Source organism: Lycium ferocissimum, unplaced genomic scaffold (assembly GCF_029784015.1).
Source record: "Lycium ferocissimum isolate CSIRO_LF1 unplaced genomic scaffold, AGI_CSIRO_Lferr_CH_V1 ctg1953, whole genome shotgun sequence".
Classification (NCBI taxonomy): Eukaryota; Viridiplantae; Streptophyta; class Magnoliopsida; order Solanales; family Solanaceae; genus Lycium; species Lycium ferocissimum.
This window is the reverse complement of record NW_026718472.1, coordinates 37,687-109,775: the sequence shown is the minus strand read 5'-3', so window position 1 is coordinate 109,775 and position 72,089 is coordinate 37,687. Positions and strand designations below refer to the sequence as shown.

Below are 72,089 nucleotides of genomic sequence, written 5' to 3'. Positions count from 1 at the left end.
CATTTTTCACTATTTTCTCATCCCTATTCTTCCAAAGAGTTCTTGAGAGTTCTTAAGGGTTCCATAACCTTCCACAATCTTCCACAACCTTCCATAATCTTCCATAACCTTCCCCAACCCTCTAGAACATTCTCCCAACTTTCACCCATAGAATTTTGGCCCAAATTAAGTGGAAACAACCAAATCTTCCATCAAGAAGGTTGGAAACTACAAGAGTAGCAAGCCTATAGTATTGTATTATGATTGAGGGTGAAGTTGAACTGATTCAGCTGTGGTTCTTGGTTGTATGCACTGCTTAAGGTATGTATAACACCCCTTTGGTCTTGTGTTAGCTTAATTTAATGTTGGTAAAGTTGTTTCAGGCCAAATACTGCAAGACTACATCGAAATAAGTTAAGTTAAGCCTTGTTTTGTAGGGCTGTTTTGAATGTTTAAATATGACTTCTAATGGTTGTAAATGGTGGATTATAACTTGAATATATTGTTACTACGGTTATTGGGATTATTCATGTGTTAGTTGGAAAAATGGAGAAGAAAATATATGAAAACTACGAATAGAAAGTAAAGGATGAGGCGTAGGAGTATGGATTGCTTTGGAATACATTTAAGGATATTTTGAACTTAAAAATATGATACGGTAAATATATGCATATTTTTATGAAGGGTGTGGACTGAATTATAAAAGGAGAGTTAGGTTTGATTGACGTTTGATTATTCGTTAAACGAGCTTGCCGCTCGATATGATTCTTAAAGTAATCAAAGAAGGTTATATTGGATTACATTGTAGCTGTTACTATTGTTGATTGTTGTTGTTGGGATATTTGATGACCCTTAGTGGTCTTTGGGATGTAATATAAACAGGGAAGATGCTGCCCGAATTTTGGCAGATTTTAAAAGGAATTAATTTTGTTACACCTCGGAATTTAAAGTTGTTGTGCGGCGAATAAGCTAATGCAAGTTAAGATTTGCTTGAATTCCATACAAGTAATAAGGGATACTAGATGATTCTAATTAAGATTCCAAAGACATTTGAGGCAAAAAGGGGACAAGTTTGTCGAAGAGAGTTAAGGTAGAAGCATGTTGGGAGGATTTCGCATCATCGAGTCAAGCATTGCTTAGCATCACCTTTGAGGAAGAGATATAGAGACCCTTGGATGGTTAAGAGACATAGATCCCCTTGTATGTTTAATGAAGTGTTATATAAGTACCAAGAAGGTTTCATAAGGATTGGAGGTCAAACGAAGCAGAGAGAGCATGATTACGCAAAACCGGGCAAAATAGGGCAGTGTGCCCCCGCACACTGTGTGCCAACTCTTCAAAATTGGAGATCTCATTGCCCAAAACCTCCCCTAAGTGGTGGGGAGAGTGTGCGACCGTACACTCAGTGTGCAAGGTCGCATACTCTCCGCCAACTTGGTCGGGGGGCGAAAATGCCACCTTTTTAAATCCCAAATGACCCTAAGGTTCCATAATGCCACCTTTTTAAATCTAAAGAGTTCTTGAAGGTTCCATACCACTCAACACCCTTTCATAACCATCTAAAGAGAGAATCAAGTGTAGAGAAGATCATTAGAGTTTGTGGAAGTCAAGATTTTCTTCGGAGTTGAAGTTGGGGTTTCCTCAAGTGGAGTATCTTCATTCAAAGACCATTCCTACATAATCAAAGGTGAGTTTTACACTTATTTCATGTTATTAAAGGTATTGAGTTGTTGAAAAACTTAGATTAGAGGAGAATGTAGAATATGGAGCCCAAATATGGAAACAATGGTATTTTGAATAGTAAATTAATTTGGGTCATGATTCTTAGTATGAGATGAGTATAATATCGTTATGGATGATGTTAGTGACATTGAGAAAGTATTATGTGAAGAATGAAAATGGTGTTGTAGTGTACTCATAGTTACGGATGGTTTGAAAGTGAATTTGAGAAGTGAACAATACCTAACTTGAGAAATCTATTGATTATGATATTGTGAGTGTTGCTATTGATGTTTGGGAGTTGTTATATTATATGGAGAAAGTTGTCGAAACAAAGGAAATGCTGCCCAATTTTCGTTAGCCTTAGTCACTTTAGTTTAGACTTAAGCGTGTTTTTAACGATCTAATGTAGTACGAATTCTCTTTAATGTAGAGTTGTGAGTTTGGAAGGAGAATGCCTAGACACTAAAGAAGACGTAAAGGTATGTAAGGCTAGTCCCTTTCTTTCGTTAAGGCATGACTCTTGTATTGCTACCTTCTATGTATTCCATGATCTTCTTACATTCTAAATTGAAAGTTCATAATTCTTAAGAGTTAGAGATAAGATATGATCTATGATAAGCATGATGATGATGATTCTATTTCCAAAGATTCCGAAGCTCATGAAATGATGTTGTCAAGAACTTGATAATCTTATTTTATGATTTCATTGACGTTATCCTTTGTTGTAGTCTCACCTCATGATATTAGTTCCTTCAAGGTGAGACATAGCGATGATGATTATTCCATAATGTAATCAGAGGTTCCTGACCTTACGTCACTTTGATAGAGTTGTAGCTTTCACTTGGGCTCTCATGCATGCTATAGTATATGATGTACATGGATATATGAGTATGTATACATGGGATATGGGAAGAAGGGCCAGGCGTTATAGACGCAATACCACCTGATCAGTTGGCATATTATGATTTCGTCCCGGATGCGGGATATATGGATAAATTGATCAGGCCGTTCGTTCCGCGACAATATATAGATGTATAATGAATATATGGATAAATTGATCGGGCTGCACGTTCCGCAGCAATATATGATACATGATACGATGGATCGGGTTGTATGTTCCGCCGAACTAATGATATATATTAAAGATAGTTAAAGATAGTAATGATATATATGTTAAAGATAGTAACATGCATGACATCCGCCTTCAGAGGCTAGCAGTACAGGTTATCCCCTTATATCATGTTTCCTTACTTCTTATGATGTTATTGCTCATGCCTTACATACTCAGTAAATTGTTCGTACTGACGTCCTTTTCTTTTATGGACGCTGTGTTCATGCCCACAGGTAGGCAGAGAGATGGAAAAGACACCTAGGAGCTCTATCAGCAGCTATACAAGAGCACTCCACTACTCTGGAGTTGCCGCTTATTGGTATATTCTTTTGTGTACATGTTGGGGCATGGCGGGGTCCTGTCCCGTCCTTATGATTTCAATACTCCAGTTAGAGGCTCGTAGGTACATATGTGTGGGTAGTAGATATCTCATGCTCTTCTTGGTGTATATCGTGTATATCATTTTGTGGCCTTATAGGCCTACGTATAAAGCAGGTTGTGGGCGATATTTGGGGATTGTTTCATGACAAGTCTTGCGTTGAGGATGATGTATGTTCAGGATGGGCGTGATAGCTAGCATGATAAGTGGTGCTCGGTAGTCAGCTCCGGGTACCCGTCACGGCCTCTTGTCGGGTCGTGACAAATTTGAAGACTTAAGATAAGCATATGACGATAAGCCTAACAGTGGTATGGATTCTCTTGAATGTAGATTTATGGGCTTGGGAGGGTAAGCGTTAAATAGTTAAGGTTAAGGCGACCAAAAAGGTATGTTAAGGCTAAACCTTTTCTTTCTAAAGGCATGATTCCTTTCTTATGAACCTATACATGTTTTCCATAATATCCTTGTTCCCAAAAGCTAGAGATTCATGATTCTTAAAGTCTTATGATGTTAAAGAAGATTATGTTTTCATGATGATGATGATCCTATTTCTAGAAGTTTCAAAGTTTATGACTTTAATGCTATTAAACTCCTAAGCTTATGGATTTGATGCTAAAATGAGAGTATTGAGCTCATTTCATGAATTCCTTGACGTTCTTCATTGTTGTTGATCTCACCTTATAATCATTGTTCCTTCAAGGTGAGACATAGCGATGATGATTGTTCCATAATATAATCGGAGGTTACCGACCTTACGTTACTCCGATAAAGTGGTAACTTTTATTCGGGTTCTCATGCATGCTACTTATATTATATATATATATATATATATATATATATATATATATATGGGATATGGGAAAAGGGTGAGACGTTATATACGCATAGCCACCTGATCAGTTGGTATATTATGATATCGTCCCAGATGCGGGATGCCCGAACGCGGGATATATGGGTATGGATCGGGCTACACGTTCCGCAACAATATAATATATTTATGGATCGGGCTGCACGTTCTGCAGCAATATATATATATATATATATATATATATATATATATATATATATATATATATATATATATATATATATATATATCGGGCTTCCGCGCACTATTATGACATATGTATATGAGGAATGTTTTTTTTTTTTAAAAGAAAGCTAAGCATGCATGGTATCCGCTTTATAAGGCAATCAAATGTACAGGTTATCTTTATCTCATGTTATGTTCTATATTTCTTATTATGTTGTTATTCATGCCTTACATACTCAGTACATTATTCGTACTGACGTCCTTTCTTGTGGACGCTGCGTTCATGCCCGCAGGTAGACAGGTAGACGGATCTGACCCGTAAGTGCTTTATCAGCGGATTTTCAGAAGCACTCCACTTGCTTCAGAGCTGCAGTCTATTTGATATTGGTCTTTATGGTCACGTGTATTCTATGTAGATTCTCGTAGACATGTGTGTACAGTTAGACGTTTCATAACCCTACCGATTCATATTGTGTATAATATTTTAATAGCCTTGTCGGCTGTGACGCTGGGTGTAATTGTTAAAGATTATATAGAGATGTGTCATTCTATTGTGATATATGTCTTTACAGATTATGATATCCATGAGCTATCTTTATGGTCCACCCATAAATGTTTATGAGATGTATGTTTAGAGGTGCTCGGCGTGTTAACTCTGGGTGCCCGTCTTGGCCCTCTGGTTGGGTCATGACAAAAGTGATATCAGAACAGTTCGTCCTAGGGAGTGTCTGTGAGCCATGTCCAGTAGAGTCTTGTTTATGGGTGTGAAGCGCGCCACACTTATAAACAAGAGGCTGCAGGGCATTTAGGAATCATTGACCTTTCCTTCTCATCTTAGATCGTGCCATAGAGCTAAATTATAGGATGTGATGTCCCTGATTTTAATCCTAAATGTTTTGATTGTGGTTGAGCAGTTGATTATGCCGCTATGAGGTAATTGATGAGAATTGAAGTTGTTACTCCGAAAGGTATGTTTCCTGTCTTATTGATATTGATAGACTTTGATATGAGAACCTTAGGTAAATGTTACGGGTATTGTGATTGCCCTGTGAGGCATTGGATTTATTTTCTGGGCTGTGTCGAGGAATGAGGCAATAAGAAGTATAGAGGAAACTCTGCCGAGTTTTTTTTACAAATTGAATTGTTTGAATGTCTAGGCTATAGAGAAAGGATGAAGGGAAAAGGTGACAATTGGATGTTTGGTAAGTCATGATTGAATAAACCACTATGAGACGCTTTCAAAGAGAAGTTTTAGAATGATTTTAATTTAAGGGAAGAACCCTGGAGGGGAAAAATGATTAGTAATTAAAGGAGTTGGAATCAGTGCATTCGAGATTTCGGAAAATTTAGATTTATTGAAGATATAGGGAAAGTTGACATTAAGAATTCAAATTCCGTATTATGATTTATAGATTGGTGAGTAAGAGATAACGAAAAGATATTGATATGGGAAAGCAAGTTAACGAGTAGGGGAAAGTTTTACTCTAAAAGTTTATACATACATAAGACCAGGACGGGTTGATGACGGGCGCACATACTCGTTTTATCGGACTTTCCTATATGATGTGAGTTTACATTGGGATTCAGAAGTCACCAGTCATTCGACTTCAAGGGGGTTTCTGAGTATTTGATAGTTGGTACTATTCTGAGAATCATCATGGCTAAGTTACTTCATGTATTAATGATGACATTAAACTCAAGAATGAGAAATGGATAGGTAAGTTGGAATATAATTATGATTGTCTTCTAGATTACTTATAAAACTTCTAAATGTGATGTTGCGTGGCCGACGAAGGAAGTAGAGATTGTATCAACCTTAGGAATATGCGGTGTATTTCTAGCTAATCCTTATAAGAAGGATTCACCTCAATTTTTTCAGACGAGTGTTGTGAAGGTTATTTGACGATAGAGAAATTAGGTGCGATGTCGGCTTATGTGTAAGGAAAGAACAGAGTAGGTGTACAAGTGAAGATAAAATATCTCAAGGATCGATTCGGCTGCTACAGGAAAGTAAAAGATGTGAGGTTGATTATTTTAGACAAAGAGGCAGGGTACAAGTATGAGTAAAGATTTTTAAGTAAAGTTATATTGCCATGAGTTACAATTAGGACGTAGGAAGGTATTCTAGGAAGGCTTACAAATTTAGACATACGGAAAAAAGAATATGAGAAACCAGAATAGCCCGAGGGAAATTAGGAGCATATGAGCTTTACAATTAGAATTCTTTGGCTAGCTGGACAAAAAGAGAGGGCAGATGTATTAAAGCCACAGATTCAGGATAAGATCAAATGGTAATGGGATATCTCGCAAGAAAAAGGTGTTGAAAAGCGATAAAAAAGATAAGTCACGAGTGGCTACATCGAGTATTATGTATACCTTTATGATTGGTGCTACGACATGTTAAAAATATTGATTGTGTTGTATGTCAAAATTGAGGTAGCAAGCGCTGCAGAGAGAATCAGGATTGGGTTTTCTCGAGAATTAAAGTCGGATAGCGGTAACGCGACCAACAATGTATGAAGGAGCATTAGGAAAAGAAGGTTATGATATCATGAAGGGAGAGAAACTTGGACAAGGAAAACGTATACCCATTGAGGGTCGGGTAATAGATATTTGAGGAAAAGGTTAGGATGAAAGCAGGAAAGCAGACGATAGGATCAAATTTAAATAAATCAACGGGAGATAGAGTAATGTTGTACGTAACAAAAGATGAACGTGAGGACCCCGAATATCGTTATGGAGCTAGCATCATCAACACGTCTTACCTTTACTGAAACAATGATTACAAATTCAACTTAAGAATCATGGAAGTAAAGCAATAACATCATCAGGAATCCAAAGAAACATAAGCTTTCTAGCATTCTAAGAATGGAATCATTATGGATAACGTTCGTTCGTTCGTTTCGTTCTTTTCATAAGATTCATGCCAAATAGAAAGAAGGGATAACATTAACATACCTTAACCTTGCTGCATCCTTAATATTTCTCGAGCAATCCATCAAACCATTCAATTCAATCTACACAACATAAAGAGGCTTCTAATCAAGGCTAAGTAAGTTTAACTCACATATTAAACTAGTAGCTTGTCTATGAGAATTTGGACAGCGTCTCCCCTGTAATATTCACTTCCACCCACTCAACTCAATCCAATTCAACAACACCACATCAATCATAATGCATATTCATGTTTCCGTTCTAAGTTAAATCAAAAGACATCTCATAGATTATTCCAAAATAGCCATATGCATAACATCTTGTTCCATATATTCTATTTCAAGTTTACTTCCAATTCTTTCGTCAAATCCTCACATGAACACATGGACATGCACTACAACATCAAGTACACCATATTCATACTATCTACCCTGATTTCCAGCCACAATAACATGTACATAATGCTTCAAAACAGTCCAACAACACAAGAATAACATACCTATGATTTTTGAAAAATCGGGCAAAGACCTCCCTTATATCTTTTACCTCTTTCAAATTCAAACCAACACCAAAAACTACAATAAAAACATCAACAACAAAACATACAAGTTATTCAATCAATTTCCAGCCATAAAATACCACAATAACAGCTTCAAAACAGTTCAGCAACCAACAACATCACAACTACGATTTAAACGAGCTTTATTTCACAAGTTTCCAACTGTACAAGTTAGTCACGACTTCTATAAGCTCAAATACATGGAGGAGAGACATATTATTACCTTTACTGATCTTGATTCACCTCTAAGAATCCTCTAAACCCAGCAGCAACAACAAGAACTCAAGCTTCAACTTGCATCCAACACCTTAAGAGTGCTTCTTCTTGCTTTCTTGTAACCCTTGTGATAGAAATTGGGTGAAACCCTATTGTTTTGGCTTAGGGTCTTTATGATATGACTTGGAAGGGTCTTGGGAGGTTGTGGACGAAATTACAAGTGAAAATGAGTTGAAATGACCCTTAAAACGTATATAAAGCCACACAAGGTCAGCCACCGCCTATTTGGGTCCCAAAGGAAGATGCTTGCGTAGTCTAGCGAAAAAGCGAATATCTCTCTTCTCTGACATTGTATTGACGAACGGTTAATGCGTTAGAAACTAGACTGGTAGACCTTTAATTTTATAGGTGGATCACCCCGTAACTCCAAGTAGATTGGGAGAAAAGCTCAGTAACATCTGACCCAAACTTAAGTAAACTTATGAACGTAACTTGTGACGACTTTTGTCGACTTTTATTTTACAACTCACTTGACTTCAAAACTTAACACACAACTATCATATGACTAAAATACCTCATGAAATGACCTTCTTAGCATGTTAAGCACCCCTAGTCTTACCCCAAAAGTACGGGTTATATCATTCTCAAACTTGTTGAGTTTCGACGAAACTTATTCTTTCCGATTCATTTAACGTCCAACTTTCCCAACACTTACCAAACATGATTATAAACTCTCATATACATAGGATGATCATGTATAATCTCTTATAACCTTGACGAAAATTTTACTTTCTCAATCTACGTCGATTAACTCAGGACGAAACTCAACATATAAAAGTACGGGGTGTAACAAGGTTGACGGTCCGTCTACTTGCCACCGTCAAGTTGCTTCAGCTGTCATACTCAGTTTTTCTGGTTTTATTCCGCCTCTAATCTTCCAATACTTGCTGCACACAACTTAAACTCCCGCGCACATGGAATAATCATGTAGAATCTCTTATAACATTGACAGCATCCTCACTTACTAACTTCACATCGGCTATCTTACGGCGAAACTCAGCATATAAAATACGGGGTATAACATTCTCCACCCCCCCCCCCCCTAAGATCATTCATCCCCAAATGTTAAACTCTCAGGGATTCTACAAAAATTTCGCTGGAGTTTCTCCTATAACTGTATCATTGCCATCCTATCACAACAACCCAAAATATACAATGCCTTACAGGGCTACAACAATAACAACAACAACAACACAATGTTGATGGCCCCACATGACCAAGAAATCATAAAAAGGAAGCCTTACGCACTTGACGATAATGGTGTCTCAGTCTGGACCTCCTCCGGCAGTGGAAACAATTGTGGATACTTGGATCTCATATCTTCTTCAGCTTCCCAAGCCACTTCTTCCTTATTCCTGTTTCTCCATAAGACTTTAACTGAAGCTACTTCTTTAGTCCTTAATCTCCGAACTTATCTATCTAAGATAGCAATGGGAACCTCTTCATAGGATAGTTGCTCGGTAATCTCCATATCAGCTATAGGTACAACCCTGGAAGGATCTCACTTACAAAACATTGACATATGAAAAACTGGGTGGACTGACTCCAAGTCTGGAGGTAGATCTAACTCATAGGCTACTTGGCCTACTTTGTGTACAATCCGGTAGGGTTCAATGTATTGAGGGCTAAGCTTACCCTTCTTACCAAATCTCATAACGCCTTTCATCAGTGACACCTTTAAGAATACCCAGTCATTGGCTTGGAATTCCAAATCTTGTCGGCAATTGTCCGCATAGGACTTTTATCGACTTTGGACTATCAATAATCGGTCCTGAATAAGTTTGACCTTCTCCGCTGCTTGCTGGATCAAATCTGGCCCTACTAATTTATTCTCCCCTACTTCGAACCATCCAATTGGCGATCTACACTTCCGCCCATATAAAGCTTCATAAGGGGCCATCTGGGTGCTGGAGTGATAACTATTATTGTATGCAAACTAAATAAGTGGAAAATGATAATCCCAGCTGCCTCCGAAGTCTAGCACACATGCTCTTATCATATCTTTGAGGGTCTAAATACTATGTTTAGCTTGTCCATTAGCCTGGGGGTGAAAGACTGTGCTTAGACTCACCTAAGTTCCCAAACCCTGTTGGAAAGACTTGCAGAAATTAGCTGTAAATTGTGCTCCTCTATCAAAGATAATAGATACTGGAACATCATGAAGTCGTACTATTTCCTTGATATAGAGCTTTCTATAATCTTCAGCTGAGTATGTAGTTCTAATAGGTAGAAAATGAGCTAACTTTGTGAGTCTATCCACAATTACCCATATGGAATCATACTTACGCTGAGAACGAGGTAAGCTTGTAATGAAGTTCATATTAATTACTTCCCATTTCCAAGTCAGAATCTCCATAGCTTGTAACAATCCTCCAGACTTCTGATGCTCGATCTTTACCTGCTGACAGTTAGGAAATTGAGCTACGAACTCTGCTATATCTTTCCTCATTCCATCCCACCAATAAATTGACTTAATATCATGATGCATCTTCAATGCTCCCGGATGAACAGAATAACGGGAACAATGGGCTGCTTCCAAAATCTGGTGACGTAACTCTGCAACATCAGGAACACATAATCTGTCCAGATATCTAAGAACTCAATCGGCCGAAATCTCAAATGGTGACTTTTTCTTCTGAGGGAATGTATCTCGATAATGAACTAACATAGGATCTTCATACTGGCGCTCTTTCACCTCAACCACTAAAGATGAGACAGTTGAATCCCCAATAGTAACTCTCGTGTTGCCCGAGTCTAATAATCGAACACCCAAGCTAGCTAACTGTTGAAGTTCATGAGCTAACTCTCTTTTCTCTGGTTGGACATCACATAAACTACCCATGGATTTGCGGCTGAGAGCATCAGCTACTACATTTGCCTTTCTAGGATGATATAAGATACTTACATCATAATCTTTCAATTGCTCCAACCATCGCCTTTGCCGCAAATTCAACTCCTTTTGCTTGAAAATATACTGGAGGCTTTTATGGTCTGTACAGATATTAACATGAACACCATACAGATAATGCCTCCACATCTTCAAAGCATGAATCACCACAGCCAACTCTAGATCATGGGTCGGGTAGTTTTTCTCATATTTCTGCAGCTATCATGAAGCATAAGCAATAAATTTACCGTGCTGCATCAGTACACAACCTAATCCAATGCCTGAGCCATCACAATAAATAACATAGCCCTCGATCCTTAAAGGAAGTGTCGAACTCCTACCGAAGTCAACTTTGTTCTTCAACTCCTGAAAACTGCACTCACAAGCATCCGTCCATTGGAATTTAGCCAATTTCTGAGTTAGCTTCGTCAGTGGTGTAGAAATGAAAGAAAAACCTTCTACAAACCTTCTGTAATAACAAACGCCAAACCCAAAAAGCTATGAACTTCAGTAGGCGTTATAGGTCTCGGCCAAGTCTTCACAGCTTTAATCTTTTGAGTATCCACTCGAATACCATCAGTTGAGATAATGTGCCCCAGAAAAGTTACCGAATTCAACCAGAACTCACATTTGAGAACTTTGCATATAACTTTCGAGCCTGAAGAGTTTTAAGAACAACAAGTAAATGATTCGCATGCTCTGCCTCAGATCTAGAATATACCAGGATATCATCGATGAACACAATCACAAAAGAATCTAGGAAAGGCCTAAATACACTGTTTATCAAATCCATAAACACCGCCGGTGCATTAGTCAACCCGAATAACATCACCCGAAACTTGAAATGACCATATCTGGTTCTGAAGGTCGTCTTCGGAATATCCTTCTCTCTGACTATCACTTGGTGATAATCGGATCTTAAGTCTATCTTTGAAAACCATTTGGCACCCTGCAACTAATCAAATAAATAATCAATTCTTGGAAGTAGATATTTGCTCTTTATTATCACCTTATTCAGCTGCCTTTAATCAATACACATCCGTAAGGAGCCATCTTTCTTTCTTACAAATGACACAGGTGCTCCCCACGGCAACGAACTAGGCCTAAGAAAGCCTTTCTCTAGCAAATCCTTCAACTGCTCCTTCAACTCCCTGAATTAACAGGAGCCATTCTATAAGGAGGAATAGATATTGGCTTAGTAACTGGTAACACATCAATGGCAAAATCAATCCCCCGTTCTAGTAGAAGGCCTGATAGCTCGTCCAGAAACACATCTGGAAACTCATTCACTACTGGAACAGATTGAAGAGTCGGTGGCTTTACTTTCGTATCTTGAACCTGGACTAGATGATAAACCCACCCCTTAGCAATCATCTTTCTTGCCTTGAGATAGGAAATAAACCTACCTTTCAGGGATGCTGTATCACCCTTCCATTCTAAAACTGGCTCTTCTGGGAACTGGAAACGAACCATTTTTATCCTACAATTAACACTAGCATAACAGGTGTTACACCGCGTATCTTCAAAGAGCACTTATCAAATTTGAAACATAAGTACGTTGAGTTATGGTAAATTAAAACCACGTTGGAATGTAAGGAGAAAGCATTACTAAGTATATTTAATGAGTGAAGGATGTATATAAGGTATACCGGAAGGTTTTATAAGGAAATGAGTGAAAAAAATGGAGTAGTACTGCTTTGGAGAAAGGATGGGTAATGTTTTGTGTGAAAAAATTTTGGTCCAACTTGGGGGACAAATATCTCTTAGCATTGAAGTGAAACAAAAGCCTAAAATGAAGTTCGTCGAGTCTAGTTTTCAACGCAATAAATCACTTATCGATTGGACATCGGAGTTGAGAATTATGGACGATATAAGTTCGAGACGGAGAGCGAAACGCGTGCTACGGTCACATTACGGTAACCCAATTGCTACGATGCGCTACGATGAAATGCTACGGACGTGACCCCCCGAATTTGACCCTTATATAAAGGGCAAAAACCCTCTTTTTTCATCAAATTTTCTGGAAAATTCCGAGAAATTGGAAGAGAAAGTGAGCAAGCAGGGAATCAAAAGTGAGCAATTTTTAAGTGGCGGAGTAGTGGTTTATGTCCGGGTAACACATGGTTGTGATTCTAGTATTGTTTTGCGGTGGATATTGAGTATATTGCTGTCTTAACAAGAAAAAAGGTATGGATCTTTCTCCTTGGGTATTATTTAAGGCTTATTTACGGAGACAAAATCGTTAAATAATTGTGTAGTAAGTTGGTTAGTTATGGAAGTTGAAAAATAGCGTGTGGGCTGTTTTATGGTACATATTGGTGTTGGACATAATGTTATTGATGTTGGTATTGTTGTTGTTGTTGTTGGTTGCTTTGAATTATTATTTCGGGCTAGGCATATAAACGGAGAGATCTTTTAGATTTTACGTACTGAGAATATAAAGTAGTTTGACTTGAGAGCTTAGCACAAATATACTACGATGAGTCTAACGATTGTGTGAATCCTCTTAAATGTAGACTTGCGAGCTCGGACGAATAAGTGTAGATAATTGGAGGGTACGCAGGTATGTTAAGGCTCGTCCCTTTCTTTCAAAGGTATGATTCCTATGGTATGATTTCATAAATGTTTCCGTAACCTTCTTGTTTTCAAAAACTAAAAGTCCATGGTTCTTAAAGCTTCTCATGATGTGGAGGATAAGAATGATTTTATGATGGTGACAATGATAATGATGATTTTGTGTTTTAAGAACTCAAGTTTATGATTTCAAAGCGAATATGAGAATGTGGAGCTACTTCTAGATTTTCTCAATTTTACTCATTGATGATGACTCTACTTCTAAAGGATCCAAAGTGTATGTAAAGTTACCCTTTCTTTATTTTTTGGCATGAACTACATAAATTGAGCGAACGACGAACATACATGACTCCAATGAACTCTAATTCTTAGTGGTACTTGACATGATAGTTGTCTTTGATTCTCAAGTGTTGGTTCATTCTGATTATTCTGTTGAGTCTTAGATGATGATTTAGTTTGAATATGGTTGCTCATGATATTCTACTCGTGCATAACGTTAATATATCATTCACCGAGTCCCGGGCCGGGTACGTATTCGTGCATAGTTTTATTGTATTGTTCACCGAGTCCCTCACTAGAGGGCCGGGTACGGTATATATATGATTATTTCACCGAGTCTCTTACTAGAGGGCCGGGTACGGTATATATATGATGATTTCACCGAGTCCCTCACTAGAGGGTCGGGTACGATATATATCTGATTATTTCACCGAGTCCCTCACTAGAGGGCTAGGTACGGTATATATATGATTATTTCACCGAGTCCCTCACTGGAGGGCCGGGTACGGTATATATGATGATTTCACCGAGTCCCTCACTAAAGGGCCGGGTACGGTATGTATATGATGATTTCACCGAGTCCTATCATGGGGCGGGTACGGTATATTATATATATGCATGACTCTCATCTCATAAGGCACAGATGCATTGGTATCCTTGATTATCATACTTGTCTCCTGTCATCTTCTACTCAGACATGATCTTCATTATTGTACTTCATGCTTTACATACTCAGTACATTTTCCGTACTGACCCCCTTTCTTCGGGGGCTGCGTTTCATGCCCGCAGGTACAAACACTCAGTTTGGTGATGCTCCGGCTTAGGACTTCTGCCAGCTGCTTGGAGAGCTCCATTGTTCCGGAGCTTGAGATATTTTCCGTATAAATCCTTTTGACATAGATTCTGCTACATTCTTAGAGGTCTGTAGACATAGGTGGGTTGTGTATATATGATTTGGTCAGCTATATCGATGTAGTTCGTCTTGGATGTCCCCATGTATAGTAGCAGCCTTGTCGGCTTGCATATTTGTTATGTTTTGGTTAACTGTGACTCCTCAGGAGACAAGTTCGTTTTGATATATGACATTATGAGTTTACGGCACGTTTTTGCAAATTTTCCACATTGTCGCAGTATCAGTCCGATTATAGCTAACGAGTTCGTATACGAGTGTCCGGCTCGGGCACTAGTCATGGCCCATCGGTCCGGGTCGTGACAAAAGTGGTATCGAGCGATTCATCCTCGGAGTGTCTACAGACCGTGTCTAGTAGAGTCTTGTTTATCGGTGTGTGGTGCACCACATCTATAAACAGGAAGCTACAGGACATTTAGGATGTCATCTTTCTTTCTGATCATAGATCGTGCAGTAGAGCCAATGATAGGAAAGCTCGTTCTTGGTACGATTTTTGTTAAATTGCAGGATTGTATTGGAGAAGTGGACAAGTTCAGTTAATGGGAGCGTAAGTGAGGCACCGTAGCGGGACATGAGACCCGTATCACCCGTCAACTCAGGATCGAGGATATCAAGAGGTATGAGAAAAAGCACCATCTATTCCATTGAGACGGGCCCATTGGAGGATGTGGCTCCAGTAGAAGGAGACCCGACTGAGAAATCATATGACAAAGACCCGTTTAAGGGTTCAGGAGACTCCTGTGGACGAAGACGTAATTGAGGAAGTACAGAGTTTGGCACATCTAGATTTTTCCTACGTTTCAACATTATGTTAGGCCAGACTAGTAGACAGTGGGAAGACAAGGATGAAGAGCACACTTCACTCTATAGCCCACCAGATCAGGCTAAGGACCGATCGGCTACGGGTATATGCGTTCTTATTGGAATTTCCTATGTGCGTATGTAATTACTTCAGGGTAATACTGAATAGTGATGAGCGGAAATCCTAAAGGGGATTAGTGACTTAAGTACTTGGAGGTAACTGCGATTAAGGTGTTATCGGCACCATTGGGAATCTTGAAATCTAGGATCGAAGGTAGTCATATACACAGATGAAAGGTGAATATTGAGGATTGAAAAGGCTAAAATAGCATTTGCGTAATCGGAACAGTAAGGGATCCTTTCTAATTCGGAGGGAGATGCATTACGAGAATGTTTTGGAATCTGTTAAAACTTCAACTTGCTCTAAGTTATGTGAAGAATGTCACGCAGTAAGGTGTATGCGATTATACCAGCACTAACGCACCGGATTTCATTAGAGTTTCAAGGTTAAGCGTGCTGGGGTGAGAGAAATACTAGGATGGGTGACCCCTGGGAAGTGTACTAAGAGTCCTACAAAGTCAGACATAAGGGGCAGATGAGAAATTAGAGTAACTTAAGGGAGATTGGAGTATACAGAGTGGTTGGAAACTCTAAAAGATCGTGAAGGATAAGGTGGACTAGACCGGTAAAGAGAAAGAAGGTGCATGACAGCTTTAGAATTAGGATAGGTTTGAAAGGTATTCGGAGGTACCTTGTAAGTGAGGCGTTAGAAAATATATATGTACGCGTATGATATCCTATATATGGCTGTATCAACGGGTATGTGTATCCCAGCGACCGACATTGCGGTATATTGAAGGCATTAATCGAACAGGGTAGTGAAGTTCAAGTGATAAAGGTTACAAGGTAAGTTGATGCTATTTTCACTATAGATTAGAGTTGGAAAGTCCTAACGCAATAACGTTAAGAAAAGGAGGGGAATGAGTATATAGAAAGTAAAGGGATTAGAATGTCTTGAGAAAAGGAAAAAAAAAGGTGTAAGAAACGAGGGTAAGTGAAGCTTCCAAGAGGGACGACGGGTAAGGCAAGGGACTATTTGGATAAAATTCGAAGGTAGGCATGCGAAAGGGATAAAGTATGATAGCGTGAAACAAAAGATGAATGTGTGGGGTCAGAGAACAGACTTCGACAAGTGGGACTAAAGGATAGTAATCACAAATAGGGATGTGAAGTAAGAGAGAGAATGATCAGGCCTTGCAGCGATACTAAGAGATTTTCAGCTCTCGAGAGGTATATAAAGGGATAAATGTGTAGTTATACGGGACACGGTTTATATCGAAAACGGAGAAGCTTTCCTAAAATGATTTAAGAATAGAACGGATTTGCTTGTTTAGGGAATATTTCATGAACTTCAGGGTCAATACTATGAAATAATAAGTGGAGAAGGGCGCTCGAGGAAGAAGGAACTCAAGGAAAGTTTGAGGAGGGAAGCAGGAAAGGTACACTAATGGGCTGGTCAAAAGGAGAGGAGAGAAGAAGAAGGAAAAAAAAAAGGAAAATTGAGCAATCACCAAGGACAAGCGAGAGCATAATGAACTAACAAAGCTAATCGGGAGGTAGTACATCAATGAAATGGGATGAGGATAAGGAATACCGAGATTTAATTATAAAGGAAGGAGAAGAAAGAAGAGGGTATATTTGCAAGGAATTCATGACACAAACAAGAAGTGGCAGAACGCTGGAAGAACTACAACGCATAGGTGGGATGCAAATAAGTAGTTAAGGAAAATTTCGGATAAGTGAGCTAAGTGAATAAAAGGATTGATAGTGGAAGTGGAAGAGTGTAGCATATTAACTCTCAATGATCTATTGTAGATGTAAAGTGAAACCAGAAACTCAGAGTAAGAAGAATTTCAGTGATAATAGTTGTGGAGGAAGACGAAGGATAAAAAGAGCAAAGTGTGACCAAACGTTCCGTAAAATGTTTTGATGGATTCCAATGTTTCCATTAACCCGTTGATTCGGGAAATGTTCAGTCATAAAAGGTAGAAGTAGAAAGGCCTTAAAAAAGGCAGCCAAAATGGATCTGTAATGCATAAGCACTTCATTCAAATGCAAAGCCCTCGATTAGCAGAAAGGAAAATAAGTCAAGCTATACGATGAGAGAATTCCGGTATTATAAGAGACCAAAAGAGTCGAACGATCATTAGGGTAGGCCGATGACTACTGATACTCGGGAGTTACTAGTGTAAAAGAACACCCTTAAAAAGGGGGGAAGGGCAGATCTAGTCCTGAAACGAGGTATGGCATTGTCAAAAGTCCAAGGAAAGAAAGAGGTTAGCTTAAGGAGGCCAAAATTTGGGACATAGTGGCATACCAAGAATGCATTAAGAGGGAGCAGAAATGAATTAAAAATAAGCATACCGCAAAGCAGGTATGAAAAGGAATTAAAATGGATCAAGAGAATACTTCATGCGGACGTGAGATATGATATTTCTAGACTAGGGAAATTTGTGCCACACCTAAATAGGCAGCGACGTATCCTAAAGAGTAATAAAGAGAGTAAGAAAGCACAACAAGTACAAGTAGGGGTAGCCAAGATAGCATCGGAGGAGTCAGCAAAAGAAAGCATTGTATTCGAGCAAGGGAGTCATCTGTTAATAAAGAAATGAGGAACGAAGAGGAAGGACGCTCGCAGGACGGCGAGTAGCCGTGGCATGGCTAGTTAAACCACAGGAATGAAGATAGAATGAGAACGGAATACTAGTTGCCTTGTGATCATATATATGAGGATTGAGGATTGTATGACTCACAAATGAATTTGATAAAGAGCTAAGAAAGAACAGGACGAAACCGACCAAATTATAGCATAAGTATATGGTAATCGAATAAAAATTCAATGAGGATCTTGAGGATCGGCGCACTGCAACAATCGAGGATGAATGTTTTTAAGGGGAGAAGGATGTTACACCCCGTATCTTCGAAGAGCACTTAACAAATTTGAAACATAAGTACGTTCAGTTATGGTTAAGTAAAACCATGTTGGAATGTAAGTAACAAGCATTACTAAGTGTATTTAATGAGTGAAGGATGTATATAAGGTATATCGGAAGGTTTTATAAGGAAATGAGTGGAAGAAATGGAGTAGTACGACTTTGGAGAAAGGATGGGTAATGTTTTGTGTGAAACAATTTTGGTCCAATTTGGGGGACGAATATCTCTTAGCATATGAAGCGTTTTGAAGTGAAACAAAAGTTTAAAATGAAGTTCGTCGAGTCTAGTTTTCAATGCAATAAATCGCTCATCGATTGGACATCGGAGTTGAGAATTATGGACGTTACAAGTTCAGCTGACAGAGCAGAAACGCGTGCTACAGTACTGCTACAGTGAAATGCTACAGTGACCCCCCGAATTTGACCCTTATATAAAGGGTAAAAACCCCCTTTTTTCATCAAATTTTCCTGGGAAATTCCAGAAATTGGAAGAGAGAAGGTGAGGGAATCAAAAGTGAGCAATTTTTAAGTGGCGGAGTAGTGGTTTATGTCCGGGTAACACATCGTTGTGATTCTAGTATTGTTTTGCGGTGGATATTGAGTATATTGCTGTCTTAACAAGAAAAAAGGTATGGATCTTTCTCCTTGGGTATTATTTAAGGCTTATTTACGGAGACAAAATCGTTAAATAATTGTGTAGTAAGTTGGTTAGTTATGGAAGTTGAAAAATAGCGTGTGGGCTGTTTTATGGTACATATTGGTGTTGGACATAATGTTATTGATGTTGGTATTGTTGTTGTTGTTGTTGGTTGCTGAATTATGATTTCGGGCTAGGCATATAAACAGGGGAGATGCTGCCCGATTTTCGGCAGAATATAAAGTAGTTTGACTTGAGAGCTTAGCACAAATATACTACGATGAGTCTAACGATTGTGTGAATCCTCTTAAATGTAGACTTGCGAGCTCGGACGAATAAGTGTAGATAATTGGAGGGTAGAACGGTATGTTAAGGCTCGTCCCTTTCTTTCAAAGGCATGATTCCTATGGTATGATTTCATAAACGTTTCCGTAACCTTCTTGTTTTCAAAAACTAAAAGTCCATGGTTCTTAAAGCTTCTCATGATGTGGAGGATAAGATGATTTTATGATGGTGACAACGATAATGATGATTTTGTGTTTAAGAACTCAAGTTTATGATTTCAAAGCGAATATGAGAATGTGGAGCTACTTCTAGATTTTCTCAATTTTACTCATTGATGATGACTCTACTTCTAAAGGCTCCAAAGTGTAGGTAAAGTTACCCTTTCTTTCTTTTTTGGCATGAACTACATAAAGTGAGCGAACGACGAACATACATGACTCCAATGAACTCTAATTCTCAGTGGTACTTGACATGATAGTTGTCTTTAATTCTCAAGTGTTGGTTCATTCTGATTATTCTGTTAAGTCTCAGATGATGATTTAGTTTGTATATGGTTGCTCATGATATTCTACTCGTGCATAACGTTAATATATCATTCACCGATGCCCGGGCCAGGTACGTATTCGTGCATAGTTTCATTGCATTGTTCACCGAGTCCCTCACTAGAGGCCGGGTACGGTATATATATGATTATTTCACCGAGTCCCTTACTAGAGGGCCGGGTATGGTATATATATGATGATTTCACCGAGTCCCTCACTAGAGGGCCGGGTACGATATATATATGATGATTTCACCGAGTCCCTCACTAGAGGACCGGGTACGGTATATATATGGTTATTTCACCGAGTCCCTCACTAGAGGGCCGAGTACGGTATATATGATGATTTCACCGAGTCCCTCACTAGAGGGCCGGGTACGGTATGTATATGATGATTTCACCGAGTCCCATCATGGGCCGGGTACGGTATATTATATATATGCATGACTCTCATCTTATAAGGCACGTATGCATTGGTATCCTTGATTATCATACTTGTCTCTGTCATCTTCTACTCGGACATGATTTTCATTATTGTACTTCATGCTTTACATACTCGAGTACATTTTTTTCGTACGACCCCCTTTCTTCGGGTCGCGTTTCATACCCGCGGTACGGACACTCGGTTTGGTGATACTCCGCTTAGGACTTACGCCGGCCGCAGGAGAGCTCCATTGTTCCGGAGCTTGAGATATTTTGGGTACAGATCCTTTTGACATAGATTCTGCGACATTCTTAGAGGTCTGTAGAAATATATGGGTTGTGTATATATGATTTGGTCAGCTATATCGATGTAGTTCGTCTTGGATGTCCCCGTGTATCATGGCAGCCTTGTCGGCTTGTATATTTGTTACGTTTTGGTTAACTGTGACTCCTCAAGAGACAGGTTCATTTTGATATATGGCATTATGAGTTTACGGCACGTTTTTGTAAATTTTCCACATTGTCACAGTATCAGTCCAATTATAGCTAACAGGTTCGTATACGAGTGTCCAGCTCAGGCACTAGTCATGGCCCATCGGTCTGGGTCGTGACAACAGGAAGCCAACCAATCCATACCCATAATAACATCAAATTCTACGATATTCAGCTCAATCAAATACATCGCCATGGTACGACGATCGCATACTATAACCACAAAATTTCTATATCCCCGTCTAGCTATCACTAGGTCACTAACGGGGGTAGACACTTCGAAAGGTTTAATCGACTCAGGTTTTACCCCAAATCGACCGGCAACATAAGGAGTAACCTATGACAATGTCGAACCTGGATCAATCAATGCATACACATCATGAGAAGATACTGATAATATCTGTAACAATATCAAGCGAAGACTCAAGATCCTATCACCCAGCCAGTGCATAGATGGGGTTCTGAGGACCGTTCGAGCTGGACGCTCCCCCTCTACGTCTACCACGGCCTGTCGATGTCTGTGAAGTCTGCCCCAGAGGGCGCACCGATGATGAAAAACCAGCAGCTGATCCCGTAGGCTGAACCATACCTCTACCACCTCTCGATGGACAGTCACGCACCATATGGCTTGGCTGAGCGCAGGCATAACAAGCATCTGAACCTAGGCAGCACTGTCCCAAATCTAGCCTACCACACTGAGTACATCGTGGTACAGGTAACCTCATCTGGCCTGAATAGCCCCTATACTCAGAACTCGAGACTCTGGAACTCTAACTTGGCTCGGAATAAATAAGGCGATCAAAATCTCTTGCCTGCAAACTGCGGAGGTGCACTAGCTGCTGAATGGCCGGAGTGTCTAGAATATTGCTGCCGCTGGCCCTTCTGAACTCACTAATAGTACCTGAGTATCTAGCCCTCTTACTATAACCCCTATCATATTCATGCTTACTCTTTCGCTGCTATAGTCGCTCCTCCAGATTCTGGGCATGGGCCTGAATACGAGACATATCCATACCATCCTGAAGTGAGGCCGTTAAACAATCATCAATAAAATGTAGCCCCAAACCATTCATAAATTGGTGGACACGATCTCCCATATCAGTTACCATTGCGGGAGCATACCTAGCCAAAGAATTAAAATGAAGGCTATACACCCGAGCACTCATGTTCTCCTGTCTGAGGTTTAGAAAGCTATCAGATCTGGCTCGTCGAACCTCTAGCGGAAAATAGTGTCGGAGGAAAGCATCCACAAACTCTTGCCATATCGGTGGAGGTGCATTTACCCCTCTAGAAGATACCTAGGTACTATACCAATGAACCGCCTCATCTCTCAATCTATAAGAGGCCAACTCTACCGATTCAACATCTAAAGCATGCATTACCCGCAATGTCCTCAGCATCTCATCTATGAAGTTTTGCGGGTCCTCGTCCGGTTTTGACCCAAAGAATTCTGGAGGGTCTAAATTAATGAAATCACGGACTCTAGCACTGATAGCTCTATCACCATGACCTGTACCTATTCGCTGAGCCTGAGTGGCTACTAACTGTGTCAGCAACTGAATGGCCTCCCTCATCTCCTGGCCTGAGGTATCCGGTGGAGGAGCTAAGGGTACTGGAGCTGGAGCTGGAGGTGAGGCTCCTCTATGCTCCTCTGTAGCAGACGGAGCGGGAGAGGACCGAGATGGAACCTCATTCTAGGACTCGCCCTCCTCTATATCTGCAGGCGGTACCCGCTCAGTTCTCCATCCTGCCACTGGCTTGCCCTTCTGGGCTGCTATAGCTTTTCTCTTCACAGGTATCGCTGAAATCATAACACACGGTTAGTTAAAAAGGAACTCTTATAACATAGCTCTATCGCACGATCTAAGAGGAGAAAGAAAGGTCAATCATTCCTAAATGCCCCGCAGCCTCCTGTTTATAAGTGTGGCGTGCTTCACACCCATAAACAAGACTCTACTGGACACGGCTCATAGACATACCCTAGGACGAACTGCTCTGATACCACTTTTGTCACGACCTAACTAGAGGGCCATGACGGGTACCCGGAACTAACCTACCGAGCACCTCTTTACATACTTCTCATAAACATATCTAGGTGGACCACAAAAGATAACTTATAACTATCATAATTTGTAAGGGCATTAGTCCATAAGATAAGAGCACATCTATATAAACGTCATCAACTATGCCCATATGTACAAGCAGACAAGATGAGGTTACATAACATCTAACTATATACATCTATCTGCGAGCCTCTACATGGAATCATAAAGATAGGATAGGGCCCCGCCATGCCCATATGTGCACAAAAGAATAGTACCATAGACTGTGGCTCTGAAACAAATGGAGCGCCCCTGTACAATCGCTGATGAAGCTCCTAGGGATCTGATCTGTCTCCCTGCCTACCTGCGGGCATGAACGCAGCGTCCATAAACAAAAAGGATGTTAGTACGAATAATGTACTGAGTATGTAAGGAGTTAATAACAACATAATAAAGGATATGGAAAGTAACATGAATAAGAGAAATAGCCTGTACCTCTGAATGCCTCTTAAGACGGATGTCATGCATGCTTAGCCTTTTTAAAAAAAAAACATTTTCATACATATATGATATAAGTGTTAGTGTTGTGGAACGTGTAGCCCGATCCATAAATGTTAGTGTTGCGGAACGTGCAGCCCGATCCATATATCATATCATCCCCTGTCTGGGGCATCCCACATTCGGGGTATCATCATAGCCTGCCCACTGTAGTGGTGTGCACATTTACATGCCTGCCCGACCGACTATAGCGCGGCGCGGTGTGAGAAAAGACATACATATATATAAAGCATGCATGAGAGCCCAAATAAAAGCTATAACTCTATCAGAGTGACGTAAGGTCGGTAAACCTCTGATTATCATTATGGAACTATTATCATGGACATATCTCGCCTTGAAGGAATAATAATCATAAGATGAGATATCTTATAACGTACCTATTCCTAGAAATGCTAGAAGCCTATGATCTTGATCCTCTTATGATATTATTTATATTTGTCTCATGACTATTGATCTCACATTATGGTTATTGATCGTATTGCTGATGTTGATCTCATCTTATGATTTTATTCTTTCAAGGTGAGATATGTTCATGATGATAGTTCTATAATGATAATCGGAGGTTTACCGACCTTACGTCACTCTAATAGAGTTATAGCTTTTATTTGGGCTCTCATGAATACTTTATATATATGTATGTATTTTCTCACATCGTGCCGCGCTATAGTTGGCCGGGCAGGCACGTAGATGTGCACACCACTGCAGTGGGTAGGTTATGATGGTACCCCGGACATGGGATGCCCCAGAGGCGAGATGAAGATGAAATGATGCTAACACCGAGAAGAACTAGCCAACCCATGATCTAGAGTTAGCTGCGGTGATTCATGCATTAAAGATGTTGAGGCATTACTTGTATGGTGTTCATGTGGATATTTATATGGACCATAAGAGTCTTCAGTATATTTTCAAGCAGAAGGAGTTGAACTTACGGCAGAGACGATGGTTAGAGTTATTAAAAGATTACGATGCTAGTATCTTATATCATCCTAGAAAGGCGAATGTATTAGCCGATGCTCTTATCCACAAATCCATGGGTAGTTTATGTGATGTTCAACCAAAGAAAAGGGAGCTAGCTCGTCAGCTTCAGCAGTTAGCTAGCCTAGGAGTTCGATTATTGGCCTTGGGCGATACGGGAGTTACTATTCAAGATTTAGCTGTCTCGTCTTTAGTAGTTGAAGCGAAAGAGCGCTAGTATGAGGATCCCTTGTTAGTCCATTACAGAAATACATCTCTTCAGAAGAAATAGTCGTCATTTGAGATTTTTGCAGATGGATTTCTCAGGTATCGAGGCAGACTATGTGTTTCTGATGTTATAGATTTACGTCGCCAAATTTTGGGGGAAGCCCATTGTTCCCGTTATTCTGTTAATCCGGGAGCGACAAAGATGTACCATGATATTAAGCCAACTTATTGGTGCGACGGAATGAAGAAAGACATGGAAGATTTCGTAGCTCAATGTCCTAATTGTCAGTAGGTAAAGATTGAGCATCAGAAGCCCGGTGGATTAATAGGAAAGCTATTGAAATTCAGACTTGAAAATGGGAAGTAATTAATATGGATTTCATTACAGGTTTGCCTCGTTCTCAGCATAAGTATGATTCCATATGGGTAATTGTGGATAGACTTATAAAATCAGCTCATTTTCTACCTGTCAGAACTACGTACTCAGCTGAAGATTATGCAAAGCTTTATATCAAAGAGATAGTACGACGCCATGGTGTTCCAGTATCCATTATCACCGATAGAGGTGCGCAGTTTACAACTAATTTCTAGAAGTCTTTCTGAGTTTTAGCACAACATTCCAACCCCAGACTGATGGACAAGCTGAACGTACTATTTAGACTCTCGAAGATATGTTACGGGCATGTGTATCAGACTTTGGAGGTAGTTGGGATGATCATTTTCCACTCATTGAGTTTGCATATAACAATAGTTATCATTCTAGTATCCAGATGGCCCCGTATGGGGCTTTATATAGGCGGAAGTGTAGATCACCAATTAGATGGTTCGAAGTAGGTAAGACCAAGTTAATAGGGCCAGATTTGATCCAGCAAGTAGTGGAGAAGGTCAGTCTTATTCAGGATTGATTATTGGCAGCTCAGAGTCGTCACAAGTCTTATGCAGATAATCGTTGATGAGACTTAAAATTTCAAGTTGATGACTGGGTATTCTTAAAGGTGTCACCAATGAAAGGCGTCATGAGATTTGGTAAAAAGGGTAAACTTAATCCTCAGTACATTGGGCCTTACAGGGTAGTACGCAAAGTAGGCTAGGTGGCCTATGAGTTAGATCTACCTTTAGACTTGGAGTCAGTCCACCCGGTTTTCCATGTATCAATGCTTCGCAAGTGTATTGGAGATCCTTCCAGAGTTGTAACCGTAGATGATGTTCAGGTTACCGAGCAATTATCTTACGAAGTAGTTCCCATTGCTATTCTAGATAGGTAGGTTCGGAGATTGAGGACTAAAGATGTAGCTTCAGTAAAGGTCCTTTGGAGGAATATGAATAAGGAAGAAATGACTTGGGAAGCTTAAGAAGGTATGAGGTCCAAGTATCCAGACTTGTTTCCACTCCCAGAGCAGGTTCAGACAGAGACACCATTGTCTTCAGGTGGATAATGCTTTATTTTTTAAAATATTGGCCGTGTGAGGCCATTGTTGTTATTATTGTTGTAGCCCTAGGTGGCGTTGAATATTTTGGCTTGTTTTGACAGGTTGGTAGTACTATATTTACAACAGAAACTTTGTCAATTTTTTATTAGAATTCCTAAGAGTTTAACATTTGAGGACGAATGTTTCTAAGGGGGGCAGGATGTTACACCTCGTAGTTTGTACGTTGAGATTCGTTAGGTGTTAGTTGTCCTAATCGAGGACACTGGAGTTATCTTCTAGGATATATGAGATTATATGTGCTTATCTTATGGTTATGAGGGTAGAAGTTCATGTAATAAGTTATGGAAGGATTGGAGAACAAGCGAATTAAGGAAATTCAGTTTGTAGGAACTTTGGGAAAATTTGGCAGAATTTTGGACAGGATTTTGGGTCCAACTTGAGAGAGGTATATCTCCTAGAATATGAGGATTTTTGGTGTGCATTACCTATCCAAATTGAAGTTCATTGAGTCTAGTTTTCAACGCAACAAATTGTTCGTCAATATGACATCGGAGTAGAATGTTGTGGGTGTTTTAAGACAGACTGCTCGGGCAGTGAAATTTGACGGACAGTAAAACTTTGTGCGGCTCGTCAAATGGAATTTTTCCCACCGTAGAATAGTTCCAGTGATGAAATTTTTGGGTGGTCCATTTGACGGAGCATCAAATATTCTGCAGTCCGTCAAAGTGGCCGCAAAATGTAAGTCGGTGACCTATCTTTTTATGTTATAAATTCGTTCCAAGGTTCATTTTTCACCATTTCCACCTCAAAATTCGTCCAAATACTCTCTAAAACCCTCTCCTCAAGTTCATATGCTAATCAAGGCCAAACCCAAGAGGATCAAGAGATTCAAGTGCTAGAAATCTCACTAGGGTTAGTAAAGTTCAAGTATCTCTTTGGTGTTGAAGTTGGAGGTTTTATCCTAGTGAAGTAATTTGATCCAAAGCTTGCTCTTGTCTAATTAAGGTAAGTTTTCACATCTATTACATGTTGTTGAGGTTGTTTGATTGTTATACAATTTGATTGGAGGAAAATGAAAAGAGAGTTCAACTATGAATTTGATAATATTTTGAGCTATAAATTAGCTTGGGTTATAATTTTTTTCATGTTATGATTATAATCTTGTTATGAGTGGTAAAAATGATTATAAGGAAGTGTTGTATACAAGTGTGTAAGGGGTTGTGTTGAAGTTGTTGTTAGGGGTTGATTATGAAAAGGAGTTTTAGGAGTGAATGGAGCATAACTTGAATGTAATCTCTTGAGTATGGGATTGTTGATGTTGCTATTGTCATTTGGGATTTGTTTTGGAATTTGGTACAAGTAGATGAAATAAGGGAAATGCTGCCCAATTTTCGCTAGCTCACAAATTACTCTAGTTTGTCCTTATGAGAGTTTTCAAGGCTTAACTCTAGTATGAATTATCTTGCATGCAGATTTGCGAGCTTGGGAGGAAAACGTTAAATAGTTAAGGAGATGAAAAGGTATGTTAAGGCTGTCCCTTTCTTTCTTAAGGCATGATCTCATTGTTGTGATTTACACACGATATCCATAATGTCTCTATTCCTAAAAATTCTAGAAGCTTATGATTTTCGAAGTTCTTACGAGGTTGTTGATAATTGTCTTATGATTATTGATCTTTCTCATATGATTATTGATTTTATTCATTGATGTTGATCTCATCTTATGATTTTGTTCTTTCAAGGTGAGATATGTTCATGATGATAGTTCCATAATGATAATCGGAGGTTTACCAACCTTACATCACTCCGATAGAGTTATAGCTTTTATTTGGGCTCTCATGCATGCTTTATATATATGTATGTATTTTCTCACACCACGCCGTGCTATATTCGGTCGAGCAGGCAGATGTGCACACCACTGCAGTGGGCAAGTTATGATGTTACCCCAGACGCGGGATGCCCCAGATGCGGGATGAAGATGAAATGATGATAACACCGAGCCTAAATGGCCGGGCAGGATACTATATATATGTATGTATGGAAATGTTTTTTTTTTTTTAAAAAGCTAAGCATGTATGACTTCCTCTTTAAGAGGCATTCAGAGGTACAAATTGATCTCTTTATCTTATGTTATCTTCATACTTTCATTATTTTATTACTCATGCCATACATACTCGGTATATTATTTGTACTGACGTACTTTTATTTGTGGACGCTGCGTTCATTCCCGTAGGTAGACAGGGAGACGAACCAGACCCCCAAGTCGCTTCATCAGTGACTGTACTGGAGCGCTCCATTATTCCGGAGCGGTGGTTCAGTTGGTATTATTCTTTTGTGTACATATATGGGCATGGCGTTGTCCTGTCCCGTCTTTTTGATGTTATGCTCTCCATATAGAGGCTCTTAGATAGATGTATATAGTTAGATGTCTCATAACCTCATCGGTCCATATTTTTGTATATCATTTTTGGCAGCCTTGTCGACTTGCACATATCGGCATAGTTGATGATGATTATATAGATGTGCATTTATCTTTTGGACCCATTCCCTTACAGATTATGATAGTTATGATTTATCTTTGTGGTTCACCTATATATGATTATAAGATATATGATAAGAGGTGCTCGGGAGGTTAGCTCCGAGTGCCTGTCATGGCCCTCTGGTTGGGTCGTGACATAATCTACCTAGAAATAACTTTCTTTAAAGAGAAGAGTAGGTTTATAATTTAAGTACAGACGAACAAATACTCACAATAATATAAAGAACTTAGACTAAATCTTGTGTCTGGATCAGGTTCTTCATCTTGTAGGTGACTTTGTTCTTGAGAGATCTTGAGAACTTATGTTGGCAGCTTTGTACGATTTAGATTAGGTTTTCAAGTGTACCAAATATATTGCCATCATGTTGTATATATAGTGGGAGCATGTGGGGTGAAAAGAGACCACTCTTCAATTTTGTTCTAAAGCATGGGCCAACTCACTGCTGTACTTGTGTGTAGTGAGTGGACAGCTTTACAACTATCTCTGCCGACAGTGCAAGGTGCACAGAGAGGAGATCACAGACCAAATCTCTATCTGGTTCTGAAACAGTTTGACAATCATCAAAACACGAATGCACTTGGAACTATCACATAGGCACATAATATGTTTCCAATTAGCACATAATTGGATATAGTGTCTTCGGGTCATAGATCGTCATGACACAGGTTAGTCTCCTAATGGACTTAGATACGTCTCAAATATCTAAGCCCGTCTAGGTAAGCATGCGTTAGTTCGTTAGGATTTGGCTTCGTTCTGTCCTAGGCAATACTAGAGTGGGCTTTTCAAATGACTGGGACTCGAGCGGACTACTCGAGGTGAACCGTTGTCGGTTGTTGGACGACCGCGAACCAACTCCGCCATCAACGTGTTCCAAAGAAAGTATTTTGATTTTTTAGTGAAGGCTACACCACGAACCCGCATGTCCCCTTTGAAACAATGCAATTTTTTGCCAGTGGTGGCGGAATTTATGATATGCATGCAATGACAGTTATACATATAAGAAAGCAAACAATTAACCAAACAATTACAATAAATCACATTATATTGAAACCCTTATGGTGAGAACTTATTTGAAAAATCCGCAGCAGAGTCGCCATCTGTTAAGGTTCACTTTTATGCGAAGCATAAAAGCTACTACAGATTGTGGACTCTATTGGATTTTTGTATTTTTTAGAGTCGCCACCTAATTTTGTAATAACCCAAATTTTAAAATAAGGGTTATTTGGTAATTTAGCCTAAAGAAAATAATAATTAGGAAAAAAAATGAAATTAAAAGAGTGGGCGAAGCCCAATTCCCTTTTCTGATAGCTTCAACATTAAAAACAAAAGGGAGTAGCAAAGTACGGTAATTCATTCCTTAAATTTTTTTTTTTGAAAGCAAAGAAACAATTGCAGAGAAATTGTGGGGAGTTCTCATACAGCGATAGGAAGTTACACAGTAGTAATCTCCTAGTCAAGTAACCTTGGCTCTCTAGCGTTTTATATCTTCTCAATGGTGATTCTCACTAATTAACATTCACGTTTTAGAATAAGAGATATTATATATGTGACTAGATGTTGACAGAAGAAAGAATAGATTTCGTAAATATAAACCTAGCCCCTTTGCTGTGATGTTTTGGGCATTAGAAGTCAATTTAATAAAGGCAATAATGAGCCAATGATTTGATAATAATTAGCTATGAAGTGATGTAATGACAATGATTAGTGAAGTAGTAGCATTAGTCTAAAAATATTAAATTTCAAAAAGATAAAACCACTGCTATGGAATTTCAGTCTACTACTTCTAATTAGATAAAAATTGATAGCTAATGATTGGTTAATATGGGAGAATTATGATTGGGTAATGATGGGTAAGGGGTTTGATTAGTAACAAAAGTAATTCTTTTCCAAAGGAGAAAAAGGTATGTAATGTGCACACAGTGCACTGATCGTACCAGTATAGTGTGCAAATTTTCATTCTTTCGTTTGCATGTATTATAAGTAGTATTCTGGAATAAATATTAACATAGTATACAAACAGTGAGAAAAGAGTGAGATATTGAGAGTTAGCTCTAATCTCGAAAGTTAGAGACAATTACATTTGACCCCGACTACCATAATTGACATTGTGAACCAATATTTTGTATAGATTAAGGCCATTGGAGGCCGTTGGTTGGTGCTCTAGACATTGCAAGGTTGGGAAAATTTATCGTTGCGAGGTAAGTGAGACTTTAAGCTTTGGGTACTTGTTTTTCAAAGCCCGTTTTAAAAATATGTTTTGTCTACCTGGTCCATGTGTTGGGGTGAGCGTGTACTTGGCAGAATCAGTGGTCTTGAAGGCCAGCTACGTATACTTTATTTTCAAATACTCTAAAGCTCTCTTTATAAATTGTTTTGTGATGTGATATAGCTGTGAGCCATGATATTGGGGCATTGTGCATGCTTCCCTTAGCATTGTGTATACTTTTTGATGATATTGGGGCATTGTGTATGCTTCCCTTAGCATTGTGTGTGCTTCCTGATATATTTGGCACATTGTGTATGTTGCCGTGGATTCATGGTGTGATTAATTCTTTAACTTCCGTTTATGATAGGTCTTTAGTGTAAATTGTGTTGAGATATATAATATACTTGATAAACAGTGGTTTGGACCTTGGTTGCTATTATATAATGATATATTCATGTGCATAATATTTTTGTGCTTGTTGTGTATTTGTATTTTCTAGCGCTTGTTCCAGGGGTATTTAAAGTGGCGGGTCGAGGATCTTACTGGATTATATTTATGTATAACTCACTCCTTACCTGCATGTCTATGTAGAAACCGTTGCTGAGAATGAGGCTCGTGGCTAAAGATTTCGTGAGTGGATTCCGTTGCTGAGGTGAGCCACCGCATTGTTCGTGGAAGCAACCATTTCAGCTTTATTTAGTTTACTTCTAGTTATTTATTTTTTATTTTGGGTTTACATGCCCGACATTCAAACTCATGTAACTCTGTTAGATGCTCCATGGTCTTAGCGTGGGATGTGGGCTAGAGATTCTTTTTATCGTAGCGTTGGTTGGTTTTCATAAATCGATTATGGATTTGGTTGGCAACTATTTCACATTTTTATCATTAATAACGTTGTTGGACCTACACTTATTTTCTTTTAGTGCTTTCGTAAATGATTAACGGTATAATATATGGTTCGCCTGGCGGGTGGTGTTTGCTCGGTGCCAATCATGTCTAGCGTGTATTTTGGGACGTGACAAAGTTGGTATTAGAGCTTAGGCTTTAAGTCCTGGGTCATGGAGCAGTGTTTAGTAGAGTCTTGTTCATCGGTATGTAGGCGCCCATACTTAGTACTTTGAGGCTACTGAACATCTAGGAAGTTTTCCCTTCTTTCATTCCTTGTTCGTGTGTGTGTTGAATAAAGTCTAACCTTGTAATATTTATTTCGCAGATGGCTAAGAAACGCGCATCTTCATCTGCTAAACGAGGTACTGGACAGAGTGCTAGCCGCGGTGGTAGACAAGCTGGTACTCATCAGACTAGAGCTCAGACTAGGACTCAGGCCACTCCTCAGCCTGAAGTTGTGAATGAGGGTCAACCCCGAGTTGCGTCAGAGCGAGTGCAGGAACAACTGGTTCAAAACACTCCACCGGCACCAGCTGCTGCACCTACTATTGCTTTACCGCAGATGTGGTGACCAGATTATTGAATGTGTTGGAGGCATTGGCGCTTAGTCATGGTGGACTTCCAGGTCCTCAGGCTATTTCACAAGCACAATCTCAAGTTCAGTTGAATGTTGCAGCTAATCAGACACCTCAGTTGGCCCCTCAACAGGTTGTCCAGTCTACAGGGCAATCCAAGGAGTGTAAGAATTTCATAGATCTTAAGCCACAAGAATTTGATGCTTCACCAGCTTCTATTGAGCCTCAGAAGTTCATTGATCGCTGTGAAAAGATATTGTCTACGTTGGGGCTGAAAGAGACCCGTGGTGTGGAATTTGCCACTTTCTTATTCTCAGGGTCTGCAGAGTCTTGGTGGATTTCGATTCAGAAAGGTAGACCAGCAAGGTTACCACCTATTACTTGCTCAGAGTTTTTAGGAATGTTTAAGGATAGGTTTATTCCATTAAGCAAGCAAGATGACATGAGACATCAGTTCAATAATCTGCGGCAGGGAACTATGACCGTTACGGAGTATGAGGCCAAGTTTACAGATTTATCGAGTTATGTACCCTCTTTGGTTGAAGATCCGAGAGAGAAGGTGAGACGATTTGTGGATGGACTTGAGCATCGCTATCATGGTCTTGTGGTACGAGATGCGCGATATGGTACCTATTCAGATGTAGTTGACACTGCTCTCCGTTACGAGTCCTATCTAGAAATGGACAAAGTTGAGCATGAAAGCAAAAAAGCCACGTAACACAGGTGGGTTTAGTAGTGCTCCATCTGGGGGCAAGAGTGGTTTTTATCGTGGGCAGACTAGACCTACTCAATCAGAGTCAGTGATGCAGTCTTCTAGAAGTGGTTATTCAGCTAGACAGGGTCAGCAGCAATGCAGAGGAAGGGTAATAGCTCATATCAGTCAGGTTATCATCCGAGGTGTTCTAACTGTGGTAGAAATCACAGTGGTCGTTGCTTTAGAGTAGATGGGGCTTGTTTTACTACTAGTGAAAAGGGGCATATTGCTAAATACTGTCCTAAGGGTGATTCTGGTGCTAGTCGAGATACTACACACTCACAGGGAACTACTACAGCTACACAGGGTCAGATTCAGCCAGCTAGGGCCGCTCCACAGGGTGCTCGTGGACAGGGTCGACAGGGTGCACAGGTTGCTCAGGGAGGGGGTGGACCGCTGAGATTCTTTGCTATGACCAGACAGGATGTCGAGGCATCTAATGTAGTAGTCACAGGTATTATTAATATTGGTTCTCATGGTGCATATGCTCTTATTGATCCTGGTTCTACGTATTCGTGTGTATCTCCTTTTTTTGCTATATTCTTAGAACGGGGAGTTAAGTCTATTAATGTGCCATATGTGGTAGAAACCCCAGTGGGGGAGAGTATATTAGTGGATAGAGTTTATAGAGATTGTGTGATATCTGTTCAGGGTAGGGACACCGTAGTTGATCTATGTGTGCTACCGATATCTGCTTTTGATGTGATTATGGGCATGGATTGGTTGGCATCATGCTATGCATCGGTTGATTGTTATGCTAAGCTTATACGTTTTAATTTTCCTGGAGAACCTTTAGTGTGGAAAGGCATGACTCCTGTGACTCAAGGAAAAATAATATCTTATGTAAAGGCACGCCGAATGATTAATCATGGGTGTTTGAGTTTTATTGCCACCGTTCATGATACTCGAGCGGAGAATGTTACTATTGATAGTGTTTCTATTATTCGCGAATTTGAAGATGTGTTTCCTAAAGATTTACCCAGCCTACCCCTGATGAGAGAAATCGAGTTCAAAGATTGATTTAGTCCCAGGGACCCAGCCTATCCCTATTCCTCCATATCGTATGGCTCCAGCTGAGTTGAGAAAACTGAAGGCTCAACTCCAACAGCTACTTGATAAGGAGTTCATTAGGCCTAGTGTATCGCCTTGGGGTGCACCTGTGTTATTTATGAGAAAGAAAGATGGCACGATGAGAATGTGCGTTGACTACAGGCAACTGAACAAGGCGACGATCAAGAATAAGTATCCATTGCCTCCTATTGATGATTTGTTTGATCAGCTGCAGGGTGCTACTCATTTTTCCAAAATCGACTTGAGATCAGGTTATTATCAACTGAGAATCAAGGCCGAGGACATCTCCAAAAGAACTTTTCGGACAAGATATAGGCACTTCGAATTTTTGGTGATGTCATTCAGGCCGACTAATGCCCCCGCAACATTTATGGACCTCATGAATAAGGTATTCAAGCCATACTTAGACCATTTTGTGATGGTGTTCATTGATAATATTTTGGTCTACTCTCAGAGTGAGGCTGAGCATGGACAACACTTGAGAATTGTGCTACAGACACTTAAGGAACGAAAGCTTTATGCCAAGTTCTCAAAATATGAGTTCTGGTTGAGCACAATTTCTTTTTTAGGACACGTGGTGTCCCGAGATGGGTTTCAAGTTGATCCAAAGAAAATTGAAGCAGTTCGAGATTAGCCTCAACCCACTACTCCCACAGAGATTCGCAGCTTCATGGGACTAACTGGATATTACAGTAGGTTTGTCGAGGGTTTCTTGAAGATAGCTGCTCCATTGACACGTTTAACTCAGAAAGGTGTGGTATTCCAGTGGTCAGATGAATGTTCAGAAAGTTTTTAGAAACTAAAGACTGCATTGACTACGGCTCCGATTTTGACCTTACCTACTGATGAGGGTGGTTTCACCATTTATTGTGATGCATCTCGAGTCGGGTTGGGTTGTGTCTTGATGCAGAATGGCAAAGTGGTAGCTTATGCGTCTCGACAACTAAAGAAACATGAGAAGAATTATCCGACTCATGACTTAGAATTGGCCGCAATTGTATTTGCACTCAAGATCTGGCGTCACTATCTTTATGGTGAGCTGTACGAAATCTATACTGATCATAAGAGTCTGCAATACATATTCAAGCAAAGATATCTGAATTTGAGACAGCGACGGTGGTTAGAGTTACTTAAAGATTATGATCTTACTATTTTGTATCATCCTGGTTAGGCGAATGTGGTGGCAGACGCCTTGAGTAGAAAGTCTATGGGCAGCTTGGCCTGATTTACTGCTGAAGAATGACCTATGGCTAAGGATATTCAGGCATTGGCCAACCACGGAGTTCGGATTGATTATACAGTGCAGGGCAAGGCAGGTTACTTGCGGGTATGGTTGCAGAATCTTCCTTAGTGAGGCAAGTCAAGGCTTGCCAAGATGAAGATCCTTGTCTTGCTAGACTGCGAGATCGATTGCAAAATAGGGGCGTTAAGTCATTCTCTATTGATGGCGAAGGCATGTTACGTTGTTATGTTAGACTCTGTATTCCTATGGTGGGTAATGTGAAGCAACTAATTCTTGAAGAGGCTCATAGCTCGCGATACTCCATCCATCCAGGTGCTACCAAGATGTACCAAGACTAGCGTGGATTATATTGGTGGAAAGGTATGAAGGCTGATATTTTGAAACATGTGACTAGTTGCTTAGACTGTCAGCAGGTCAAATATGAACATCAAAAACCCGGTGGAGTAATACAAAACTTGATTATCCCAGAGTGGAAGTGGGAAAGGATTACGATGGATTTCGTAGTTAGTTTGCCGAATACTTTCAAGAAACATGACTCAGTCTGGGTGATTGTCGATAGACTCACAAAATCCGCTCATTTTATACCAGTTCGGGTTGCTCATACCGTAGAGCAGTTAGCGAATATTTACCTCCGGGAGATAGTTCAACTTCATAGTGTGCCCATTTCTATAATATCTGATAGAGGTGCACAATTTACTGCGGAGTTTTGGAAGTATTTTCAGAAGTCATTAGGTTCCTAGGTCGAGTTGAGTACAGCTTTTTATCCACAAACTGATGGACAATCTGAGCGGGTTATTCAGATTTTAGAGGACATGTTCAGAGCTTGCGCGATTGATTTTGGTGGTCATTGGGATGATCAGTTTCCTTTGGCAGAGTTTGCTTATAATAACAGCTACCAATCGAGTATTTAGATGGCGCCGTTTGAAGCCCAATATGGTCGCAGGTGTCGTTCACCAGATGGATGGTTCGAACCGGGCGAAGCACAACTATTAGGTCCAGATTTGGTTCAGCTAGCCTTGGAGAAAGTTGTGATAATACGAGAACGACTTAAGACAGCACAAAGCAGACAGAAGTCCTATGCAGATAAGAAAGTTCGTGATGTGGAGTTCATGAAGGGTGAAAAAGTCTTCTTAAAAGTTTCACCTATGAAAGGAGTTATGAGATTTGGTCGAAAGGGTAAGCTAAGCCCTAGGTATATCAGTCCTTATGAGATTTTGGACCTAATTGGGTTGGTGGCATATAGACTTTCTTTACCTCCGAGATTGTCTGATGTTCATTCTTTATTTCACATGTCTATGCTAAGACGATATGTTGGTGATGATAGCCATAAGATTCAGCCAGAGGATGTGGAGCTTGATGAAAATTTGACTTATAAGGAGAGTCCGATATCTATTCTTGATAGGCAAGTGCGACAATTGAGGTCGAAGAAGGTAGCTTCAGTCAAAGTGTTGTGGCGTAATCATCCAAACGAGGAGGCTACTGGGAGTCCGAAGCGGACATGCGAGATAAATATCCTCACTTATTTGACGTGACAGGTATGATTCTAGATCCGTTCGAGGACGAACGTTATTTTAAGTGGTGGAGAATATAATAACCCTAATTTTAAAATAAGGGTTATTTCGTAATTTAGCCTAAAGAGAATAATAATTAAAAAAAAATGAAATTAAAAGAGTGGGCCAAGCCCAATTCCCTTTTCTGATAGCTTCCACATTAAAAACAAAAGGGAGTAGAAAAATAGGGTAATTCATTCCTTAAATATTTTTTGAAAAAAAAGAAACAATTGCAGAGAAATTATGGGGAGTTCTCATACAGCGATAGGAAGTTACACAAAGAGTAATCGCCTAGTCAGGTAACCTTGGCTCTCTAGCATTTTATATCTTCTCAAAGGTGAGTCTCACGTTTTAGAATAAGAGATATTATATATGTGACTAGATGTTGACAGAAGAATGAATAGATTTTGTAAATATAAACCTAGCCCCTTTGCTGTGATGTTTTGGGCATTAGAAGTCAATTTAATAAAGGCAATAATGAGCCAATGATTTGATAATAATTAGCTATGAAGTGATGTAATGACAATGATTGGTGAAGTAGTAGCATTAGTCTAAAAATATTAAGTTACAAAAAGATAAAACCACTGCTATGGAATTTCAGTCTACTGCTTCTAATTAGATGAAAATTGATAGCCAATGATTGGTTAATATAGGAGAATTATGGTTGAGTAATGATGGGTAAGGGGTTTGATTAGTAACAAAAGTAATTCGTTTCCAAAGGAGAAAAAGGTATGTAATGTGCACACAAGTAATCGATCGTACCGCATGGTGTGCCAATTTTCATTCTTTCTTTTGCATATATTATAAGTAGTATTTATGAATAAATATTAATATGGTATATTAAACAGTGAGAAAAGAGTGAGATATTGAGAGTTAGCTCTAATCTTGAAAGTTAGAGACAATTAGATTTGACCCCGACTACCATAATTGACATTGTGAACCAATATTTTGTATAGATTGAGACCATTGGAGGCTGTTGGTTGTTGCACTAGACATTGCAAGGTTGGGAAAATTTATCATTGCGAAATATTACAAAAACTCATTTTAAAAATATGTATAAAGGATGAAATTCTATTACTAAGGCTGCGGACGGCTTAATGTGAGGAGGAGCAAATATTACAAGTATAAAGCATGAAATTCTACTGGCATGAGGATAGCATGAGTATGATATTTGGAATTCGTACAATATGATTGGAATGATACGTTAAAAGATATATAGACCTCGTAAACGTAAGCTGAGGTGGGGTCCACATGTCGAGATTTTATAAAGGACATATGACAAGTTATATGGACAATATATGTGAAGTTAAACACAACTCAAGAAGGACCCTTGAGACAAATCCAAGTGTAAGCCCTCCAAAAAGATGTTTTTAAGTTACGTTTTCGGGTGATCTGACTTCGGGAGGCCATAACCCCATCATTATTTGGGAATTTGGGAAAACTCCAAATATGAAAGTTGTATATAATTGAATTAGCTTTCCAACCATAGGTCGTGGGCCTTCATGTGACATAGGGATAAACAGTTATGGACATTTTAAGACAGAAAGGTAATGCTGGGCGGTGGGCTCGGCCCAACCCGACTCAAGGTCGGTGGGAACCGACCCAAGACCCATATATAAGGGCTAAAGTCATAAAAATTCATTCATTTACACATCAAGTAGTCCACAAACTTTTAGAGAGAGAGAGAGGAGAGTTAGAGAGAGAAAGTGGAGAATCGATCAAGTTCGAGGCCCCGAATCCCGAGGCTCGTGAAGGATAAAGTGTAGTACGAGTTGTCGTCGTCGTTTTAAGCTAAAAGTTGAACTTGGGGGATGTTTTTTTCATGGTGTTTGCTCATATAAGGTATGTTTAAGATGTTAATGATGTTCTTACCATGATCATTGATAGATTTGACGGGTTAGAATAGAGAAAATGACGTTGAAAGTTCGGTTATAATATTTGGATATCAAATGACTTGGGGGCTGTTTTGGTATGATTAAATGGATAGAATTAGTTGGATATTGATATAAAATGATTGTTGATATTGTTGTTGATAAGTTGTTGTTCTTGAATTTGGGAGAATAAAGTGTATGAAGATATCGTATACAAAGCGTATACCGGGCTGTTTTGGTGTATATCTTTGGGAGTTGATGTTTTGAGTTTAAAGAGACTTATATGAGATGGTTGTTGTTGTTGTTGGTTATTGATTGTGTTGTTAAATTGAATTGGAATTAGAGAGAAGCGAAGATTGCAGGGAAAATGCTGCCCGAATTTACGGAAGTTAATTACGAGCTTAGAGAAGTATATGAACCATTTTCAAGTTGTCTACGGGGTTTCCTTTACCTTGATTATGGATTGGCCAGTGTTTGGAAACGTAAGTTAAGCTAATCACATAAGCGACAAGGTATGTAAGGCAAACCTTTCTTCCTTTGGCATGATTCTTGTTGTTATTCATTCTATATGTACTCCATATTATTCCATTCTTAGACGAGTAAGGTCTAAATATTTCTTGTGATGGCTTATTGATATTGTACTCCTATTCTGTTCCAAAGGGAACACCCATAAGGTGCCAAGTTGAGTTGTGTATATGGTTTTACTAATGATTTCGAGGAAATGAGTTTTATACTAAAGAAAACATAAAGTTTGATTTTCAAAACCACTCCGAAGGGGTGCGAGATTTTACTACTTCATTTCATTTACGATTTATGTTTACATTCCATAGTATCATCCCTTTGTATTGACATGATCATTTATTCTTTGGGTAAGGCAATAAGATGAAATTGAGTAGAATATAGGTAGTAAGAATTTCATAACAATTCTACCCTCAAACCTGGAAGTATGTCCTCCTGAGTCTAGTGAGATACAAATTTGATAACTTCTTATGAAAGACTAAGGCTAATAACTGGATTGTGATGAATTGATTAGTGACTTATGATATGAATTGAAATTGATACTTGTGGATTGAGTTTGTGTTGATATGATGGTGATATTAAGCCGGAAGCGGCCGCCCGGGGGCCATCATTATTATGCCGGAAGCGGCGACCGTCCGGGGACTATTGTGATACTAGCCGAAAGCGGTGTCCGAAGGGACCATTCTATTAACATGTCGAAGCGGCATGTGTGTTGGATTGCATTATTTACTTAAAGATTGTTTTGAGACTTCGTGTGCACATTTATGTTTCTTCCAAATCAAGGCAATGCAGGTTGAGTTAGATTGTGATTTCTTCTCTCCTAAATCAAATTATGATTATGATTTGTTACCACCTTACATACTCAAGACATTGTCCGTACCGACGTCCTTTTTTGCCGTCGGGGACGCCGCGTTCATGCCCGCAGCCCCCGCATTGTTTGGCGGTGTTAAGTGTATAGCTAGAATGCTTGGACGTCACCGGGATTGGCAAGTTCCACCTCATTCGGAGCCGTGCCGAGTCATGTATAGATATGCATATTATGGGTATGTCGTGGCCCCGTCCCGACTCATAATATTCAGCCACTTCTTAGAGACTTCTCGAGACAATGTCTCGTGGTATATTTGTCGAGATGTCGACAAAGTGATGTCAATTGCTTGAGTCATTTGTGGATTTTAAAAGAGTATGTATTTTAGATGATTTCAATTGGTTTAAAGTACTTATTTGATTGAAAGTTTTCATAATCGTTATAAAGATAATGATTTCTATTTAGAAAAGTTTCATGTTTTTAAAAGTTTTTGAAATGACAGGTTTTGATAGAGCAATGTCTGAGGGTTCACTCGACTCTGATGAGAGTCGGGTGCCCGTCATGCCCTACCATTGTTAGTGTGTGACAAAGTGGTATCAGAGCAGTTCGTTCTAGGGGTTGTCTGCAAAGTCGTGTCAGGTAGAGTCTTGTTCATGGGTGTGTTGTCGACCACACTTATGAACAGGAGGCTACAGGGCATCTAGGATGGTTTCCCTTCATTCAGATCATAGATTGTGCTATAGAGCTGTGTTATAGGCCTTGAATCCTTGCCGCTAACTTTAAGATTTGAATTTTGATTAAGTGATTGTAAAGTGCAGCTATGATTGCGAAATTGGAATTGTTCGTAAGAAAGGTAAGTTCTCTGATGATTAATGATTGCTATTTGAGGTAAGTGCTGCAGGTTAAGGATTGCAATAAGAAAGGCATGTTTCTTATCGAATTGAGAATGCCATTGTGATGTGCATTTGTACAGGTATGTCTAGGGTGTTGTAATATGATTGTTGATATATTTTGATTGTGGCCCCGTGAGGCAAGTTGATATATTTTGATTGTTGCCCTCCGAGGCTTGTTGGTTAGTTGTATACGAGTACAAATTACGAAAGAGGTTCTGCATTTTGTTAAAATTGATTGTGATCGTATATATATATGTGTGCTATGATCGTACATACACAAGTGTAAACTAAGAATGAAAGGTTAATAATAGTTGTAAATTGGCTATTGAAAGGAGGGTTATAAGATGGGTTCGGTAATGAGTTTAAGAGTTAGGTTGAAATTACTCGAGGATATAGAAGTGAGTCGAGGGTTAAGATAAGTTCTCTCGGGATTAGAAGTAAGGTTGATGAACTAAGATTAATGTGATTCGAATAATGTGATAAGATTATGAGAAGAGACTTAAGAGGGGAAGCAATGATAAGCAAGGAGTCATTCGAGAGGTGAGTTAGTATAAAAAAGAGTAAGCTTAAACGAGTAAAGAATGAAACAAGGAAGAGAAAAAAACATGATTATATGTGTTTGAGGAAAGGGAGTAATGTGTCCCTTATAGAAATCAATATAACTGAAAGCATCAATGAGGTTAAGGGAAGTTGAAGCTTATAGAGGAAAGATAAGTATTGAAAAGGACTTTAGGAATTGTGAAGGGTTAAGTGATATTAGTAAGCATTGGAATTGATACGAGTATTAGTCTTCATTTAACATTCGAGGACGAATGTTTCTAAGAGGGGAAGGATGTTACACCCCGAAAATTTCGTTACTAAGGCTGCAGATGGCTTAATGTGAGCTCAAGGAGGAGCAAATATTACAAGTATAAAGGATGAAATTCTACTGTATTAGCATGAGGATAGCATGAGTATGATATTTGGAATTCGTACAATATGATTGGAATGATACGTTAAAAGATATATAGCCCTCGTAATCGTAAGCTGAGGTGGGGTCCACATGTTGAGATTTTATAAAGGACATATGACAAGTTATATGGACAATATATGTGAAGTTAAACACAACTCAAGAAGGACCCTTGAGCCAAATCCAAGTGTAAGCCCTCCAAAAAGATGTTTTTAAGTTACGTTTTCGGGGATATGACTTCGGAGGCCATAATCCCATCATTATTTGGGAATTTGGGAAAACTCCAAAAATGAAAGTTGTAGATAATTGAATTAGCTTTCCAACCATAGGTCGTGGGCCTATATGTGACATAGGAATAAAAAGTTATGGACATTTTAAGACAGAAAGGTAATGCTGGGCAGTGGGCTCGGCCCAACCCGACTCAAGGTCGGTGGGAACCGACCCAAGACCCATATATAAGGGCTAAAGTCATAAAAATTCATTCATTTACACATCAATCAGTCCACAAACTTTTAGAGAGGGAGAGAGGAGAGTTAGAGAGAGAAAGTGGAGAATCGATCAAGTTCGAGGCCCCGAATCCCGAGGCTCGTGAAGGATAAAGTGTAGTACGAGTTGTCGTCGTCGTTTTAAGCTAAAAGTTGAACTTGGGGGATGTTGGTTTCGTGGTGGCTGCTCATATAAGGTATGTTTAAGATGTTAATGATGTTCTTACCATGATCATTGATAGATTTGACGGGTTAGAATAGAGAAAATGACGTTGAAAGTTCGGTTATAATTTTTGGATATCAAATGACTTGGGGGCTGTTTTGGTATGATTAAATGGATAGAATTAGTTGGATATTGATATAAAATGATTTTGATATTGTTGTTGATGTTGTTGATAAGTTGTGTTCTTGAATTTGGGAGAATAAAGTGTATGAAGATATCGTATACAAAGCGTATACCGGGCTGTTTTGGTGTATATCTTTGGGAGTTGATGCTTTGAGTTTAAAGAGACTTATATGAGATGGTTGTTGTTGTTGTTGGTTGCTGATTGTGTTGTTAAATTGAATTGGAATTAGAGGGAAGCGAAGATTACAGGGAAAATGTCGCCCGAATTTACGAAGTTAATTACGAGCTTAGAGAAGTATATGAACCTCTTTCAAGTTGTCTACGGGGTTTCCTTTACCTTGATTGTATATTGGCCAGTGTTTGGAAGCATAAGTTAAGCTAATCACGTAAGCGACAAGGTATGTAAGGCAAACCTTTCTTCCTTTGGCATGATTCTTGTTGTTATTCATTCTATATGTACTCCATATGATTCCATTCTTAGACGAGTAAGGTCTAAATGTTTCTTGTGATGGCTTATTGATATTGTACTCCTATTCTATTCCGAAGGGAACACCCATAAGGTGCCAAGTTGAGTTGTGTATATGGTTTTACTAATGATTTCGAGGAAATGAGTTTTATACTAAAGGAAACATAAAGTTTGATTTTCAAAACCACTCCGAAGGGGGTGCGAGATTTTACTACTTCATTTCATTTACGATTTATGTTTACATTCCATAGTATCATCCCTTTGTATTGACATGATCATTTATTCTTTGGGTAGGCAATAACATGAAATTGAGTAGAATAGAAGTAGTAAAAATTTCATAACAATTCTACCCTCAAACCTGGAAGTATGTCCTCCTAAGTCTAGTGAGATACAAATTTGATAACTTCTTATAAAAGACTAAGGCTAATAACTGGATTGTGATGAATTGATTAGTGACTTATGATATGAATTGAAATTGATATTTCTGATTTGAGTTTGTGTTGATATGATGGTATATTAAGCCGATATTAAGGGCCATCATTAGCTAAGCCGAAGCCCGAAGGGGCCATCATTATTATGCCGAAGCGGCCATCCGAAGGGACTATTGTGATACTAGCCGGAAGCGGCTGTCCGAAGGGACCATTCTGTTAACATGTCGGAAGCGGCATGTGTGTTGGATTGCATTATTTACTTAAAGATTGTTTTGAGACTTCGTGTGCACATTTATGTTTCTTCCAAAGGTCGCAGTATTGAGTTAGATTGTGATTTCTTCTCTCCTAAGTCAAATTATGATTATGATTTGTTACCACCTTACATACTCAAGACATTGTCCGTACCGACGTCCTTTTTTTGCCCGGGGGACGCTCGCGTTCATGCCCGCAGCCCCGCATTGTTTGGCAAAGTGTTAAGTGTATAGCTAGAATGCTTGGACGTCACCGGGATTGGCAAGTTCCACCTCATTCGAGCCGTGTTGAGTCATGTATAGATATGCATGATTATGGGTATGTAATATTCAGTGAGACTTCCCGTCCCGACTCATAATGTGTCGACAAAGTGATTTGACATTCTTAGAGACTTGGTTTAAAGTACTTATTTGATTGAAAGTTTTCATAATCATCATAAAGATAATGATTTCTATTTAGAAAAGTGTTTTTAAAAGTATATTTGTCGAGATGTCGACAAAGTGATGCCTTACCATTGTTAGGGTGTGACATCGGTGAGTCATTTGTGGATTTTAAAAGTGTATGTATTTTAGATGATTTCAATTGGTTTAAAGTACTTATTTGATTGAAAGTTTTCATAATCGTTATAAAGATAATGATTTCTATTTAGAAAAGTTTCATGTTTTTAAAAGTTTTTGAAATGATTTTCTATCATGTAACTCGTTAGATGCTCCATGGTCTTAGCGTGGGATGTGGGCTAGAGATTCTTTTTATCGTAGCGTTGGTTGGTTTTCATAAATCGATTATGGATTTGGTTGCCGACTATTTCGCATTTTTATCATTAATAGCATTGTTAGACCTGCACTTATTTTCTTTTAGTGCTTTCGTAAATGATTAAGGGTATGATATATGGTTTGCTTGGTGGGTGGTGTTTGGAGGATGCCAATCACGTCTAGCGGGTATTTTGGGACGTGACAAATTTATTAAGGGAAATTAGGAAAATTGGGTTAAAAAGGGTTTATTCAAACAAGAGAAAAATCCTTTTAAATCAGCGTTCGAGCTAAGGGTTCTGGTGATCCCCTAGGGAGGTTTTAAGCACCCTAGTATTAAAGATCCATAGAATACGGTTGACCTTCGAGCTTCAATGTGTGATTATTGTAATTATTTCCTAAAATAGTTTTCTTTCTTGTAAAACTATCATGGCATATCATAAAATATCTTTTGGCAAAAAATCTTTTATTTGAGGGGAAAAGAGTTAGGTTTCCTTTGGAGAATGTTTATAAGGGTTGAAGTCATTTCATTCTCTGACCAAAACACACTTATGATTTCTCTTAAGTAGAGTTCAACTAACTTGGTCCGATGTCATGTCTTTTAGTCCTTATAAATTTTATTGAAAACAATTTTAGTGTATTCCCTTTGTAAATATGCCATGGGTTGTACAAGTATACAAAATGTGATTTGTAACACTTTGTTCAATTTTCATCCTATTTTTAGGTCAACCATACTCTACTTTTAAACCTTATCCCCTAACTAATGTTTAAGTGTATTTTCTCTTGTTTGTTTGACTTAAGGTTTGGGCTTGGGCCCAAAGATTTAAATAGAACCTTAAGTTTGTCATAGTTTGGAAATCCATTTGTAAAACTTACCTCATTTTTTAAATCAGTTTTGGTCCTTTTGAAGTCCAATTTTACCGAAAGCATCTTATTTATTTCAAACTAAATAGCCTTGTTTTTAATTTAGAGTCAACATCTTTTCTCAAAACCATATACGTATATATACCGTCTCATAACCAGTTTAAAAATATTATCTAGTTTAAGACAGATTGTTTACCATATTTCGTGCATCATTTATTTTTTGGGTGATTCTAAGTTTGAAAAAAATCATTTGAAAGCTTCCCTAATTAATTCTACTAGGTATCTAAGTCCTATCCATTTGGGTTCCAATATTTATACAAGTATCCTTACATATACATATGAAATTACATGACAGATATGAAATAAAATGAGGGAGTTAGGTTGGTGGGCCTACCGAAGCCCACCAGTTGCCATTTTCACTCATGGTTGGGCCTTTTAAGCGTCAGACTCAATAAAAGAAAAGTGTTGGGCCCTCGGCCCAGTAGTGGTTCGCGAAGAAGTTTCTTGAATATCCCGTGTTGTATTTCCATTCAAGACAAAGGAGGGGCGAAAAGGAGAAATGCGGTTGGAGAGCACCTAAACTTAATGATTCACTTTACATAAATTAAAAAGGGGGAACATTTCAAACATGGTCACATATACTATATCATGCATAATCTAAGCTGAATACACTTAATAACATGAAAGAAATCCACAAAGATAAAGAAATAGACCCAAATAGTCCAAGAGAAAAGAAAAAGACAAGAACACAAGCCCAATACGAAATACGCAGCAAACAACATTGAAACAAGGCCCAGAATGGTTACATTTGAGGGGCAAAATCCATATTCAGCAGGTAACAATTTCACTCCTAAATCACAACGTATTATATACTAGAGGTATACCTGATATAAAACTCAGTTTACACCAAGGTATATAAAGGGTGTATATATCCAACATGCCTATGTATATCTCACACCTTAATAGGTTGTCTTTGACACATAAAGAGAGAACCTGGGGAATAATTCTTCAATAAACAAAGATGCATTCATTTCAAATCAATTCCTATATGAGAGATATACATCCGTATTCTAGGATCAACATGTTCAAACTCTCCACTTAGCATGCCAAAATATACTCAGTCATTTCAGGCCTGATCTTTAACATTTCTCAAAAAGAGTAAAAACGAAGCATAAGAAATTCTATGATCCTCAACTCAGTGGCACTTGTACAGCTTGTCACAACATTCAAAAGAGCATGAACAAATACCAAGTCTCAAACCAAAGTTCAGAAAGGGTTAAGTGAATAATTCAAGTGGATACGAAGTGTACATAAGTTGGAGTTCATTTGTTTTAAGAGCAACTAGATCACATCACATATTGTTTACTTTCTCAGAGGTAACTTCTAGCACAAGAGAGTTGAAGGGGAAGGGCATGAGAGGGGAGGTTCATACATTACCATATAGTAGTTCAAACAACTCAAAATGAAGAAGTTCTGATGGAAAACTGATTACCAGGAGAGGCAAGGCACAGCATGTTCTTCAAACGTTATCAACACACAGGTGTGTACTCATATGCATTCAATATATCTATGTCTAAACATTTTCACATGATTGAATCACAAGCAACCAACACATAGCAATTTGGTTTTGAAAATAGGCAAGGGAAAATCAGTCACGTTATCAGTAATCATATGCAAATAGAGTTACTCCTCTTTAAGAAAATCTAAATCATTAGATTTTTTGAGCAAGAAGTCCATAGGATGGGGTAAGGGAAAGGGAAGATCAAACTAAAATCCAATTGTTCATTACTGTGCCTATACAATGCTCCCTTTACGCCTTCAATGATCAAGAAGGGTCCCATGTGCTACACCTCATAAATTTTTGCGTCAATTGTAAACTAACATAAGCTCGGAGAGGCCATGGAACTCCTATAAGATTAAGAAAGACTTTTGACAAATGTTAAGATTGTACCATAAGGTTTCGGGATTAAATGAATCAAAGGTGTTATAACCCATACTTTCAGGGTTAAAATAGGAGTGCTTAATATGCGAAGGAGGTCATGTTTTAAGGTACTTGAAGCATATAATATTCGTATGTTAATTTTTGAAGTAAGCAAGTTGTAAAATAAAAGTCGGCGAAAAGTATCTCAAGTTACGTTCATAAATTTTGCTAAAATTTGGGTCTAATGTCACTGAGCTTTTCTCCCAATATAATTGGAGTTACAGGGCGTTCCATAAAGAAAATTGATAGGCTAGGAGTCTAGTTTCCAACTCATTAAACCGTTAGTCAATGCGATGTCGGAGTAGAGAGATATTCCTATTTTTGCGAGACTGCACAGGCAGCCCCTTTTGGGGCCCACTTAGGCGGTGGCCGACCTTCTTTGCTATAAAAGACGAAGCAGCCTCATTTTCCCATCATTTTCCATAAATATTTGTCCAGGAACTTTGACAAACCCTTTCCTAACATATTACCAAGGTTCCTAAGCCAAGTCAAAGGGAAAACAATCCAATCGTTCATCAACGTGTTGGAAACCCCAAAGAAAAACAAGTCTATAATGTTGTTATACTATTAAGGGTTGTTGTGAGCTGAACCACGGTTGGATTCTGAGACATATCTGCTGCTTAAGGTATTTATAACATGTTATTGTGTTGTGATTAAGCTTAAATTCAATGTGGGTGAAGTTGTTTAAGGCAAAACACTACAAGATTGCTTTGAAATAGCCTAAAGTAGGCTACTGTTTTGTTAGACTGTTTTGAAGGTGTAAATATGGTTTCTAATTGCTAGAAATTATGGAATATAACATATATATGTTGTTGCTATTGTTTTTAAGATTATTTATGTATTCATTGAAGGAAATGAAGAAGGAAAACATGTAAAACTAGGACTTGGAAGTTAAGGTTGAAGAGTTAAAACGTATGGACTATTTTAGAGATTATCTTTATGGAATTTTGGGCTGAAAAGGATATGATAAACATAAGTATAATGTTATGAAGGTTGTAGACTAATTTATTAAACCAGAATTGGATTCAAATTATGTTTCGTTATTTATAAAACGAGCTTGCCGCTCAATATGGTTGTTACGGTAATCGCGGAAGCTTATATTGAATTATTGTTGTTGTTGCCATTGTTGTTGGGTTGTTGATACGATTTGAATTGGGGGAAAACACCAATTCAACACTAAAACGCGGAATTAAAGGATAACAAGAAATTGGGATGAAAATTGAAGAAAAAGGGATGAGAAATAGAGGATAAAAGCAAGACCCAATGAATAATAAACCTATGAGCAAACCTAAATATATGAAACCTAGACCCTCTCAATTTGATTCAATTCAAAAAACCTCTACTATTTGAAATCAAGGCAAGGGAAATTCAATTTAATCCACAAATGAACAACCCTTCATGAAATTAATAGAAATCGGTTCGAAACCAACAATGGAATCCACCATTAACTATTACTAATATCCTAGCTAAACAATCTATCTCTCCAAAGGAGTATTCTCAATTCATCATAAACTGAGTAAATGAAATGTCTAAGTCTAGTATTTATACTCCTAGACTAAAGAAGACTAAGCTATTATAAAAATACCATTAATGAGGCGTGGCCTTATTTGGTCGGGTAGTCTTCTCTTCGGGAATTTCGAAATAGCCTTCATACGGAATCTTCATCTTCCAAACACCAATTGTCTTGCAATTATAGCCCAAATTACATCCCTAGCCTTGAATATGGATTCTTGGCCATGATTTGCATCGTATAGCCACAATTTGCACTTTTAGCCACTTGGTGTTGAAGCCTCCACAATCTCTTCCCAAGCTATCATCCAAATGTCCCGCGTCCTTCCAAGCATCTTTGTGCCCTTTGTGCCATCTACGATCACATCATCCTCCCCTTCTTCAAAAGGATTCGTCCTCGAATCCGAGCCTTGCAAAAACATAGAAGAGTATGAGTACACATCCTCGCACAAACAAAAAAGGTAATCATCATAGGGAAAATGATAATACCTAAAGTAAGCATAGCATGCAATCAACACACTAAACGGCTCACTCTTATGATATAACCAAGCATCAAATGGATCTAGAAAGAACATGTATCCAAATAATGTCAAAGACACTTGGCTATTCAAGTCATTTTGACAAAAGGATAAACCAAGGAAACCAATGCAATTAGGAATCCTAACATGCTAATCTACATTTGTCCTAACAAGCAATAAGAATGTCTTTCCCCTTAGGTCAAGCAATAAGTGATATCCCTTATGGTTAAGTGCATTATCATAAAAAAGGCCAACCCAAGTCAAGGGTCCATTCCTCATACTAGGCCACCTTAAGAAAGGAATCACTAACAAGTCAACACTGGGTCAAATACAAAAGTATTCCCCACACTAGTTTGCTCACATCGCACATGCAAGCCCAAAATGAAATCAAGTAATATCACGAAGAAAGAATTACATGAATGAATAGAAGTTCTATTACCAAGTTCCTTACACAAAGAAGTTACCTCCATGGCCTTAAGCCTAAGAATAAGCATGAGCCACGAATACATACAGTCCGTGAAGGAAGTGCAAGATGTGACTTCATACCCAAGTGTAGTCCAATGTGGTCTCCTAAAATGGTCTTCATTTTCAAGACTCCTCTTTTGATAATACTTCATAAGCAAGTTAGTCAAATAATCAAGTTCATCAATAGAGAGAGTTTTATCATTATGCTCATTCAACCTATGCCAAGCTAAGAGTAGCATCTCCTCACCCCTTAGGTTAGAAGATCTAGCATAGTCCTTCCAAGAGGTGTGCTTTTTCCCTTTCAAATTGCTCCCCGTCTTTAAAGAGCACCCATCACTTTCGGAAGCCTTTTCCAAATTCGACATCGATCCATCAAGCGGGTCACAAACCCTCAAGAAGGACTTTTTGTCATCGGGAATGGTGTCAACAACTTCATCCATCCCATGCTTGTCATCATAACCAAGCTCATCACCATCCCACAGTGGGTTACAAAATACACAATAGCCTCCAAAGGAAACAAAATGCTCCACATTACCATAAATCCCACTAGGTACATCATTTCCACAAGTCATGTCAACTTCAAATAAGACATTATTTTTAAGGGAAAAAGATTCAATGAACAACGAAGAGTCAAAGAATGCAATCTTATTCTCAAAAAGACAAATGTCACCTTTTAATGCATTTTTATTTACATGACTATCCACAAGATCAATTATATCAACATCATCACTAAATTGAGGTCCATTAAGCACACCACACAATCCCTCAATTAGTGGACCATTATCACAAGCAAGTTGATCTAAACAATTTGTCACAACCCAAACCGATGGGCCATGACTAGTGCCCGAGCTAGACACTCGTGTACGAACTGGCTAGATATAATCAGACTAAAACTAAGGGCAATATGGACATTTGTAAAAGCATGTTGTAGACTTATAATGTCATATATCAGAATGAACCTGTCTCCTGAGAAGTCACAGCTAACCCAAAACATAATAAAATATGCAAGCCGACAAGGCTGCAACTATATACGGGAATATCCAAAACGAATTACGTCGATATAACTGACCAAAACATATATACAACCCACACATGTCTACAGACCACTAAGAGTATAACAGTGAAATATGACGAGACAGGGCCTCACCGTACCCCTGAATATGCGTAAGTCTATATCAAAACGGTCTGTACTAAAATGACTAAGCTCCGGAACAATGGAGCTCTCCAAGTAGCTGAGCAGAAGTCCTAGGCTGGAGGATCACCAAAATGAGTGCCTGTACCTGCGGGCATGAAATGCAGCCCCCAAAGAAAGGGGGTCAGTACGGAAAATGTATTGAATATGTAAAGTATGAAGTACAGTAGTGAAGATCATGACTGAGTGAAAGATAACAGGAGATAAGTATGATAATCAAGGGATACCAATGGATTAGTACCTTATGTTGTGAGTCATGCATATATATACTCTGTATACCGTACCCGACCCATTCTGGGACTCAGTGAGCGAAGTCATATACATACATATATACCGTACCCGGCCCTTTAGTAAGGGACTCGGTGAAATCTATGTGTGTGTATACATATATATATATATATATATATATATATATATAATATATATATACATAATATGAGTGTTAGTGTTGCGGAACGTGCAACCCGATCTATAAATGTTAGTGTTGCGGAACGTGCAACCCGATCTATAAATGTTAGTGCTGTGGAATGTACAGCCCGATCCATAAGTACAGTGCTGCAGAAAGTGCAGCCCGATCCATAAATATAGTATGTTAGTGCCAAGGAACGTACGAACCGATCCATAAATATCACATGTTAGTGCTAAGGAACGTACGGCCCGATACATAAATGTAATATGTTAGTGTCGAGGAACGTACGACCCGATCCATAAATATCACATGTTAGTACCGAGGAACGTACAGCCCGATCCATAAATATCACATGTTAGTGCCGAGGAACGTACGGCCCAATCCATAAATGTAACATGTTAGTACCGAGGAACGCACGGCCCGATCCATAAATATAACATGTTAGTGCCGAGGAATGTACGGCCCGATCCATAAATGTAATATGTACATATGCATAATGTAAATAGCGTGCATGAAAGCTCATATGAAGGCCACAACATTATCGGAGTGACGTAAGGTCAGTAACCTCCGATTTATTTTATGGAGCAGTCATTATCGATATATTTCGTCTTGAACGAACAAGTAACCTGGGTTGAGATCAACAACAATGAGTAGAATCAAGGAAATCATGAAATAAACTCAATGATCTCATAATAGCGTTAAAATCATGAGCTTTGGACTTTCTATAATTAAAATCATCATCATCTTGTTCATCATAAAAAACATCTCATCTTTAGTATCATAAGAAATTTTTAAGAATCATGAACTTCTAACTTTTGGAAGTAAGAAGGTTATGGAAACATATATGGAACCATAACATAGGAATCATGCCTTTTGAAAGAAAGGGACTAGCCTTAACATACCTTGAAGCTTATCTATTCGCCCAACTTCTACTTCTCAAACTCGCAAATCTACAATAAAGGAAATTCATACTATTGTTAGGCTCATTATCAAGTGCTTATCTTGAGCCTTTAAATGAACTCTTTCTAGAACCTGCCGAAATTCGGGTAGTACCTCCCCTGTTTATATCCCTCGCCCGAAATCATCGTACCATCAACCAATAACAACAACAACAATACTAACATCATCAACACCATCATCAATATCAAAATATTCCGTAAAACATCCCACACGATGTTTATCCAATTTCTCAACCAAAGAACTTTATTATACGATCATTTAATCACTCTAACTTCGTAAATAAACCAAAAGTAGTATTAATAAGGAGGGATTCACACCTTATTCTTGTTAAAACAGCAATATCTTCAATATCCACCGCAAAACATACTAGAACCTTAACCATGCGTTATCTGAGCCTTGATTAATACTCCGCTACTTGAAAATCACTCAAAACCCTCAATTTTAGGATATCCTCACTCCCCCATATGATTTCTGAGATTTGGGAAATATTTTTAGTGGAAATGAAGAGCTTTGCCCCTTTTATAGGGTGACAAAGTTGGTGGAAACTGACTTATTCAGGGAACTTCGCGAATGCGAGGGACCCTCATGAACGCGATGATCTAAAATATTTATGGCCATCGCGAACGCGAGCCCCTGTCGCGAACGCGTAGGGCAATTCTCCGCCGCCCCGACAGCATTTTCATTCTTCACCCGTTCGACCTCCAATCCTTCCAATACTTCTTATACATGATCTTAAACCCTCATAACCATAATATAGGTGCTAACAATCTCATATATCACTTTATCCATAAATATGCTTAATACTTGTGTCGTTCCTTAAATCTGAAGGTTAACTTTCTTGATCAAAATTCCACGTACTTGTACTTAGACTTGGTGAGCGTTCTTCTGAAATTACGAGGTGTAACATCCTCCCCCCCCCCTTAGGAACATTCATCCTCGAATGTCAACTTAACTCAAGTCCTTACCCACAAATCGGGTAGAGGATGTTAATGTGAACTCTAATGAACTTACCTTTCTCAGTTCTTTTCGATTATCCTTTTTCTTTTATATCTTGCATATTAGAACATTATTCATAACTCAACTCTTTCTTCTTTCATAACGTATTCTTTCAAGATGTACTGTTCACTTCATCTTACCCCTATACCTTTACATAAGACTTTATAACTCGCTTATGTCCTTCGTCGATTTATTAGAGACCTTACAACCCTTGGAGCGTTTCGTGCCTCTCGGTAACCTGTAAGCCATTCACCGACTCTACGAATCACATGAAATTTCTCGCCAATAGCTTTACATGGTCCTACCATTCCAGTCCGTATTTTGAGATCTTCAGCCTTATGCATCACTCTTCGACTTCTTTAAAGGACTTCAACTTTACTTCCCAGTTCTTAATCTCAATCCTTGGAGTTAGCCATCAAGTACAGCGCTGGAGTTTTCTCATACCATAACTGTACATAGCTGCTCTGTAATCTGACTATCATTGACTGGTACAATCCTGAAAGAATTCCTGGTTTGACACATAAATCCTGAGCACTGACTCTAGGTCTGAAAAGGGCCTTAAGTCACTGGCTTGCGTATAATCTATAAGGCTCAAAAAATCAAGCTTTCTCTTCTTTCTACATTTCACTGCGTTCTTCTGAGATGGTACTTCCCAAAGTACCTAGTCTGACACAGGCGGGGAAACTCTTGTCGATTCTGGGAATCTTAGATCCTTCCACTACTTGCTATTAATAAATAATCTGGTCCTAAACTTGTATGGGTTCATTTGAATATTGAAATAATGGTCTCAATAGGTGTTAGGAGTCACCTCGGTCACCTCTGAAATTTGTCACGCCGACTCGTACCTTATCCTCAAGTATCTAATGATATGCTCGGTTTAAACAAGACTTATCTGAGTCTTTAAATCTTTCTGGGGTGAGCTATAATCTGCACTCCCCTGGTCTGAATGATAGACATAAGCAATGGACACCTCATACTATTCCTCCTGATATAGGATTTATGTAGCCCCCTACTGTACAAGTAGTCCTGATGGACAGGAAATAGGCTAATTCCATAGGCCTGCTGGTAGTTTCCCTAACTGAACTAAACTTCCGCGATACGCATGGTCATCTATATTGGTGGTTTCTTATCTCCGAATTGGAAACTTAATGACTTGCTATAATTTACTACACTCCTGATATCTAACTTCTGTTGTACTATGAAGTTTGCTATGTCTTTCCTCGTAGTGGGTATGTCCTCTCTCACTTGAATAGCTCAATAAGCCTTTCCTTTCATCAGAGTCTTTCAATCATTCTGTTTGTTAACCTTCTCGTAAACTTAACTATCTTTGTTTAAGGGTGCGCTACCACCTCTCAGGGTACTTATATAATTAATATCGACGCTACCCCAATATATCCTTTCCTGTGCACATAACTATATCTAGCTTAAGAGCATGGATCGAATGATTCTTCCTGTACCTTTACAGCTATCCTGAGGCATGAGCTATAACCTCATCACGCTACATCAATCCATAACTTAGCTTAACGCTTGAATCATCATAACGCATAATATGGCTATCCGGTCCTCTTAGGAATGTTACACTTGATGCTGAAACTCACTTGTTACTCATCTTCTGGAAACTTAGGCTTACAATTATCAATCCTCTGAAGTCTGGCTATTTCCTTGGCTAGTTTATCAGTGGCACAAAATGTGGGACAAAAAAAAATCCTTCACAAGATTCCAATAATAACTTGCTAAGTCCAAGAAATCACCGACTTCTATGAATTTCCTGGCCCTTGGGCAATTCTCTACAACTTCAACTCTCCCTAATTTTCACCTTAGAAGCACTATATTGTTTGATCAAAACTTTCATTTCAAAAACGTCTGAGCTGGATAAACTATAGATCTGCAACTTACAAACAACATGCTCTGTCTTTGAGCAAGAGTAGCCCAAAGATCATCTAAGAGAACTGTTACGAATAGGTTTCGGAGGAGTCTAAACACGCTTACTCCTACAAACTGCCTCATATTCATCTTGTAATCCTTAGCCAACATTATGCATTCTTAAATCTAGTCCTCGTCAAATACCTCAAATTCATTGGTTACTCACTTTCTGATCCCGCTTCTTACTTTCTGGTCCATGAACCCTTGATTTACCTACACTATTAATACAAATTATCTGGTAACCTTCTCTCTAATTACTCACCGCGCTCCTTTTCCGTAGGTACTTTCAAACCTCATCTACTCGTATCTACTACACCTTCTAACATTGCTGCCTTATTCCTTTACTCAACCTCTTTCCGGTGTAGCTACTTCAAATGGTTCTATCAAGTCAGGTTCTATTTCGATTCTACTAGCAACGAAGGGGTATATATATGATAAGGTGGAACCTGGATCTATCAATGCATATACGTCCCAGGAGAAAATCGATAATATACCTGTAACCACATTTGGTGACGCCTTCTGATCCTGCCTACTAGCCAAAGCATATAAGTAGTTCGAAGGACCACTAGAACTGCAAGCTCCGCCATGACCTCCCCCACGGCCTGCTGGTGTCTGAATACCCTGCCCCGTAGGGCGCATAACTACAGAAGAAGATGAACCAGCAACCGACCCAGTAGGCTGAGCCATACCATCTGTACCACCTCTATAAGGACATTCTCTCATCATATGGCCTTGACGGCTGCAAGAAAACACAAGCGCCTGTAGCCAAACCACATTCCCCAAAATAGGGCCTACCACACCGAGAACACCGAGGCAAAGGTGGCCTCGACTGACTCAAACCCCTGCTCATCTGTGAACCTGAAGCCCTGGAGCTCTGACCGGCTCCTGAATACCCTGTGCGATTGAATCTCTTACCCGTGAACCGTGGGGGTGCACTCTGTGCTGGCTGGGAAGAATATCTAACATGCTGCTGAGGCTGCCCACCTCGAAACTCACCAGAATAACCCGCTGATCTAGCCCTCTTATGCTGGCCTCTGTCATGATCTTTATCTGGCTGGCGTCCCCTGTGTCGATCCTTTACCCCCTGTGCGTATGCCTGTACCCGAGCAATATCCATACCTGGCTGAAGAGCCACTGCCATACAACCATCAATCCGATAACGCTCTAGTCCCATCACATAACGATGCACTCTATCCGTTATATTAGCTATAATAGTCGGCGCATATCTAGCCAACAAATCAAACTCAAGGCTATACTCTCGAACGCTCCTGCCATTCTGCCTCAAATGTAAGAATCTATCAACTCTAGCCCGCCTCATGCCTGAAGGCTGGAAGTGGCAAAGGAAGGCCTCCACAAACTCATCCTATACCGCTGGATGAGCACCCTCCCCTAGATAACTCCCAAGACTCATACCAATTAACAGCTACATCCCGCAATCGATACGAAGCCAACTCAACAGACTCAGTCTCAGAAGCCTTCATTATCCTCAATGTACGCTGCATCTGCCGAATAAACTCCTGTGGATCATCCTCGGGCTTTGACCCGAAAAACTCTGGAGGATCACAATTCAAGAAGTCACGAACCCTCAAGCTAACAGACCTATCCGCATAGTCAACTCCTGGTCCATGCCTGCGAGCCTGCCCTGCCACTAATCTGGTCAGCAACTGAACTGCATCTCTCATAACCCTATCTTCCGCCCCTGGCTGAGGAGTTGGAGGCTCATGTACTGGGGCCTTGGGAGCTGGCAGTGGTGCTGCCCCTGAACTGGACTACAATCCCAGGCATAGACTGGGCGCGAGCCCTAGTAACTTTTCGAGTCTGACTAGTATCTCCTGCTACTGATTTGCCCCTCTGGGAAGCTGTTGCTTTCTTTAGAGGCATAACTGAAACACAACAATTCGTTAGAGAGGGATTATACTGATAACATAGCTCTATCGCATGATCTCGAGTAAGAAGGAAAGATGACATCCTAAATGTCTTGTAGCTTCCTGTTTATAGACGTGGTGCACAACACACCGATAAACAAGACTCTACTAGACACGGTCTGTAGACACTCCAAGGATGAACTGCTCTGATACCACTTTTGTCACGACCCAAACCGATGGGTCGTGACTAGTCTGGACACTCGTATACGAATCTACTAGATATAATCAGACTGAAACTAAGGGCAATATGGACATTTGTACAAGCATGTTGTAGACTCATAATGTCATATATCAGAATGAACCTGTCTCCTGAGGAGTCATAGCTAACCCAAAACATAACAAAATATGCAAGCCGATAAGGCTGCAACTATATATGGGAATATCCAAAACGAATTATGTCGATATAGTTGACCAAAACATATATACAACCCATACATGTCTACAGACCACTAAGAGTATAACAGTGAAATATGACGGGACAAGGCCTCACCGTACCCCTAAATATGCATAAGTCTATATCAAAACGGTCTGTACCAAAATGACTTAAGCTCCGGAACAATGGAGCTCTCCATGCACGAAGTCTAGGCCGGAGGATCACCAACCGAGTGCATGTACCATGGCATGAAACGCGACCCCCGAAGAAAAGGGGGTCGATGTAAAAAATGTACTGAATATGTAAAGGATGAAGTACAGTAGTGAAAATCATGACTGAGTGAAAAGATGACAGGAGATAAGTCTGATAATCAAGGGATATCAATGCATTAGTACCTTATGTTGTGAGTCATGCATATATATACTCTGTATACCGTACCCGACCCATTATAGGACTCGGTGAGTGAACTCATATACATACATATACCATACCCAACCCTTTAATAAGGGACTCGGTGAAATCTATATATATATGATATGATCCTACTTAGCACACTTCATTTCAAGACGTATATTCAAGGACGAGATATGAGACTTCAAGCTCTACAAGCTACATGGAAGATGAGGAAGTCATATATTTGGAGGCTCCTACAAGCCACACAAGATGGCTTATGATGTATGGAAGGTGGCTTGGGAGTTGATTGAAGAAGAAGCTACTAGAAAGGAGACCAAATGAGCAAAGTGGCCAAACGTGCAAACAGGGACATTTCTGCAAATTGGTTACACTTACAAACTTGGACAAGATCGAGAGTTGGCTATTTGTGTAAAGAAGGTTATGCTTGCAAGAAATCCATGCATGCAAGGTTGATTAGAGGGCCATCTATGCAAGGAGGGGCGTGTTTGGCCATTGAAGGACAATTCTTGAATTGAAGACTACAATAAGAAGACTAGCTAAACAAGGCCTTTATTTCATTAAGGGTGGCATTATAATTGCCTATTAGTCTTCTTTACTTAGCTTATATAAATAGCTTGTCTTTCATTTCATTACTTAGATTATGTTGAATGATGAATTGAGAAACTCCTTTGGAGATAGATTGTTAGCTTAGTAGCTTTAGGGTTAGTTATTATAATGGTGGATTCCATTGTTGGTCTTTAAACCTTAATTCCACTGATTTCATGAAGAGTAGTTCATTTGTGGATTCATTTGAATCACTCTTGCCTTGATTTCAAATAGTATAGGTTCTTTTAGGATTGAATTAGATTGGGAGGTGTTGGATTTAATATATCCAAGATTGCCCATAAATTCACCCTAATTGGGTCTTACTTTTATTCACTTTTCTCAACCCTTTTCTTCAATTCTCATCCCCTAATTTCATGTTATCCTTTAATTTCCACGTTAGAGAATTAATTTAGTTCGTCCCCAAATCGATTTGTATCATATATATATATATATATATATATATATATATATATATATAATGAGTGTTAGTGTTCTTTGAACGTGCGACCCGATCCATAAATGTAATATCGTACGGCCCGATCCATAAGTACAAGGTCGCGAAACGTGCGACCGTAATCCATAAATATAGTATGTTAGTGCCGAGGAACATACGGCCCGATCCATAAATATCACATGTTAGTGCCGAGGAACGTACAGCCCGATCCATAAATGTAATATGTTAGTGTCGAGGAACGTACGGCCCGATCCATAAATATCACATGTTAGTGCCGAGGAACATACGACCCGATCCATAAATATCACATGTTAGTGCCGAGGAACGTACGGCCCGATCCATAAATGTAATATGTTAGTGCTGAGAAACTTACGGCCCGCTCCATAAATATCACATATTAGTGCCGAGGAACGTACGGCCCGATCCATAAATGTAATATGTACATATACATAATGTAAATAGCATGCATGAAAGCTCATATGAAGGCTACAACTTTATCGGAGTGACGTAAGGTCGGTAACCTCCGATTTATTTTATGGAGCAATCATTATCGCTATATTTCATCTTGAAGGAACAAGTAACATAAGATGAGATCAACAACAATAAGTGGAATCAAGGAAATCATGAAATAAACTCAATGATCTCATAATAGCATTAAAATCATGAGCTTTGGAATTTCTAGAATTAAAATCATCATCATCATGTTCATCATAAAAAACATCTCAACTTTCGTATCATAAGAAACTTTTAAGAATCATAAACTTCTAACGTTTGGAAGCAAGAAGGTTATGGAAACATATATGGAACCATAACATAGGAATCATGCCTTTTGAAAGAAAGGGACTAGCCTTAACATACCTTGAAGCTTATCTATTCGCCCAAAGAACTCGCAAATCTACAATCAAGGGAATTCATACTATTGTTAGGCTCGTTATCAAATGCTTATCTTAAGCCTTAAATTAACTCTTTCTAGAACTCAACAAATTCGGGCAGCACCTCCCCTGTTTATATCCCTAGCCCGAAATCATCATACCATCAACCAATAATAACAACAACAATACTAACATCATCAACACCATCATCAATATCAAAATATTCCGTAAAACATCCCACACGATGTTTATCAAATTTCTCAACCAAAGAACTTTATCATACGATCATTTAATCACTCTAGCTTCGTAAATAAACCAAAAGTAGTATTAATAAGGAGGGATTCATACCTTATTCTTGTTAAAACAGCAATATCTTCAATATCCACCGCAAAACAATACTAGAACCATAACAATGCGTTATCCGAGCCTCGATTATTACTCCGCCACCTGAAAATCACTCAAAACCCTCAATTTTAGGATATCCTCACTCCCCTATATGATTTCCGAGTTTTGGGAAATATTTTTAGTGGAAAATGAAAGGCTTTGGCCCTTTTATAGGGTGACAAAGTCGGTGGAAACCGACTTAATCAGGGACCTTCGCGAACGCGATGGTCTAAAATATTTATGGTCATCGCGAATGCGAGCCCCTGTCGCGAACGCACTGGGCAATTCTGCCCAGTTCGACCAGATTTTCGTTCTTCACCCGTTCGACCTCCAATCCTTCCGACACTTCTTATACATGATCTTAAACCCTCCTAACCAAAATATAGGTGCATACAATCTCATATATCACTTTATCCATAAATATGATTAATACTTGTGTCGTTCCTTAAATTTGAAGGTTAACTTTCTTGATCAAAATTCCACGTACTTGTACTTGGACTTGGCGAGCGTTATTCTGAAATTACGAGGAGTAACACAATTATTCACACTAGTTAGACTCAAATTGACCTCGCAAGAAGAGTCAACTCGGTCATCTCTAGGATCAACTAGTTTGTGAACTACCATAACACAAGACAATGCACTACTAATTTGTCACAAGTGTCAACACTAGGTGGACACAAATTGATCTCACAAGAAGAATCAATTCGGTCATCAATAGGATCAACTAGTGTTGAAACACCCACATCAACTATGTTGTCAACAATCATTGAAGAGTCATTAAGCTCAACACAAGGTAAAGTTTCATTAAGCTCACATAAAGGCAAGCTTTCACTCACACTCAATTCAACAACATGATCATTCACATCATTTGGAGTGTTAGGCTTAGCTATGTTACCTTGCAGTGCACACACGTCTTCTTCTTTACCTTGATTTTCGACTTTGGAGTCCATTTGCTCCTTGGGAAAGCCTCCAAGTACCTCATAAATTTTAAAATTTGAGGTTCGTCATTCGGTTTGCTTCCAAGAATACCCACACCATTATCAAAACAACTAGAGACAAAAGAAAAGTTACATGAGTTAGAAAAGGGTCGTGACAACCCTCTCACATCACTCCTCACAACTTCTTCTTTTTCCACTCTAGGGTTGTCATTTTTCTCTCCCTTACTCCTCTCAATCTTTTTTCTCTCAATTTGTTCCCACCTGGACTCCAAACTCCTTATTTTCTCCTCCATTCCACCTATACCTCTCCTTAGCTCGTCCATGAGTTTATTGATGAGAGAAAGTGAATTCATGATAGCCTTCGGGTCCTTCCCTTATTGGGAATATTTTCCAAGATTAGACATTAAACCTGCAAAACTTAGCAAACAACATCAGTAGTAAAACTCTTCACGTCACTCATGTTTGCACTCAAGCTTATCTCTCAACCTAAAGCTTCTTCCAAAGTTGGCAATGAACCGCTAATCCCAAATCAATTCACAAGGTTGCTAATCTTTGTGGAAGAATAAATTCTTGTTAATTGAAAGACGGAGGACTCAAAAACTAACGGAAAGAGCCAAAGAAATTTCAACGAGGTTAAAACGAAAAAAGCTTGAAAACAATTAGTACGAAAGAAATACGGACTCAAGAACTAGTTAACAACCAAGTAAGGATTAATTATTATTTGTTAATTAGCTATGAGAATTAAAGAAATGAGAAGAAGAAGTGAACAAACCTTGGGCAAACACTTAGACAAATTTAGGAAGTTTTTGGTCAACATTTTGAAAATTCGGAGCTGCTTGCAGCGTGTTTTTAAAACGTATATAAATTTTTCGACAGTACTCTGATTGACGAACGGGTTGTTGATTTGGAAAGTAGACTCGATGAACTTCAATTTAGATAGGTTATGGGTCTCGTAACTCTTTATACACACAAAGATATGCCCCTCTCAATTTGGACCAAAATCTGCCAACACTTAGAAAAAATTTCTAAGTGTTGAAACATTCAAGCCTCTGAATGTGGGCCCCATGCGCCCATCAGGCATGACTGGGCGTGCGTCAGGCGCGTCTCTGACTTGGCTGCTGATGTGGAGCACTGACATGGCAAATCCGAATTTTTCTTTTTTTGAAAACTCAGAAAATTGGATTAAATATTTCTGATTTTTTTTTGGAGACTTGACTTGGGCCCACACAAACACCTTTTCACCCTTTTGACTTGACAATTTTGGATCAAACACTCTTTTTGGTTATCTTCTTCACTATGAAGATATGAAGATGCTTATGAACTCCAAGAACACCCAAAACCAATTGGTTGAAGTAGTGAAAACACCCCTAAACTTGGCATGATTTCGTACTTTAGTCCCTGAACTATTGACCCTCTTAAAAACACCCCTAATCTTGGCCACCTCAATTTAAATTCACCCCCATGTTAGGTCACCTCAGCAGCGTGAATCCACGCGCTATCCACTTGGCGTTTTCTTGATGTGCCATTTGGCAACATGGGATGAATTTAAATTCAGTTTGCCAATAATAGGGGTGTTTATAAGTGTGGCAATAGTTTGGGGACTAAAGTAATAATTCATGCCAAGTTTAGGGGTGTTTCAACACTTCAGCCAAACCAATTCTATGCCCAAATCAACTTATTTTTCTCTCAAATTTCGGATATAAGTCCTCCTTGACTAGGAGAACAAAACCCAATTAAAATTAGCTCCAAGTAAACTCCAAATCACTAAACCCACTTTGTTAGTTTCTAAACTTTTCAAGAACACCTATAAAGATATGAAGATCTTCAAGAAAACTATGAACTTCCAATTTGCAATTTCTTCAAATCAAGTCCAATTAACTCCAAATTTCGAATCTAGCTCCTCCTCAACATAGAGAACAAAGCCCAATACAAATTGAAATCAATTAACCCTCAAATCAACAAACCCAAATTTCTTGTTCTTCAAGTTCTTCAAACCTTGAAACCCAACAATGGTGAATTCTTCCAATCAACTTGAAATGACCCCAAATTTTGTATGTGGCTTCCTCTCAAGTTAGAGAACAAACCCCAATACTTTCTAAGCTCAAACAACCACGAATTCTTCAATACCCGCTTTAAGTTTTTCAAAAAGCTTTAAACTCAGCAATGGTAAATGACTCCAAACTCAACCAAATCACTTCAAACTTCGTAACTAGAGGTTTTTGATAGCAACAAACTCAAATTCAACCTCAAATCCAACAACAAAACAACACAAAAGTGATTTTCAAATTTTTTTAATTTTTGGGAAATTTCAAAATTTTCAATTTTTTATTTATTTTAAATATGAAGATCCTAGGATTGAGGATTGTAGAAACAACACTCTAGCCTAAGCTCTGATACCAAATGATACGATTTGAATTGGGGAAAACACCAATTCAACATTAAAACGCAGAATTAAATGATAACAAGAAATTGGGAAGAGAATTGAAGAAAAGGAGATGAGAAATAGAGGATAAAAGCAAGACCCAATGAATAATAAACCTATGAGCAAACCTAAGTATATTGTTATATCCCGCATTTTTGTACGTTGGGACAATCCGGTGTAACTATGATAAGCTAGAGACAAAACCATTCCGGGATGCAAAGTCGAGACTTTTGACCTTCGATTTTATTTGGAGACACAAGTTGTTCATGAATTTGTTGGTATGGAACAATTAGGAAAATTTGGGACCAAAAATGGAATAAATGGAAGTTGGAAATCATGCATTATTTGGCCATTTGGCCGTGTGAGTTGGGAATGGTCCCACACATTTTGTGGACAATTTTAATTGGTCCAACACATGTGTGGGCCAAGGGACACTTGTATAAGTCTTATATTAGCTCAAAAGATGACTACTAATTCATTCTCATCATCCAACACTTAGAAAAAAAAAAAGAGCAAGAAGTTGAAGAACCTTGAGAGGCTCTCAGCCAAGGAGACCAAAAATTGAGGTCCAATTCTAGTCATCCCAAAAATATTTCCTTGATGCAAAACCACTAATTTGAGGTCCCTAAGTAACGTGGAAACTTTGTTCGGGTCATCCAACCATTCGTTGTGTCAATTGCAAACCCTAGCCTATTTGTGAAGTGGAAGAAGAGAGGTAAGAATTAATCATGTTTTATGTGTTATAAAGGTTGTATGTATGTTGTAGTATGTTAAAATGGATGAAAATCATGAAATATGGCATGTTGGAGTGAAGGTGGTGTGTGTAGTATATAGCCGTGTGAGGTGTGTGTGTGTTGTGTTGTATTGAAGCAATGGATTAATGCCTAGTTAGCATGTTGTGATTGTTGTAGAGTGGAGAAATGAATGAGAATCATAAGTATGTGCATATGTAGTGTTGGCCGAATATAGGTCATGTAGTGTGGCAAGTAATGAATTAATATCGCTTAGTGTTTTAGTTGTTGTCGTTATGAATTTCATGATGAGAATGAGAGTTTAATGACTCAAATTGATGTTGTAATTATTGCGGACTGATTTGAAGGTTATTATACATTTGATGTAATTTGTATATTTATGAGAATGATATCGTTATAGTGTGGATTGTTGATGCAAATCACGATTTGAAAATGAGGAATGTGCTATAGGGAGGTTCTCGGGTTTGGGGACGCTTTTGGGCAAATTGGAGCCTTGTTGGGTTGTTGGAATTATTGGATGAATTGTTTGAAATGTTCTTAAATGTTGTTAGTATGGATTCAGATTGGTATTTGAATGTATGAGCGTTGATGTTGGCTTGAATGTAAGCCGTTGAATTGAATATATTGGAAGTTGTTAGATGATGTAAAAGAGAGTTACTAATGTTATATTGCCTTTCGGATTGATTATTAATGTTGCTAGGTTGGTTGTTGTTGTTGTTGTTGTTGTTGTTGATTTGGCCGAGTTAAATTCTCGGGGTGGCCTATTTACAGGGGAAATGCTGCCCAAATTTCTGTAGAATTAAGGGCTAAATTGGAATTAAATGCCCAAAATGTTTATAGCTAATGTTCGGCATATTATGACTTATTTGTAGACCTTGGGCAGCCCGAGGTGTAGGTTGAGATTAGCTTGAGTTTGGAGTAGCTTTGGAAGCGTTCGAGGTATGTAAAGCTCAATCCTTTCTTCTTTTGGCATGCCTTAGTTTCAAATAGGCTATGATACGAGCCTCGAGAAAATTCTACTCTCGCGATCCGACCATGTCTGTGATTATTATTTGTTTCTTGGTCTTCGTATGCTTGATATAATGAAATATTGGCCCTATGTCTGTTGTATGAATAAGTTTCAAAAGTTGCCTAAAAGTTTGATTTTTAAAAGAGTTTTGTTCCTAAATGGTTCCGAAAACTACGAAAGTCCGTAACTTTCACAGATAGAACCGGATCGCCTCGATATGCTCAAAAATGATTCCATGATGTATGATGACTATGTTTTCCATAGGCGGGCCCGGCTCGGGTCGACACCCGTTCGTGGGTCCCGCATCTTTCCTTGTGTACTTCTGACAACTTTTGAAAGAACATGATATGAGTATAATCCTGATTTCAAGTACGATCAGTTTACTTACCTTTTGAGTCTATGATAATGATCTCACGCATATGATTTTGATACATAACTATGGTTTCAGAAGTTCGGGTTGATATATTTTCGAGTGGTATTCGAAAGAAAATTCGATTTGACGTTTGTCTTGGTTTTGAAATAATAGTTCGCTTCGACTATTCTATTGAGTCTGTAATGACGACTGTGTTTTTGATTCCCACAAGCTATGTCATATGATCTTGAGACGTACCTACAATTTCTAAAGTACTACTTGATATGTTCTCGAATGATTCTCGGAAAGAACTTGACTTGACTGTGATTTAGCTTTTAAATGAGATTTCGTCTGATTATGTTGCTGAGTCTGTGATGATGATTTGTGTATATGGTTTCTCACTACTCTGCTCGTGCGAGCTATTATGATCTCTTTCACTGCGTCCCGGCCGGGCATGTATTCGTGCACGATTCTACAAATGATTCACCGCGCCCCTCACTAGAGGGCCGGGCATGTTATATGATATGATTATGATATGATGATATGGGAGGTGGCCAGATGGCATATGATGACTTCATTCACCGCGTCCCTCACTAGAGGGCCGGGGCACGTTATATGTATATGATATGATGATTTTACTTACCGCGTCCCTCATTAAAGGGCGGGGCACGTTATATGTATATGTATCTGATGGTTTTACTTACCGCGTCCCTCATTAAAGGGCTGGGGCACGTTATATTTATACATGCATACGAGATGATTTTCTCGACTCGTTTCTCGGTCCCCGATGAGCCGAATATGAAATGGATACGTATGATTTATGTTTCAAAGGCAAGTGTTATGATTTTCTGGTTATTATGCTACTTTTACCGTCCTCCTCGTTTCGACGATTTTGTTTATGGTATTCCATGCTTACATGCTCGCACATATTTCGTACCGACCCCTTTCTTCGAGGTCCGCGTTTCATGCCCGCAGTACAGATTTTGGTGATCCGCCGGCTTAGGATTTCCATCGGCGGTCTTGGAGTGCTCCTTGTTCCGAGAGCCCACTTTTGGTACATATTCGTCCGTGGCATATGTATTTGTGTGTTCGGGGGGTACGGCGGGGCCCCGTCCCGTCATATGATTCTCGTTGGTCCGTTTAGAGGTCCGTAGACGTATATGTGGGTTAGGCCTATCCCGTACAAAGTGTGTTTGTATGTTATATGTTCGGGGCGATCCTATTCGCCGCGGCGCCCGTCGGCTTGCATTTGTATATGTTTTGGGGCCGATGCGCCCTTTGATAGCCTTGCCGGCTTCTGATATATATATGTTTGTGTTTGAGATGTGTTTGAGATAGCATCTGATATTTGTATACGCGTAAGCTATCTGTTTGTGAATCGGATTAATGAATGTGTTTGGGTGCCCAGCTCGAGCACTAGTCACGGCCTACGGGGTTGGGTCGTGACATATATGAAACCTATACCCTCTCAATTTGATTCAATTCAAAAAACCTATACTATTTGAAATCAAGGTAAGGGAAATTCAATTTAATCTATAAATGAACAACCCTTCATGAAATTAATAGAAATCGGTTCGAAACCAACAATGGAATCCACCATTAACTATTACTAATCTAAAGCTAATCCTAGCTAAACAATCTATCTCTCCAAAGAAGTATTCTCAATTCATCATAAACTAAGTAAATGAAATGTCTAAGTCTAGTATTTATACTCCTAGACTAAAGAAGACTAAGCTATTATAAAAATGCCATTAATGAGGCAAGGGCCTTATTTGGTTGGTAGTCTTCTTTGGGGAATTTCGGAAATAGCCTTCATACGGAATCTTCATCTTCCAAACACCAATTGTCTTGCAATTGTAGCCCAAATTACATCCCTAGCCTTGAATTTGGATTCTTGGCCATGATTTGCATCGTATAGCCACAATTTGAACTTTTAACTCTTTGCGCTTTTAGCCACTTGGTGTAGAAGCCTCCATAATCTCTTCGCAAGCTATCATCCAAATGTCCCACGTCCTTCCAAGCATCTTTGTGTCCTTTGTCCCATCTAGGATCATATCAGCTGTTTGATGACCCTTAGTGGTCTTCGGGATGTAGTATAAATCGGGGAAATCCTGCCTGTTTTTTTGTAGGTTATAAGATTAGCGAAATATGATAGTCATGACCTTATATGTTGATGACGATATCACTTCACTTGTTGTAGACGCAAGATGATTTTGTTAAGATTTGTTATGGATTGAGAAGGAGATTATCCAGGTATGTTAAGGCTATTCTTCCTTTTTTTGGCATGACCAGAATGAAACAAAACGCAAACGAACGATATTCATAATGTCTCTAATCTTAGAAATACTAGAAGCTTATGTTTCGTGCCCTCTATATGATGATACTACACTGTCTTATGGCTTATTGATCCTCAGAAGGAAGTTATGTTGATGATGTTAGTTCCATAATGTTAATCGGAGGTTCAACAACCTTACGTCACTCCGATAGATTCATAATGTACTCTTGTCATACTCATGCATTATATATAAATATATATGTATATAATGACCACACAGGTGTTATCTACCCATATACTATGTGATATCTATATGGGTTATGGGAAAGGTTATGTCATTATACATGCATTACCACCTAATCAACTGGCTATATGATGTTGACTCTGCCCACAGAGGCCGATATAATACGATGGGATGCCCACAGAAGCTTTATTGCATTATATACGCATATATATATGTATGTCCAGGCATTATATACGCACTATGATACTTATACATATCATGGCCCTCAGAGGCATTCAGACATACATGTTGACTCCTTCTTGTCTCATGTTACTCTTATGTCTCTTTATGTTATTTTCATGCCTTACATACTCGATACTTTATTTGTACTGACGTTCCTTTGCCTGGTGACATTGCGTTTAATGCCTGCAGGTATTGATATACAGGCTGACGGCCCTCCCAGTAGGATACCAGCTCAGCAGACAGTGTCATTACATTCCACTTGTCCCGGAGTTGCCTTGTTTAGTCAGTATGGATATGTATAAATATTTATGATTATGGTGGGGCCCTGTCCCGACCTTGTGATGAATATGTATTCCTTAGAGGCTTGTAGACAGATGTCATGTATGTAGTTATTTTGTACGGATGATCATGTCGGCCTTGTAGGCTAGTATATTTCATGTATATCACGTTGGGGTTGTTCTTTGTTGAGTATTCTATATGTTTATTCAGATGTCTTATGGCGGACCTCCTTGCCCACTTATGCATGTTAGTACAGTTATGCATATATGTCACGGTGGTACCTGGCAAGTAAGGCCCGGGTGCTCATTGCAGCCCTCGAGTTTGGGTCATGACAAATTTGTTATCAGAGCAGGTCTGTCCTACGGATGTCTACAAGACATGTCTAGTAGAGTATTATTTATAAGTATGTTGCGCGCCACACTTATAAACAGGAGGCTGCGGGGCATTTAGGATGGTTATCTTCTTTCTTGTCCTAGATCGCGCTATAGAGCCAAGTCATAGGAAATGAAATTCCTAATCCTGTCGTTTGTTTGTTTTATAGTCAGGAAATAACCTTTGCGGAAAAGATTACAGAAGATCCGAGAGAGGAAGCAAATTACTTTATTGAGACAAACCTATCTAGGGTTGTGTCTTCTATTGAGACGGACCCATCTGAGATGATGTCTTCTGTCGAGATAGATCCGTCTGATATGCGAGATGAGTCACCACGATGGGAGATTCCGACCCCGGTGGTATTAGAGGAGCCAGGAGAAGAAAGAGCTCCAGTATCACCAGTTTCTTCTGTAGACCCAGTGGACCGAAAGGGGGGAAAAACAAGCGTTGACTAGATCAGTTAATCCTCAGATTCCATATTGTAATAGGGCACCAGAGGGTGTAAGGTTGTCACGACCCAAACCGGAGGGCCGCGACTGACACCCAAGACCCTACTTGGCTGAGTGCCATACTACCATTCTATTTATAAGTCACACCTTTTTGTGAACCTTTAAATTATGAAATGACGCTTCCGTCAAGTAAAACATGAAAACTTTTTAATAGAACTCTTTCATCATGTCAGGGACTTCTCCCTTATAGTTTAGTCAAAGAAAACCTTTAGTCACAATAAAATCTTTAAATCAATGCATATGAACACATCGACCTATGTGCCGCCTTACACATCTTTCGACATCTCGACGCACTATCCATAGGACATTGTCTTCAAAGTCTCTAACATGAACCAAGATACCATAACATAGGTCAGAACAAGGCCCAACGTACCCATAATGCATATGACACATATATATACATATGTACTCCGACTCAGCAATACTCCGAATAGAAATGGAGTTCACCAAACCAGCTGATAGCCCGGGAACATCCTATAGTGAGTGTCCTCTACTCATTTGTCCGCACTCGTGTGGCATGAAACACAAAGACCCCTGTAAAGGGACGCGCACGAATAATGTACCGAGTATGTAAGGAAGAAATGAAACAACCTATCAAGATTCAAAGGATAAGAAGAACGTAGGAGTCAACATGTACATGTGGCTATCTCTAAGGACCATGAATATGCATAATGTACTTTTGAAAATATGTATCTATGTATATGAGCCTTTGCCCATTCTCTCCATTGAGCTTCGCCCCGTCGGGCATCATATCATAATAGCCCCATCGGCCAGCCCTTTCGGGCATCTTAGTCATCATATACCAGCTGATCCGATGGGTTGCGTATATAATGCTATAGCCCTTTTCCCTTTCCCATAAAATAATGTCATACATATGTAAAACATCAAAAGACTCCCTTCGGAGCAACTTTTAGCTCAAAATGGGAACTTCTTCCCCTTTTCATTTTTCTCCTCCGAGACATAAAAATCAAATATGAAATGTATATGAACAAAGAATCCTTATGAATGTCCCCTTCAGGACTTAAGAATTTAAGGAACTCGGGATATGAACAACGCCAATATAAACATAGGGACATAAGCTCCTATATCTAGGAGTGGATTCATTATGAGTATCGTCACGTTCGTACTTGTCATAGATCATGCCAAAATGAAAGAAAGGATAGCCTTAACATACCTTTTTGGTCGCCTTAACTTTAATTACTCAACACTTTTACTCCTAAGCTCGTAAATCTACATGCAAGAGAATTCATGTTATTGTTAGGCTTATCGTCATATGCTTATCTTAAGCCTTCAAATTAAACCCCTTTAGAATCTGTCGAAATTCAGACAAAGATCTCCCCATATCTCCTACTCCCTCCAATCTTCAAAACAACTCCCAAAGCACAATAAAACACCAACAATTCCATAATCAAAAGATTACATTCAAACTATACTCAATTCAATCCCAAAACTTCTATTCATAATAAATTCATAACAACAACTTCATACAACCCCTTATACACTCATATACGAGAATTCCTTAACATTATTATTATTCCTCATAATAAGATTATGCTCAAAACAGACTAATAATTATAACTCAAGTCAATTCACAACTCAAGATATCATCAAATTCATATTTGAACTTTTCCTCCAATTTTCTTCTCCTCAAATCTTATCATAATAACCAAACAAACTCATAAACATGAAAATAATATGAAATCTTACCTCAAAATTCAAGCACAATTCAATTCCATGGTTTCTCTACCTTAAAAATGCTCACCCAACATCTTTAAGAAGAGGAGACAAGTGTAGACCTCACTTGGAAACCCTTAACCACTATAATCTTCACTTTGATACTTGGTTTAGGCTTGGAAATATGTTGAAATATGTTTGGAGAAGTTTCTAGGACTTCCTAGGACTTGGGGCTATGCTAAAAATTAAATAAAATGACCAAAATTGTCATATAGACTTGTAGGAATATATGTGCATGTGTAGAAGTTGGAAGAATGTTCTAGAGGTTTTGGGATATGTTTTGAGAGGTTTGGATATTGGGTGAATGTTGAGGAAAATTCTGGAGAGGTGTGGAGGCGAGAGATGGTGAAAAATTGATGAAAAATGATGAGTTAGAAGGGTATTTATAAGTGCGTGGGTCGGGTTAGGCTCCATGGGGCCGAATTAGTGGGCCTTAAGTGAGTTTCTAGAGAATTCACGTAGATTCACAGCTTCTGGTAGTCCATCTTAAAACGCCCATAACTCTCCACTCTAATGTCTTTTTGACGAACGGTTTGTT

The 72,089-nt window shown here is 39.0% G+C and overlaps 1 protein-coding gene across 1 annotated transcript; it reads left to right on the top strand.

The window, feature by feature from the left end:
- The first annotated feature begins 36,214 nt into the window (after positions 1-36,214).
- LOC132042982 (uncharacterized) lies at positions 36,215-36,835 on the top strand. Its single transcript, XM_059433480.1, has one exon. The coding sequence runs from the start codon at positions 36,215-36,217 to the stop codon at positions 36,833-36,835; it is 621 nt and encodes a 206-aa protein (XP_059289463.1).
- Positions 36,836-72,089: the final 35,254 nt, after the last annotated feature.

What these genes read in the sequence shown, in the direction of transcription:
- LOC132042982 (XM_059433480.1), top strand. Translation starts at nt 36,215, where the DNA reads ATGGCGCCGTTTGAAGCCCAATATGGTCGCAGGTGTCGTTCACCAGAT.